This window comes from Delphinapterus leucas, chromosome 5 (genome assembly GCF_059928025.1).
Source record: "Delphinapterus leucas isolate spDelLeu-1000000601 "Yukka" chromosome 5, BTC_Dleu_Yukka2, whole genome shotgun sequence".
Taxonomy (NCBI): Eukaryota; Metazoa; Chordata; class Mammalia; order Artiodactyla; family Monodontidae; genus Delphinapterus; species Delphinapterus leucas.
Genome location: NC_143133.1, coordinates 103,660,202 through 103,732,290, shown reverse-complemented (window position 1 = coordinate 103,732,290; position 72,089 = coordinate 103,660,202). Strand labels below are relative to the sequence as shown.

Below are 72,089 nucleotides of genomic sequence, written 5' to 3'. Positions count from 1 at the left end.
TGGAAAGGAAAGTTTGGTAGAGAATTCTGGAGCTAAGATTTGTCTTTTGTTGTCCACACTCCTCAACCATTCACTTTCATCTCTAATTTATCTCCCTCCACCTTTAAATCCAGACCTTCAGGAGGAAACAGTTTTCATACTGCATCATGTTATGGATTTCTTAAAATGCATTTTCTGCCAAAATTTATGAAAATTTTAAAAGGGTTCAAGCAGTTTTGCTCCTGGCAAGTAAATGAAAATACCCAAATCTGAATCTTAACATTTTCCAAAACAGTTTCAGGAGGCCCCAGGTAATTCCATAATGCTGAATATTTGGGTGTCTGGTAGTAACTCCTAAAGCATGTGACAAAAAGAATGCTCCAGAAGCCTTCTCTATTCATCCACTCCTAGAGAGCCCATAACCCCAGGGTGCCTAGGTGAGGCCCATTTGGGTGAGGCATGATAAGAACACAGAAATATCATTCAGGGCTTCCCTGGTGGCGCAGTGGTTGAGAGTCCGCCTGCCGATGCAGGGGACACGGGTTCGTGCCCCGGTCTGGGAAGATCCCAAATGCCACGGAGCAGCTGGGCCCATGAGCCATGGCTGCTGAGCCTGTGCGTCTGGAGCCTGTGCTCTGCAACGGGAGAGGCCACAAGAGTGAGAGGCCCACATACCGCAAAAAAAAAAAAAAAGAAATATCAGTCAAACCATAACATGTTCCAAACACAAAATGAAGGCAATGGTATTTTAAGAAACATAGATGATGAGCCCACCATGACCCTGACACCAAAAGCAGACAAAGATGTCACAAAGAAAGAAAACTACAGGCCAATATCACTGATGAACATAGATGCAAAAATCCTCAACAAAATACTAACAAACAGAATCCAACAGCACATTAAAAGGATCATACACCATGATCAAGTGGGGTTTACCCCAGGAAAGCAAGATTCTTCAATATAAGCAAATCAATCAATGTGATACACCATATTAACAAATTGAAGAATAAAAATCATATGATCATCTCAATAGATGCAGAATAATCTTTTGACAAAATTCAACACCCATTTATGATAAAAATCCTCCAGAAAATAGGCATAGAGGGAACTTAACTCAACATAATAAAGGCCATATATGACAAACCCACAGCTAACATCGTCCTCAATGGTGAAAAACTGAAACCATTTCCACTAAGATCAGGAACAAGACAAGGTTGCCCACTTTCACCACTATTAGTCAACATTGTTTTGGAAGTTATAGCCACAGCAATCAGAGATGAAAAAGAAATAAAAGGAATCCAAATCGGAAAAGAAGTAAAGCTGTCACTGTTTGCAAATGACACGATATTATACATAGAGAATCGTAAAGATGTTACCAGAAAACTACTAGAGCTAATCAATGAATTTGGTAAAGTAGCAGGATACAAAATTAATGCAAGAAATCTTGCATTCCTATACACTAATGATGAAATATCTGAAAGAGAAATTAAGGAAACACTCCCATTTACCAGTGTAACAAAAAGAATAAAATACCTAGGAATAAACCTACCTAAGGAGACAAAAGACCTGTATGCAGAAAACTATAAGACACTGATGAAAGAAATTAAAGATGACACAAACAGATAGAGAGATATACCATGTACTTGGATTGGAAGAATCAACATTTTGAAAATGACTAGACTACCCAAAGCAATCTACAGATTCAATGCAATCCCTATCAAACTACCACTGGCATTTTTCACAGAACTAGAACAAAAAATTTCACAATCTGTATGGAAACACAAAAGACCCCGAATAGCCAAAGCAATCTTGAGAAAGAAAAACGGAGCTGGAGGAATCAGGCTCCTGCACTTCAGACTATACTACAAAGCTACAGTAATCAAGACAGTATTGTACTGGCACAAAAACAGGAATATAGATCAATGGAACAGGATAGAAAGCCTAGAGATAAACCCACGCACATATCGTCACCTTATTTTTGATAAAGGAGGCAAGAATATACAATGGAGAAAAGACAGCCTCTTCATTAAGTGGTGCTGGGAAAACTGGACAGCTACATGTAAAAGAATAAAATTAGAACTCTCCCTAACACCATACACAAAAATAAACTCAAAATGGATTAAAGGCCTAAATGTAAGGCCAGACAGTATAAAACTCTTCAAGGAAAACATAGGCAGAACACTCTATGACATAAACCACAGCAAGATCCTTTTTGACCCACCTCCCAGAGAAATGGATATAAAAGTAAAAATAAACAAATGGTACCTAATAAAACTTAAAAGCTTTTGCACAGCAAAGGAAACCATAAACAAGATGAAAAGACAATCTTCCGAATGGGGGAAAATATTTGCAAACTAAGCAACTGACAAAGGATTAATCTCCAAAATTTACAAGCAGCTCATGCAGCTCAATATCAAAACAAAAAAACAAACCCAATCCAAAAATGGGCAGAAGACCTAAATAGACATTTCTCCAAAGAAGATATACAGATTGCCAACAAACACATGAAAGGATGTTCAACATCACTAATCTTTAGAGAAATGCAAATCAAAACTACAATCAGGTATCACCTCATACCAGTCAGAATGGCCATCATCAAAAAATCTACAAACAATATATGCTGGAGAGGGTGTGGAGGAAAGGGAACCCTGTTGCACTGTTAGTGGGAAGATAAATTGATACAGCCACTATGGAGAACAGTATGGAGGTTCCTTAAAAAACTAAAAATAGAACTACCATACGACCCAGCAATCCCACTACTGGGCATATACCTTAAGAAAATCATAATTCAAAAAGAGTCATGTACCACAGCAATGTTCATTGCAGCTCTATTTCCAGTATCCAGGACATGAAAGCAACCTAAGTGTCCATCGACAGATGAATGGATAAAGAAGATGTGGCACATACATACAATGGAATATTACCCAACCATAAAAAGAAATGAAATTGAGTTATTTGTAGTGAGGTGGATGGACCTAGAGTCTGTCATACAGAGTGAAGTATGTCAGAAAGAGAAAAACAAATACCGTATGCTAACACATATATATGGAATCAAAAAAAAAAAAATGGTCATGAAGAACCTAGGGGCAGGACGGGAATAAGACACAGACCTACTAGAGAATGGACTTGAGGACACGGGGAGGGGGAAGGGTAAGCTGGGACAAAGTGAGAGAGTGGCATGGACATATATACACTACCAGATGTAAACCGATAGTTAGTGGGAAGCAGCCGCATAGCACAGTGCTTTGTGACCACCTAGAGGGGTGGGATAGGCAGGGTTGGAGGGAGGGAGATGCAAGAAGGAAGAGTTATGGGGATATATGTATATGTATAGCTGATTCACTTTGTATACAACAGAAACTAACACACCATTGTAAAGCAATTACACTCCAATAAAGGTGTTAAAAACAAACAAACATAGATGACGAAGGAGTCCTGTCACAGCCTTTTTTATTCATGTTGCTTCTCATATTAGGCAACCAGTTATGCTGAAAATGGTAAAACACAGAAGGAAAGGGACAGGTTGGGCAACTCGCGGTTCCTTTTCCTTTCAGGCCTTCCCTACTCATCAATAAGCCAAGGACAGAATGTTAGTAAGATGTGCATGTATTAAATGGAAGAAAAACAATTGAGTTAGGTTTGTTCAGAGTTTCCACTGTTTGGTAAGAACAAAATATCTGTGCACATATGAGTTATGAAATACAAAGCGTAATTTTGGAGATTTGTCATATGAGTTAAATACTCATATTTGCATTTAAAATGGGCATAGTACAATATAAAGGTGAAGGCTAAAATTTATCTTAATAATTTTAATTTTTATTTTTTACTTAGAATGACATTAAGTAGCAAATTTTAAAAACAAATTATAAGAAAGAAAAAAGCTTTATATTTTAGTATCTATTATTAATGGCACTTTCTTCCTGTTTTGTAAACAGCAGGATCTGCATTTTCACTTTGCGCTGGGCCCCACAAATTACATAGCTGACTGTGGTCTTAAGGATTATGAGTTAATATATATAAAATCACTTGGACTAATTCCAGGCTATATGCAAGTGTTTTATGAGTGTTTGCTTTTACTGTCATTATTGTTTAAAAGACACAGACATTCAGATAATTTCCTTTTACAAAGGTAAAATTCATCCCCATGCTGCTTATAAAGGTATTACCTGTAATAATATGCTGAAAGAGGGTTTATTTTAATAAATGCAAATATTTCCTAGTTATTTGTATTTCTTGAATGGCTATTTTGATATACCATAATATCCCTTGCATGTAACTTCACGCGTTTGCCCATTTTCTGGAAGTCATATATTTCTTTTACCATTTTGTTTCCTAATTTCTAACTTATGTTAGGTAAACATCCCTGCTTTGTACCATTTGTAATACAGAAATGTTGGAATGGCTCAAATGTACAACAACTGGAAATTTAAGAATTCTAAAATAACTTATGATCTTTCCTCTAAACATGTTAGCTATCCTTGAGCAAATATTTTTTAAGGTTTCTGAAAATAGAGTTTTTTCACCCAAATGTCTATTAACTGATGGATGGAAAAGTGTATATCTGTACAATGTAATAGTATTCAACAGTAAAAATAAATGAAGTGCTGACACCTGCTACATCATGATTAAAATGTTTTAAAATTGATTGTGGTGATGATTGCACAACTCTGTGAATAGCTAAAAACCACTGTATTGTATATTTTAAGTAGAGGTATTGTATGGTATATGAATTACATCCCAATGATGCTGTTTTAAAAAGGGTAATTCAGCAAAATAAGGCCCATATTAACTTTTTCCAATCCTACATTTCATCAAGCATGATCAGTATTTTAAAATTATCAATCAAAAATATTGTCAAACAAGCAGAATAGTATTAAAAATTTTTGATATTTTAAAGAAAAGATAACTCTAAAATAAACCCTTCTGTTTCCTGAAATGTTTCAAGTGTCCTCAAACATTTAGGTTTTTCCAACAGATTCTCCTATTGTTAGATATTAAGGATGTTCCACATAATCTCCTTTTATGAAGGGGGAGAAATTTACACTGTTGCACCTTAACTCATTTACAAACTAAAGAGAAGGAATAACTGGATTCAAAGAATTTAAGATACAAATGCAACATAAGTTGTAGAAGACTTCACTGTCATTAGGCTGTCTACATGAAAATGGGGAGATCTATATATATGACCCAGGAATTTTATTGCTAGCTATTATCTTATAGAAATACGTCATTATGTACAAAAGATCAATGATATGAATTCCAGGACAGCTTGCAGTAACCAATTAAAAAAGAAAAAAATATATTTCTTCAAGTAGTGTAATATTTAAATGAATAATGACATGCTCACACTATAGAATACAAGATCATTAAAAACAATGAAGTAATGTACAAATACAGGGTGGGGGAAGATCCTAGTACATTGGTTAAGAAAACAAAGCATACCTCAATAGGTATAGTGTGATGCCATTTATAGAAATCATGTCAGTTTCAGTTCGGGCCACTGTAACAAAAATACTATAGACCTGGTGACTTAAAAAACATTTATTTCTCACAGTTCTGGAGGGTAGGAAATCCAAGATCAAGACACAGTGTACGGTGACGGCCTGCTTAGTTGTTGGTTCATAGATGGCCATCTTCTTGCTGTGTCCTCACCAGAAAGTTCTCAGAGGTCTCTTTACAAGGACACTAATCCTTTTCATAAGGGCTCCACCCTCAGAACCCAATCACCTCCCAAAGGCCCCATCTCCTAACACTATCACATCCTGATAGAATTAGAGGGGGTTAGAATTTTGACATATGAATTTTGGGGAACTCATTCAGTCCATAACATTCTGCCTAAATACAGGTGTACCAATAAAGCCTATAAATATAAATATATATATATATATATATATATATATATATATGGTGTGTATATATACACACACATACATACACACAAGAATAGAAAAAATAGGCACATCAAATTGCAATGAAATATACTGCGCATTGCCAAATTGTTCATGAAATAACTATAACAATTTACTTCAATAGCTTATGAGTGTGGCATTAATATAATTTGACAAGCAAAACATTTTTGGATTATATATATTTTGATTTAGGAGAGAAAAGTTTATTATTTTTTTCAAAATACTAGAAGAAAGGTTGACAAAATTGGGTTTGGCTGGGGTAAGCAGAAGAAAGCAGTGGTTTACAGTAAGTGTCATAAAGATCCCCCAGGGTAGGCATCTGTGAGTATTCATCTGTTTATCAATAAGGGCCATGGGTTCTACAAGGTTGAGACCCACTTCTCTATTCTTGCTTCCTGAGAAATCTCATCCATTAACCTGGCCTCAAATACACTTGGTTCACATCTAACTTTTTCTTTGGTTTCAGTGTCTTTGAATGATTTCCCATTGCTTATGCATTATATGGCAGAATAAAAACCAAGTTCTTAACTGAGTATTCAAGGCCCTCCTCCAATAAGGTGCTCTTCCCACAGGACCAGACTCAATCCCCATCCTGCATCCACACATCATCTTTACTCAGCTGCACCCAACATAGGCTATTCTCAGATTACACTGCAGGCTTCCTCACTTCTGGTTTTGATCTCATTGTCCATCTGGGAATGTCTTTCCCTTTCTTCCTCTTTCATCATGCAAATGAAGTTCCATTCGAATGCCACTCATTCTGTAAAGGGCCCCTGATCAGAATGAACAGTCCTTCTTTCACATTCCTATGGCATTTCCAAGTGGACCTCCAGTGTGTTACTTGTTTTATGACACCTCACATTCACTTATCATTGCTATTTTTTGCCCACTCCCAAAAGAAGCAGTGAAAATGTTTGAGCGCCAAAGTAGGCAACCAAAAGCATGGATAGAAAGAAATTAACCAAGATGCACCTTCGTATTTATAGGTATCTTAAGCTAAATTTCTACATCATTCATATAAGAGGTTGCTGGTTATTTACTTACAGTCTGTTATCCCCAGACCCCTCATTCTATCCTTTGCTCTGTAACTGTGACTAGGGGCCAAAAACCCCAACATTTCCTAGGCTTTTTTGCCATCTGGCTTCCAGTTAGATTCTGCTAATAGGACACACTGTTAGGAACTCACAGGGCAGGGAGATGGGAGGAGCCAGTGTTTATTCTCTCTACACCTCTCTCCTTCCTTTGTAGAGAAGCATTCCTGGGGGGGGCGGTGTCCATTCCAAGTAAGGTTGCCCGATTTAGCAAATAAAAGACAGCCAACTAAATCTGAAATTAAGGTAAGCAATGAATGCTTTTTTATTATAGATATATCCCATATATTTGGAACACTTATACTGAAAAGTTATTGTTTATTTGAAATTCATGCTTATCTGGGTGTCTTGTATTTTAACTGTCAACTCTAATGACGAGGCCTCAGCATTTTGTGTAATTATCTTCCTTTACCCTAGTTTCTGGTTCGATACTGTCCATTTCTGAGTCTTTGAGGATTGATTCTGCTGCATGAAGGAAGTAGGTTTCCCTTTTTAGCTTCCCTCATTGACAGCTTAAGATTCAGCTTTCTCCAGTGTATTGGTTACCACTTGTCTACATGCCTTCTGATTTCCAAAATTTTATTCCTGTTTTTTCTCTTTGCTTATTCCTATCCTTGCGGTTTTATGACTAAAACAAACAAAAACAATTCTACTGTCATTTTAATGAGGTTTTGGGAAGAAGTAAAAGTAGATGTATATATTCAATCAACCACCTTTATATTTATTTAATAGATTCCTGTGTTTTTTTTCTATCTGTTTTGGCCATTTTTCTTATATCAGCATGTTTAAATCTACTTCATTTTTTTTAATGGCAGCATAGTAGTCCCTGTGCCACCATCTCCATGCACCAGAAGTTACTACTAAACTAATTTTTATTGAATGAACTTCGAGCTCTCTTCGAGAGCTGGGAGATAAAGACACATGTGGAAACGCTCTCCGTGAATGTGTCTGGATGTGGAACAGTTATGTATGAGTGAGGAAATAACTAATGGATGTGATTATCTGGTTGATATTTTCTATTTTGACTGGAAGTAGTAGTTACATCCAATGAAATGGAAAGTAAAAGATTTACCTTAGCTTCTACTTTATACTCCTGCTAAGGGTTTAATGGATGTCATTCTAGATTTATATCAATACCTATGTTTTATTAAGATCATGCTATATATTCTGTTCCTCACATTTTCCCCAATATTCTGTGGCTATCTTTCTACATCAACATTAATGTCTACTACATTCTTTTAAAAAAAGGCATGTTATTTATTTGGTACTGAAAAATGTGTTAACCAATCCTCTATTCATGGGAAGATGATCTGTATACCAAAGAATGTACATTAAAAGAGTGTATCATCTAGCATCAAAAAGAATAAAATAAAATATTAGGAATGCATTTAACCAAGGAGATGAAAGATCTGTACACTGAAAACTATAAAACATGGATGAAATAAATTGAAGAAGACAAAAACAAACGGAAAGATATACCATGTTCAAGGATCAGAAGAATTAATATTGTTAAAATATCCATACTACCCAAAGTGATATACAGATTCAGTGCAATCCCTATCAAAAGTCCAATGGCGCTTTTCACAGAAATAGAAAACACAATTCTAAAACTCATATGGAGCCACAAAAGACCCCAAATAGCCAAAGCAACCTTGAAAAAGTAGAACAGAGTTAGAGGGCTCACACTTCCTGATTTCAAATCATGTTACAGATCTGTATTAGTCAAAATTATATGGTATTGGCATAAAAACAGACACAGAGACCAATGGAAGAAAATAGAGCCCAGAAACAAACCAAAATATATACAGTCAACTATTTTCAACAAGGGTGCCAAAAATACACCACAGGGAAAGACAATGTCTTGAATAAATGATGCTGGGAAAACTAGGTATCCACATGAAAAGAATGAAATTGGTTCTTTATCTTATATCATAAACAAAAAAGGTAACTGTGAGGAGATGATACATGAAGTACCTGACTGAGGTAGTTATTTCACTATGTATATATATAAAATATGTATAAAATAAAATAAAATCATCATATTGTATGCCTTAAAAAAAAAAGTGTATCATCTACCCAAGACCCTATTCCATTTCAGAAGGTATCAATGTTTAGTTTCTTAAATGTCCTTCAACATACATGTCATAGAATTTATATTAATAAACTTTACATTTAGATAAGTATAAATAAATCTTAGACTAGTGCCCAGCTTTTTAAATTTTAATAAAATACTGGGATTTTTCGATATCAGAGCCCTACTAAATTTCCATATGTAACTATATCTGTTTCTGGGCTATCTATTCGGTTCTCTTGACTTGAATTTTTATTCCTGCATTAATAAACAACTCTGACATAACTATATGTTTTTTATACCTGGTGCCCCTACCTCTCGTGATTCTGATCTTTTGAAAGTTTCTTAAATATTTGGTATCTTTTATTTACAACATAAACTTGACCATCAATTTGTCAAGTTCTTCCAACAAAACTCATTGGAAGTTTGATTGGGATCATATTAAATTTATGTGTTAATTTTCATGGAAACAGCATAGTTAAAAGTGTCTTTTCTTCCACGGTCAAGGTGTGCATTTCCATTTAAAAACCTTCAATCGAGTTTTACAGTTTTTCGTTCCTTTACATAGAGTTTCCACATTTCCTATTAAAGCTACTCTTAAATATTTTATAGGTTTTGTTCATAGTGTGAAAGTGGTTATTTTGTAGACATGAAACAGCTAGCTCACTGCTGTTGTCAAGAAATACTAATTTTCAGGTCCCATATTCATCTTGTATGGAATCATCTTATAAGGCATTTTCACGTTTTAACAGATTTTCTACCTGCTTCCTTTATATGCCTTACCTACAAATCATTACAATTTGACTTTTCTTTTCTTATCCTGTTAAAACTCCCAGAAACATACTGAATTAAAAAATGAGTGCAGATATCCCTTTATTATTCCTGTGCCTGCCTCTGTGTTCCACCACAAAGAATAATTTAGTATATTAAATACTTCCTAATAATTACTCTTTAAGAAATTTTGACATATCTCCCCATTCTTTCTCTCAGGCCTGGTATTTTTCTTGAATTCTGTCAAATGACTTTTCTGCATATATTGGTTGATAATCTTGTTTATCTGAATTATTTACAATAAAATGTTGTCTGACATTTAACCAGTTTTCAGATAATTCTTTTTCCAGATACATAGTTGACTCATCTGCTAGTAAGTTTATTTCCTACTTCCCAATTATTATACTTCAATTTCTTACTTGAAACTAAATGTAGTGGAAAGTTCTTTTAAAAAAAAGTTAAAAGTAGTGATGGTGGACATCCTTGTCTTGTTTCTGATGCTAATAGGAATGCTTCTAGTGTTTCCCAATTAACAACTGAGGTAGTTATACTTCATCAAGTTTTAAAAGTATCCACCTGTTCCTATGTTTAGTAAGTTTTTTATTTAATGAAGAATGGATTTTAAATACTGAAATGCCTCTATCTTCTATGAAGACGCTCATGATTTTTCTCCTTATATAAAACAACGTGGTGAATTACATTAATTTGTTTCCCAATAGGAAATTTTTCTAATGAAACCTTCCTGGCACTATCAGAATAACTTCCACTTAGATATGTGAAGCTTGATTTTTTTATTAGACTTTACTAATGATTTTTGCATCAATATTCATAAACAAAATCATAATTTCCTTTGTGCTTTATGGAATTTGGGTATCTTTGTTATACTTACATTTTAAAACATGAAAGCTTTCCTTCTTTATCTAGGTCCTAGAAAAAATTAAAGTGCATTGTAATTAGAATTTCATTCTGAATCTCCATGAGATTTATGATGTATGCAGGTGGTTTTGGTAGGAATTGACAATTCTATTTCTTCTATGGTAATCTATGTAGGGTTTTTTGCATGTTCTGCAGTCATAGGAATTTATAAAAATAAATTTAAGAAAACTTAACCATTTTATTTGACTGTTTAAATATAATGACATGGATTTGGACATAATTGTCTCCCCTCTCCCCTTTATCATTTTTATTAGGATATCTATCATTCTTCTGTTGTTTTGTTTTGTTGTTGTTGTTTTGTTTTGTTTTGTTTGGCGGTACACAGGCCTCTCACTGTTGTGGCCTCTCCCATTGCTAAGCACAGGCTCCGGACGCGCAGGCTCAGCGGCCATGGTTCACGGGCCCAGCCGCTCCGCGGCACGTGGGATCTTCCCGGATCGGGGCACGAACCCATGTCCCCTGCATCGGCAGGCGGACTCCCAACTACTGTGCCACCAGGGAAGCCCCTTAATTGGTTTTTATTTACTTTATTTTTGCACCAAAAAATTAACATTTAGCTTTATATACTAACTACATCTTTTTTATTTCACTATTTCTTATCAACTTTTATACTATTTTTTAAAGTTTCTTCTCTTTTTATAAGACTTATGTTTAACACATTTGTTTTCATTACTTTTGGATTAGTCAGTTAAGAGAAAGGGAAGTGAGGAGTCAGAGATGAGGTTAGAAGGTTATAAAAGGGAACAGAGAAATGGTGCATATCTAGAAGGGAACATTACATTTTGTGATTTTTTTTAGACAGTCATATTTAAAAACATATATTAAATACTTATTTAAAATACAACATATTTGTTGATGAGAATCATTTGGCAAAAAGGGAAGGAATTTATGGTGCAGAAAAGAAAGGGGGGGGTTGTGGAGGCAAAGTTCTTGAGTAAGCGAGAGTATAAGGCTACGATTGTACACATAATCAGCAAAGTTGTTCTTAGGTGGGTAGTTCATCCTTTGTTAACAGGAGGCAGAAGGCGTAACTATGGAAATGTGTGTGGTCACTGTTGATGGCTTACCTGAGGTGTGTGCTCATAAGCCAAAAATGAGTCCAGTTAGCACAGCTGTCTTTCTCTAACATTATTTTACAGCTTGAGTGTACTCAAGGCATAGGCAGAGTAAGAAATACTTGGGGTTCTGCCAAGTAAATTTTCAAAAGGCACATGCATGAAATTCTGCTTAAAATTTCATGGGGTTCATGACCATACACGGTGGATGAACTTTTTGCAAGAGGATTCAAGAACACCATAATACAGGACAGCATTAAGCAGGGAAATGGATTTTTTCATGCTCTTCAGAATTTGATACTTGTGTCTAACAAACATAATAGTTGAAGTTCTGCTAGGCAGGATAACAGGAGCTATCATTCTCACCACCTTGTGCTAGTAATTTCTGACTGGGCTTTGGGATACTATTCACCTCTATGATTTTTCTTCTTTTAGAAGGCATATTAGAATCTCCCAGGGATGCAAGTCTAGTGGGGTTTTCTTCTTTATTTAAGTTTACAAAATACATGCTTATAGAAAATTAAAACATTATAGAAATATATAAAGCCAATCATGAAAGTTCTCCCATAATCCCACTCTCACAAAGCCACTGATAACAATGTGGTGTTACTTCTCCAGTATTTTTTAGAGCATTAACAAGTTACTCTACCAAAAAAAAAAAAAAAAAAGAAAGCTTGCACAGCTTCCTTTTATATATAAGGGTAAAATTTGGACATCTTATTATTCCAGAGATAGTTCTTACTCTTAATGGAAACTGCATGAAGATACCATAATCTATTATACCAGTCCCTTACTGTTAGAACATATGGGCTAGTTTTAATTAAAGACAAAGGTGAAATAATACAGTTGTCAGATTATTCCCATTAGGCAGTTTCCTAGTAATTTCATTTCTAATGAGGAGTTAGCCAAAGATTCCAAGCATCTTCAATATACTCTGGAAAACTACCCTCCTAAAGGTTGTAACAACTACACTCCCACCTACAGCATGCAAGATGGTTTATGTATATTTGGAAATGCTTATTCAAAATTATGGTATAATTTCTTAATTTGAAACAAATTTTAAACTGATCTTTCCTGTAATTTTGTTTTCTAACTGTAGAAAGTGAAGTGTGACAAATTTTCTTGCCTGATAGGGAATCAGGATCCTAAGGACCGGGTTTGTAAAACTCGGTATATGCTAGAAAGAGGCACAGGCATCAGAAACCTAGGCAACACTTTTCTATGAAGTCTTCACAAGAGACTGCAGCCCTCGCTATAGCTTCAAATACGTCCATTGGTATCTCCAGTTATTTGTCCAGGGTTTGATACCTATATTGGTAACCTACTGCTTGTGGAATACAATTGAAACTCAAAACATAAGCTTTCCCTGCCACCACCAGCTGTTCTCATTCAACTGCAGCAGACAACTCTGTACTCCTGGGACACACACCTCTCACATGTCTGGCCTGTCACTTCACACCTCATCTTAGAGTACACTTTTTCTTCTCTGACCTCTTTCAAGGCTCAGCTCAAACACCGCTGACTCTTAAGAAGTCTTCCATAATCCTCCTCAGGGAAAATAAATGGGCTTTTCCTCTGTGTTGTCTATACCTCTATAACAGCATTTCTGTAATAAGCTACTAAAGTGGAAGTCTTAAAGCAGCGGTCTCCAACATTTTTGGCACCAGGGACCAGTTTCAAGGAAGACAATTTTTCCACGGACTGGGGATGGGGTCAGAAGGATAGTTTTGGGATGATTCAAGCGCATTACATTTATTGTGTACTTTATTTCTATTATTACTACATTGTAATATATAATAATTATACAAGTCACCATAATGCAGAATCAGTGGGAACCCTGAGCCTGTTTTCACTTGACACTCACTGATAGGGTTTTGATACGAGTCTGCAAGCAATTGATTTATTATGGTCTCTGTGTAGTCAAACCTCTCTGCTAATGATAAACTGTATTTGCAGCCACTCCCCAGTACTAGCATCTCCCCCTCAGCTCCACCTCAGATCATCAGGCATTAGATTCTCATAGCGCGCAACCTAGATCCCTTGTACGCGCAGTTCACGGTAGAGTTCGCACTCCTATGAGAATCTAATGCCACCGCTGATCTGACAGGAGGTGGAGCTCAGGCGGTAATGCCAGTGACAGGGAGTGGCTGTAAATACACATGAAGCTTCACTCGCTTGCCCGCTGCTCACCTCCTGCTGTGCAGCCTGGTTCCTAACAGGCCACGGACCTGTACTGGTCCGTGGCCCAGGGGTTGGGGACCCGTCTGAAAAGAGACACATCTCATCTGTCTACTTCCTGAACAGTATCTAGTGCAGAACTTTACAGAACACGCACTCAAAAACTGTATGTGGAATAAACATACAGAAGTTAACGCTTCAAATCCTTTAATCCCAAATTATCAGTCACAGACACCAGTTTTTAAAGGATTAAAAAGAAAGACTGCTCCCCTCAAAACATGTCCTACTACAGTAAGCAGTTCTGTAAGTTAAAAAAAAAAAAAGTGTGTTTTAATAAAAGTGATAAGTCATTCTATCTTTAGGATAGTTATGTTCAACAAACCCACATATGCTTGATATCTGCATCTTACCTCCTAGGATCTCAAACTGTTTATTTTAGAAATAAAAACATGGGGAGAGGACAGTTCATTGTAAAATATGAAAAAGCAATGATTCAAGCATGTGAGTTTTTGCTTTATATTCCTAGCCAGAGCACAAATGACTGGATATTCCCATCAACACCAAGCTAAAAAAAAAACAAACAAAACTGGAACCACCATGAAGACAACGCCACATTAAAATCTCTTTCTCTTGATAATTTCTGGCTTCCAGCTGACTGGATGAGTTTCTTCTGTCTAAAAATAGAAAAGTAAGTAAGTTAAAACAAAGTATTTCTGGCCTGCTTCATATTTAATAGGTTCCTTTCTAACAAAAATACGGCACTTATTCAAAATTATATTACTTAGCATTATATATTTAGCAGTTCTTTAACAATTTTAAGATAAGTGACAAACTTTCAGCATTATCTGAATCTAATAAAGGATGAATGCATTTGCTACAAATTCAGTTTATGATTTTTCATTTTAAATAAAATTGCTATTTAGACATTCTAATAACACCAAAGCTTATGATTCTAGAATTAATTTGCATAGTAATCAACTTATTTGCTGTGATTCTTAGTGTAAGATTTTCCCAATAACTCTAATAAGGAACGTTGAGATAAAATCAAAACTATTGATTTGCTGTCATCAATGAAACCAATAAAGAAATCTATGAGCAGACACTATTCAAGATGACAAATACTTTAATATTATGAAGATTACTTTCCCTTCTGATAATTTCAGTAACTTTAAAATGAGAAAACGCTTGCAAAATTGGCATGGATGATTTTATTATACTTTACAATGTATATGAAACAGAAATCTTACCGCTGTATCATCCTCTCTGTACACTTTAATGGTTTTATCAGCTTCAGCTGTTAATAACCGACTTTCAGACTGATCAAAAGCACAAGCAAATATTCCCGACTCACTGTCCAAAGACCCAGGCTGCACTGCTGCATGAACTCTCTGGAAATTGTAGCCAGTTCTCCAGTCCCAAAGATGCATAGTGCCATTGTCAGCTTAAAGGGAAAGATATAGTTAAACCTGGTGTCCTCTCAACAATTCAGCTTGACAAATGTTTATTAAGCACCACAGTAGTAACTGCAGTCACTACTACAAAGATATATAAGATGCAGGCACTCAAGCTCCTCTTAATATCAGTTTGTCTACTTTCATCTGTACTTAATTCAGAATTTATTATAGATCTCAAAAAGCACCACAAAACGACATTCAACTCCAGAACACACAACCAAACTTTAGGCGATTTCTGGCATAAACCCCTAACTTAGATTTATCAATGTGGGAACTTAAAGAGAGCTAAACTATGAAATATGCTACGTGCATTATGAATATGCATGAACACACGTGAACATTCAAACAAACGTTAAAACAGGCAAGTTCTGCTATAATACTTAGGTGTGATGACTTAGAAATTTTACTCACTAAAAGAAAAAGATGACAGACTAAAACATATTTATCATAAAAATCTTATTTTACCTCCAGATACAAGCACTCCATCAGAATTTACTGTCAGTGTATTAATAATAGCATTGTGACCAGAAAGATTTTGAATGAAACTTCCATCGGGGAATTTCCACTGTTTTATGTTATCTGGAGAACCAGATGCAAATGTGTAACTGAAATGAGATAAAGAATTAATGATAAAGTAAACCAAGTTAAATACAATGGTGGATTTTATAAAATCTGATTATGGTTGTATTTTGCACGTGTAGTCAGGATCTATGCAGTTTTAGCAAAATATTATCATCATACCAAGAGATAAAAATATCAAGATATTTGTTCCAAGTTAAATCAGATTTTTAAATTATTTTAAATGTACGTTAAGTCTTAGGTTGAAGTTTTATTTTCCTCTCATTTCCCCGATGCTCTACACTAAGCTAAAGCAATAAACATACAAACCCCTAAACTCACATAAAGGGCAAGGGGTGATGTAACTATTTTCAAGAAAGCAAGAGAGAAAGCCAGAGAGAGAGAGGAGAGAGACAGAACAAGAAGGGAGAAAATGGAAGAAATAGAGGCAAGAGGAAGAGAGAAAGGGAGGGGGAAGAATAAAAGGAATGAAGAAGACAGGGAAAGGGAGGAAGGACAAGAGTGAAAATAAAGGTAAGGGAGAGTGGGAAAGAGAGGAGGAGAGGCAAGATATGACTTGTGACCAGAAAGTGCCAGGTGATATAGTTTCATAGACAACAGGTTGTGATATTATGCTCCATCTCTTGGGATACTCTGACTACAATGTTCATGATCACTACTATTTTTTCCGATTATATTAACTTCCTCCTTAAGAATTAACTATTCTATGTATAGCTCAGTGCCTAATAATATTTATGTCCAAAACATTAAATATAGCTACTGTTAGCTTCGATTATGACATGCAACTTTTAACCATGATTTATTCGTGTTATCTCATTTGACATCATTTTCACCATGCAGAAAGCTTTCCTTGTCTTATAGAGGCCATGAAGCAAAATACTACGCAAGGAAAATAAAAGAAATGCATGTTCATATGTGGCACAGGTGAAAAAATGACAGTGGCTAAATGACTACCAAAGTAGTATTCATGTTGGTATTTCTGTATTATACTAAGAACTGAAGAAAGAAGAGAAGCTACTTAGGAAAACATACTTACTGTCTTGGATGTAAAACCACAGCCCTAACTGATTTTTTGTGATTTGTTAATGTGACTCTTGTTTTTCCAGCCACCAAATCCCATAATCGTATTGTAGTGTCATGGCTTCCTGTAAGGAGAATACACACACATCCCCAAGATACACATAGATCAGAAAAAAAGAATGTGAAAATTAAATATAATAAAATTGGAAGCATTCCTCCACAGACATATATATATGAAATAAAAGTCATATTAACCCTTGGCTAATTGTTTTCTATAGTTCCAAAATATTTGGTTGATTTTAAGTTTAATTCTTAAAAGAATGTAATAAACGCTTGTTGCACTGTCATCTGAATAACTAGAACAAATGTGAATAACAAATAAAACAAATACATGATGTCATCCCCTAGTGGAGAGGAAGAAAAAAACTCTAATAATCATTTAGTTAATGAAACATACGGGAAGGAATTATTTTCTAGTCTTGAAGATTCAATGATATTAACCATATTTTAAGCAAAACAAGACTCAAACCAGCTCTAAAAGTCTGAGAGTATTTTGTCTTCTAACTTTAATTTCCTAGACCGGTAATTTTGATACTATAAAACAATGCTTAGTTGTATCTAATAGCACTATTTTCTAGTTAGACATTACCTGATACAAAGATTCTAAGATATGTAAAAAGTATGAGATAAAAACAATGGGATGAAATGTTACCACAAAAAATTTCAAGTGCACACAGAAACACTGTATATACAACACAAAGCAAGAGTCATAGTAAATATGAAAAGTATATAATCATAATGCACTCTGATATGAATATACTGTAAACTTGAAAAGTATCAATCGTACCAGTAATAATTTGTGGTTCCGCAGCTTGACACCTCACTGTAGCCACCGCATTAGTATGTCCAGATAACGTGTGTACACTGGCTTTAGTTCTCACATCCCAAATCTATCAAAACACAACAGACATACCATCAAAGAGAACAGGTATTCATATCTCAGGCAGGTAACTAGATCAATGCAAGCCTGGGAATCTACTCGACAACTTTGTGTGCCTGCCTTGAATATAATGAAGAAAGTGAGTAAATGAAATAATCACCTGTAAGCTGGCTGGGGAACGTATATAGGAGGCAGCCAATGGGGAAAAAAGCTACAAGATCAGGGGACCTACTGACTAGAATGGGTATAATGGGGCTACTGAATGAAACAGCTAATGGACCTCAGCTGTGGTGACAGACTGGCATGTGAGAGGTCGCATATCAGGGGCGGGGCCTCCCAATTATAGACATAGTGGGGCCACAGAACTCAGAAGATGAAGACTAGGTAGAGCATTGATGGGTCAAGGCAACTATCTTTAAATTCTCTATCAAAAAATACATGACTTTAGGACCAAATAAGCATACTGTAAGATGCAATATATGTACAGATCAGCTCTATTCCATTTACCCGTGCAGTTGAGTCTCGGCTACAGGTCACCAGCACATCGATTGTTGGGTGCAGATCTAAACCATACACTGCACTCAGATGTCCATGATAGTGCCTTATAACCTAAAAAATAAGAAAGTTAAAATCTCTACAATTAGGAAGATAAACAGGGGCCCATAATGTCTCCAATCCTTAACTTCATGCTTACCTTATTATACTCAAGATCCCAGCATTTGACTTGTTTGTCTTCTCCACAGGAGAACAGGTACGGGCTCCTCGTGCTCACTATCACACCACGCACCGTACTGATGTGCCCAGTTAATGACAGTTTTAACTTGCCACTAGCCAAGTCCCAGATCTGCAATCAAAAAATATTTAATTTTTCTTCTTTATTATTCCAAAGCAAATTTTTAGAATCTTGATGTTAAAATTGTCTTCAAAAAGTGAAAGATAAAAACACATAAAAATATAAAAGTTTGCAAAATGACCCCATCAACAAAAATAAAATCAGGGAAAAGAGAATTAAAGGGCATGATCAAACTGGGAAAATATCTGCACAGATTACAAAAAGTTAATATTCTTAATATATAAAGGATATCACTGATAGTAAAAGTATGAATACTGAGGTATTAAATTAGTCAAGGATGGCATCAACTTAAAAAAAAAAAAACCTAAACGTAGCAAATAAAGGTATCAAAAACTTCAACATCACTATAAATTTCATATACACAGTTTTTGAAAGATTAGATATTCACTTCTACTTATCACAATAGTAAATATTTTTTTAAAAACACAAGCAATGTGCTGAAAAGGATCCTCTCACATGCTGCAAGTATCAATTCACCGATTTTGGAAAATAATTTTTAACTTTGGGTGTCAACTTCAAGAATGCCTGACCTTTAATACTTTTTTCTGGGAAACTATCATAACAAAACACTTTAAAATACAGAAAAAGCTTTAGGCACATATTAACTACAGCATTACTTATGTTAGTGAAAAATTAGGAAACTAAAAAAACTTTAATGCCTAACAGAAGGAAAATAGATTATAGAATATCTAAATGACATAATACTATGGAACCATTTAAAAAAATGTTCAGGAGAGGAAAAGATAGGAGTTTGGGATTAGCAGATGCAAACCATAATACATAGAATGAATATGTAACAAGGTCCTACTGTATAGCACAGGGAACTATATTCAATACCTGTGATAAACCATAATGGAAAAGAATATGAGAAAGAATGTATATATATGCATAACTGAATCACTTTGCTGTACAGCAGCAATTAACATATTGTAAATCAACTATAGTTAAAATAAATTTTTAAAAAAAGATGTTCAGTTTTTGACAGGAATATGCCTTTGACACAATATTAACTGAAAAAAAGCTGGGAACAAAATTACATATCAAACATGATTTTTAAAAGATACACATTTATATACACAGGAAAAAAACTCAGAAGAAAATGCAGATACACATACACAGAAATAAATGTTAAAAAGAAAATTCAAATAGCTGACAGTGGTAGGATTATGCATGGGTCTATATTCTTTTTCTTTTCTTTCTTTCTTTCTTTTTGGCTGCATTGGGTCTTCATTGCTGCACGCAGGCTTTCTCTAGTTGCAGCGAGTGGGGACTGCTCTTTGTTGTAGCGCGGGGGCTTAGTTGCTCTGCGGCATGTGGGATCTTCCCAGAACAGGGCTCGAACCCAGGTCCCCTGCAATGGCAGGCAGACTCTTAACCACTGAGCCACCAGGGAAGCCCTGGGTCTATATTCTTTTATACTCTTTTACATTTTCCACATTTTTTATAGATAAGCATGCTTTAATTTTGTAACCAGAAGGAGAAAAAATATGAAGAAATTAGTTGTAAATAGTCAGCATGTACTGTTTGGAAAAAAAACTGTTGCTTAAATACCACTTTTCAAACAGATATTTATTTGAGACTTTTTTTTTTAATTTATTTATTTTATTTATTTTTGGCTGCACTGAATCTTCATTGCTGCACGCTGGCTTTCTCTAGTTGTGGTGAGCAGGGGCTACTCTTCATTGTGGTGCACGGGCTTCTCACTGCGGTGGCTTCTCTTGTTGCAGAGCATGGGCTCTAGGCACACGGACTCAGCAGTTGTGGCTCGTGGGCTCTAGAGCGCAGGCTCAGTAGTTGTGGCACAGAGACTTAGTTGCTCCACAGCATGTGGGATCTTCCCGGACCAGGGCTTGAACTGATGTCCCCTGCATTGGCAGGTGGATTCTTAACCAATGCACCAGCAGGGAAGCCCTATATGGGACTTTTAACTGGTATAGATAATAAATTTTACTCCACACTCGGGTCTAAGAAATCAGAGAACTAGAACAGCAATTCCCACCAGAGGAAATAAAACATTAAAATTACACGGCAAACACAAAATCATGTTTACATTTTTCTTCCTTCCTTATTACCTTTATAGTTCTGTCAGCAGATCCAGTAACAAACCACTGGTTTCCAGGTTCCACAGCAATACATCGAACCCAGCCAAGATGCCCACTGATCACCTGTATTTAAAAAGGTAGAATGAGCAGGCTCACTACACAGAAGCTAAAGTTTATTCAATTTCAACTCATCACACTTATGTTAAATATGATACAACTGAAAAGTACAACTACAGTGATCGAAAAAAGATGAATGGTTGGCAGGGGTGAGAAAGGATATGATTATAAGAAAACAGCACAGGGGTGTTTTTGAATCAATGGAACTTCTATTATCCAGATTGCGGTAGTGGTTACCCAAATTTATATATCTATTAAGATTTATTAGATCTATACATCAAAAGAAAGTCTATTCTAAGGTATGATAATTTGTCTAGCTGTACGTTTCCTACTATTTACATTTTATTTTAGATTTGGTACATTTTGAATCACTCCAATTTACTATAATTAAAAAGATAACTGGTAGGGCCACAGAAATGTCCTGACGTATGGATTTTCTCCTTGGCCTTCACATAGAACACCTCGAACACTTTCCTAAATTTATTTTGTCTGCTCTCCATTTAGTAGCCTTCTATCAATATTTTATACTGTATCTTATACAATATACAAGTATAACTTCCATTTAATGAAGTCTCCTTCCCAAAGTATCTTTTAAGATACTGTCTAAGCCCCTCCCTCCACCCCACCTCAGATCACTCTACCAGCTCTCATATTCACTCTGTTTCCTCCTTATTCCATTCCTCGGCTCTTGTTTAACTGGAAAGTAGTGATCATGTTTCATGTAGTGGAATAATATACAGATTCACTCACTCTGTAGAGTTTCCACGGTGGGTGCCACTGAGGTTTCGGCATTGTAGGGGCTTTTTTAGCCATCAGTGCGGAGTTCTTGGCATTACCACTGTCCATAACAACCTAGATATGGAATAGATTAATTATTAAAGATATCTTACCTAAGGTTTCATGTTATCAATTCAAAAATGGAAAGTCAAAGGGATTTATGAAAGTTCTTTTCCTTAAGTAAAGAAAAAAAGATATCTGAAAAATATCTGCATACCTAGAAAATGAGTCTAAGACTTCCAATCAGAACTATATTTTCCGTATGTTAATTTTAACTTTAAAAAACAATTAAAAAATCTCAGAAAGGCAGAACCTTAACATTGAGAGCACATATCACTGTGCACGGGTTCAAAACCCAACTCTGTCCATTACTAGCTAATGACCTTGGGTATAAATTATGTAACCTCTGTGCCTCATTAGTAAAATGGAAATAACAGCAACTATCTCATACAGTTATCATGAAGACTGTAACAGAGTAGTAAATGCTAAATGTAAGCGCCCATTATTATTTAAGTAAATATATGTGGATTAATGCCGTTGCTTTTGTCATATTTTAACATTATTGATTTCATACTACAAAGGAGAAACTGAAAGTTCCTTCTATTTATCTCCCACAAAAGTATTTCAATACTATCTTAAAGGGTATACTAGCTGATATAACCATATACTGATAGCACCCACCCGTCCAAAAAACACTGAAGCCTGTAAAGTTACTGCCCTCAAGAAGCTTATGTTATATCCTAAGGAGGCAGAAAGCCTGGGCAGATGCTGTGAATGGAGGCTAAAGACCCTGGTAGGAGGACTACAAATTCATTCACTTCACAAAGCAACTGCATAATAAACTGAGGAAGTAAAGACTGCACTCACTTCAAGTAACAGCATAATAAAGCAAACTGCATATTTTCAGTTATTCTTTCTATAACTACTTTCACCAATAACAACAGTAGCTGCCATTTACTTACAAACAAATAATATATTTCTAAATGCTCATTTGTAAGATGTTAGTTGTATAGCCTGTGAATATTACGATACTAATAGCACTCAACTCTAACTGTACAAACCAAATGAGAGTTTAATAAAAAAACACTTTCATATCTAACATGTACTAATAGAAGCTTCAGAATAACCATGCTTGCATTTTTAATAGTGGGTAATAAAGAGCATCATCACATTATCTTCATCAAAATAAATGTTATGTCCAACGTGCAAGTAGACACAGAATTAACAGAACTTTAAATTATTCTGTCAATCCACTAGCAACTTAAATTTTAGGGCTATGAAATATTAGCAACTAGCTCAGGCCGCTATTTACTTGAACAAGTCCAAGGAAAATGTTCATTTATTAATATTTAAGGTAAGAATCTTGGAATAAATGGAAATAGGCAACATGTTAAAGTTAGAAACCCACAGCGTGATGTGATTTGACACAGACAACTTACCGCCCCTGCAGGCTGTGACCGGTCAGAAGCCCCAGGGTGTCGGTATTCACCTCCAGCAGGTGCACTACGGTTTGCATCAACCCTGAGGCAAAAGAAACACCATATTCTAAGTAATTAATGTCTCCAGTCAGGTGTTCTGCAGGACTGACTCTATATTTTAAGTTTTTGTAAGCACTGGTAAAGGAAAATGTCATACAATACGTAACTACAAAGAAACAAATTTAAAAATGAGAAAAAATGTGAACAGTAAACTATGCTTTCAAAATCTTTGTTATTTAGAAGCATAGTATCTCCTACCTGGCTTGAGAAGTAGGTAATGCCACAGCTAAGGACTGTGCAGCTGATTCACTTGGCATTCTTTGGATCTTAGTGTCCGCTGTCAAAGCAACCCCTGTTGAAATAAAAAAAAATCAACTCCTTTTAGTATCTATCTTTGCTTCCATTTACATGCATTTACAATAAAATAGTGGAGGAAAGCATAACAAAAAGGTAATGGTGATTATCTCTAGGTGGTGATATTACAAAAATTTTTGTTACATTTTGTAGGTCTTTTGTTTCTAATTCTTTTACAATAAATATTGCCCAACAACATATATCTCAAATTTGTCTCATATATTTAATCAAAACAGCTTAATATTAACATAGCCCAAGATAGTAAAGTTAAATTTCTATTATCTTGGGATATTACCTTCAAATATAAAAATTAAGCAGTTCCCCAAATACTACCAGAATGTTTCGAAGGGTAAATGTAAATTCCTACAACAAGAAACACCAATTCATCTATACTTGAATACAGTGAATTCCGTCCTCTAAAATTACTAGAACCTGGATATACTAAGCTTTTTGTCCTCCACCCTGTTATACTGGCCACTCCATTTGTGTGCTAATTCCTCTTCACATACAACACACCCAGGATATGTTTCTATCATACCTGCTTCAATACTAACACTTCTAACACTTTTATAAGCTTCATGATATTTATGTGTCCGACTAAACTTCCAGGTTTAATAAGCTTGTCTTAGCCTGGAGCAGTCTTATTGTCTTTGAATTCTTAGCACAGTGCCTAAAAAAAATAAGTGCTTAAGAATGTTTGCTGAATGAATGCATGTGAAACTTAGTTAATTATCATCTAAACAGCTATGCCTGGATGCTTGGTTATTGAGCTTATCTTATATTTTACAGGCAATGGGAATCATATTATTGGCTCAGTCATGGAAATATAAGTGACAATAAGACATTTTCAAATATAACAGCTACTTACCAGGTCCTGGTGGATACGGATGTGTACCTGTCACCAAATATTCAACTTCTTGTCCTATTAAAAAAAGGGAGAGAGAGAGAGAGAAAATTCATCTGTGGCAAAATTATCTTATATACAAGTATCACGTCTTTTAATGAATTAAATAATATTAAATTATCAACTGGATATCTCAAATTTTCCCAACTAAGCCCAAGCCTCAGAAATAAGGTAAGTTGATCATTTTTGCTTTGCCTTCTGAAGACCATGTTCACAGGTAGTTCTTTGATCATTTGCTGATGTGGTGTCAAGAAAGCTTGTACATTTGCTATATAGCAATGGTGTGTAGAGAGGTCATCTTATCAAGTAATAATCCACTCAGGTTTATCTTCCAAACAAATGGTTTTCCTGTGGAATCTTGGATTATCTTTATTCACTACAATTTTAGTACTTAATATCATCTTTCTGAATTATAGCCAAAACAGATAGATGAAAGAAAAATTCCCCACAGGTTAGGAATTTTTCCTTTAGTCTCCACTATGACTATCTCCATATCCTAAGAATTTCTGCCATCATTATACCACTGTTTTAATTTCCTATAAGGGAAAAATCCACCAACCAATAATCTCACTCACTACTCCAATGAGGAAATCAAGCTGTTAAATAGGGTATGGCTCTAATAAGTCCTTCCAGAAGAAGCACTAATAAGACATTTCATTTTTCTATTTTTAAAATTCACATATAAATCCTGACATTTCTGACAATGCCATACTCACCTTGATTGGCAGGATATTGTTTGTGTCCATATGAATCTGATGCATTCTGAGGGCCTTTCTCTTTAAGATTTTCTTTTGAAGTAGGCATATGCAACACAGGACCATACTCATTACGCAGCTTGATTGCCATTTTTCGTTTGTGACTATTTAAAAATTATAAACATAAAAATGTATCTTTGAGTACTTTAAATATATTTACCAATGTAAATATATTCACAGATATCCAGAAAACAAGAATTTAAGTAGCTTAAGTTTGCCTAATCATGTAGAAAAAGTTACTATTAAGATTTTAAAGTTAAACAATATTTTAAAAAATTTCCAAGTGCATTTCCACACTTTTGTTCACAATCTACCACATAGCATCCATTAAGTAATAGTTTAGTTTGTTAACCAATTATATAAAAACTTTCATGTTGATTTATCAAAGGTCTAACTCATTTTAAAATATATAGAAACTAATATATCCTTTAAAAAAAAACCCTCAAAAAAAAAAAAAAAACCTCAAAGTCAGTATACTTTCCTTCAAATGTCTAAATATAAAAATACAGTAAAAGCTTCTATAGTAACCTTTCCTGGATATACCTAGAAAGATTAGTTCAAACTAATCCAAGTACTTAATTCAGCATTTTAGAAACAAATGCACTTATTATGCTACTTTTAAGGATAGTCCACTTGGTAAGTTAAATATAAATGCTTGTTTGAGGAATTAGGTAGATTTTTAAAGAAGGGTAAAGGACAAAGAAGGAACACTGCACATAATGCAATCCCAGACTGGAGCTGGAGATGTAGAACCAAAAATATGCCACCACTCAAAAATCTTCATCATACTAACGAGAAAAGATGGGAGTAGAGGTACTGGCCAGGTACAATTTCAGCTCAGCAAGGCTCTGAGAGCAGCAGGAAGCTGAAAGCACATACAAAGTGATTGATTATAAAATATAACGCCTAAAAGGGACTCTCCTAATTACTGGGTATTTGTAAAATGCAATTAATTAATGGGACTTTTACTGTAAAAGATAAGGCCAAAAAAAATAAAGTTAACTCAGCTTAAATTATGCCCAAACACAACTCATTACTGAATAGATATCCTATGAGTTAGTATTACTTACTAATCTTTAAACCTTCCCCTCTCCCTGCTCTCCTCCCCCAATATTATAAGTTGAAATATTCTAGCAATTGAAAAGGAACTATCCCTACCTCTCTTCATCCAAAGGCACAGGTTTTCCATTATCAGCCACAAACATGTCATGGGTTCTCTTCAATGACCTGAACACAAGTGTGTGCACAGAATGTTTCTGTACCTCCTAGAACAAAAGAGTATAATTACATAGCTAGCTACAAATTATATATACCATAACCTAAATTAAAGTGAAATTAGTTATACACTTTACATGTTTAAATATGTAAAAAGCTTTGTACCACTCACCACAGCTATCTGTAGCAAGCTATAGGAGTCAAGTTCAGAGAAGAGGAAGAAGCTCCTCTTGGGCCAGAGCCCCAGGTATACCAGCTGAGTGATGCCTGAGATTAGTCATTTACTCAATAAATATTTACTGAACTCCTACTAATTCAGTGGCAGGTATTGTGCTAGAAACTAACAACAGAATGATGAAAGGCAGCCACGGTCCCTGTGCTCAAGAGGAAACAGGCAAATAAAAACAAACAAAGTAACTCCACATTTTAATAAGTGCTATGAAGGAAACAAGCAGGGGGCTGAGACCGAGGACAGAAGAAGACCTTAGGGTGGTAATGAAAGATCTCTCTGAGGTGGCAGCTAAGCAGAGAGGGAGTTAGCCTTGCACAAAATAGAGGTAAGAACAATCCAAGCAGAGAGAAAAGGCCATGTAAATACAAAGGCGTTTGGTAACCGAAATAATGCCAGAACCTGCAGTACAGCTGTGTATGTTCGGTGAAAGGGTGGGTTGATGATGCAAAATGAGGTTGTAAGGATAGACAAGGTCCAGATAAGTTTTTTTTTATACCATTGCAGCGGTCTGCATTTTTGCTCTAGATACATAGGACCACTAAAGGGTCTTAAGCAAGAAAAGCTCGAACATCCTACGTTTTAAACTGATCAATTTACTGGGGGTGGGGGAGGGGTGACAGAAACAGAAGCAAGGAGACCACCTAAGAGCTAATGCATCAGCGTTGGTGGAAGATGATGTGGTCTGAATTCAGATGATGGCAGTGGGCCTGGACAAGAGTCAAGAATTTTGAGATAAAACGAACAAGGCTTGCTAATAGTTGTTCAAGCTAGCGGAAAATGCAAAAATTCAAGAATGGCAGGTTTTCCCGGGGAAGAGCTTTAGTAAGACAAAAAATGAAGACCAGAGAAGACCGCTAGTTTTGTAAGACACAGAATCACCGACTCGACCCAGCAGGCAGCGAGTACCACTGGTCGAACATCGACAGAAACTCCGCCTCAGAGGACAGTGCCCAGCTCAAGTGCCCAAGGGCCAAATGAAAACTGGAGGAATTATCTCAGGCTTCCCGCCCAGACAGAACCTCCAACTTGTGCTCTCATCCGGCTTCTCTGCCTCCCTAAAAACCTTAAGAGACTACCCGGCCTCGGCCAAACAGCCTCCCCTCGCAGCCGCTACTCTCCCCTGACTCCCAGCACCCTCGGTCCCTCACGTCCGCCGCCAAAGAAAAATAATCCAGAACAGATGGTCCCTGGGCACCCAAGTGTCACTTTACCTCGACCATGACGCCGCGGTCTACCCAGTCGCTCCAGCAAGGATGAAACACCAACCAACTGGACGTAAACCACCGCCACAACTACTCGGCCGCTTCCTGAATCGGGCGTCCTGGCGCCGGATGTGACGTAAGACTCTGCGCACGCGCGCTGGTGGGCCGCAGGCAGTCTGGGGCCAAAGGGCGGGCCTTTCTCCTCGGGGGCCGCCTGTGGGGCGGAGCTTAGAGACTGCGGGGCGGAAGCTGCCGGAATCGCGGGAGTAAAGGTTTTACTCGCTTCTGCAGAAATCTTGAGATAATATCGTTTTCTACCTTACTCTCAGCCTTAAATATTTTGGTTTAGGGCTGTGGTTGTTTGCACTCTGTTCTCTGGAATCTTAATACTTTTTTTTCAGACAACCTCAGCAGTCAGTTCTAGGGAAGGTACGGAGAGCGCGAAGGCTCTTACCCCTCCTTGCCTTCTTCGGGGGTCGCCTCCGTTATTTTTGTCGCCTGATTCCGCTACTTGGCTCAATTTGGCTGGAAGCATTTAGAAATCTTTTTAGTCTTGGTGCCTAAAAAGCAATTCCACTTACACTGTCCATGAAACACTTGTTGAGTGAATATTGCGGAATGGTTTCAATTTGAGAGATTTTGCAAAAGATTTTGGCTTTAACAGCATATGGCAAAATCTCAAATTTATTTTCAGCCAGCATAGTTTTGTTTTTTTTTTCAATATCCCAACAATGGCATAACTCTTGGCCATTTCCTCGTTGTCTGATGATGAATGTGGCTTCAACAATGCCAGGGTACAGTTTGTCAAAGCTGGTGGAAGAAAAACACAACTGAAGACTTTAGCCATTTTTGTGTGTATACAGACTGGTGCCAAAGGATTGGCATTTTGTTTTATACCCAGGTAAAATCTGCAGTTTGTGATCAGTCGTGCCTATTTTTCCACATAAGAAGGAAAATGGATGAAACTGGACATTTGCAAACTTGAATAGACAAGCATTTTACTGGCCCTGCTTGTTCTTTAACCATAGTCAGTTTCCACAGATCTTGTCACCAGAGCATGTTGTGTATACTTTGAGAGGGAGAAAAATCTATCAAAAGTATAGCAATGTGAATTTATCATCTCATTTAGGAATTAATTTTTAATTCATTACAAAAATTAAGACCATCCTTCTATTTGAAAATACAATCATCTCTGAATTTGAGTGTAAGTTTGGCCTTAAGAATTGATTTTCTATAGCAGTGGCCACTGGTGGTAGGCCTTGCAAGGAAATGCCATAATTATAAAATATGTACTTGGGAAAATAAATCAGAGTATACCTTACCTATAGATAGAAATAACTATACAAAAGAACGTGACCAGCAAAGGGCAGTAAAATTATAGAAAGATAAGCAAGATTCTAATATATCTATGGCAATATAGATAAAGATGTGGTACATGTATACAGTGGAATATTACTCAGCCATAAAAAAACAAAATAATGCCATTTGCAGCAACATGGATTGTCATATTGAGTGAAGTAAGACAGAGAAATACAAATATCGTATGATATCGCTTATATATGGAATCTGAAAAAGATACAGATGAACTTATCTACAAAACAGAAATAGAGTTACAGATGTAGAAGATAAATTTATGGTTACCAGGGAAGGGGGAGGGATAAATTGGAAGATTGGGATTGACATATACACGCTACTATATATAAAATAGATAACTAATAAGGACCTACTGTATAGTACAGGGAACTCTACTCAATACTCTGTAATGGCCTATATGGGAAAAGAATCTTAAAAAGAGTGGTTATATGTATATTTATAACTTATTCACTTTGTTGTACACCTGAAACTAACACAACATTGTGAATCAACTATACTCCAATAAAAGAAAAGAAAAAAAAAAAAAGAATCCCTGTCCTGGCTGACACCTAGAGCTGCCTTATTTGAGCAGTAGGGGTCACTGCTGCTCTTCATAAGCGTAGGAGGATCGTTCCCAAAAGCACACATGGTAAATACTTTATTAATATATATTATTAAGTCTGTTTGGGTGAAACCAATAGTACAAATCTTAAGGAAAGTCTCCCTTCATTAGTTAAGCTAATTTTTTTTTTACTCACCAATATAGGACATCTCTATATTCTCTTTCAAAAATCAATAGCTTTTATGTGTGCAGTTAAAACATATAATGGGGGAAAATCTCATAACAATAAATGAAAAGTATGCAAGTCATATGAAAAAAGCTTAAGGGACATAAAGAAGAAAATTTGAATCAATGAAAATTCATACCTTATTCTTGGATCAGAAGACTCAAAATTATAAATATCTGTTGTCATTAATCTAATCTTGGGCATATTTTACAGAAAATACTGTTAATTTAATTCAAGACATTTTTATTAAATAGTGAAAGATTTTTTAAATGAATGTTATAAAATACTCCAAATAAAAAGTTTTTATTTTCTACAGAGTTTTACTACTGGTACTATATACTTAATCACTTTAAGTGCTTTATTGCATTGTGTGAAAATACAGCTTCTGTTTCCAATGTGTGATTTTTGCTTTTTTTAAAAACTCAGTTTGATTCCCAAACATTTGATCTTAACTTTCCCTTTGAAATAGTTCAGCAAACCCCAGAAGCTATCTCAGCCACTAATTAACTTACCTTTTAGAGTTTTTTTTTTAATTAATTAATTTATTTTTGTCTGCGTTGGGTCTTTGTTTCTTTTGTTGTTGTGTTTGTTTGTTTTTTGTTTTGTTTTGTTTTGTTTTAACATCTTTATTGGGGTATAATTGCTTTACAATGGTGTGTTAGTTTCTGCTTTATAACAAAGTGAATCAGCTATACATATACATATATCCCCATATCTCCCTCCTGCATCTCCCTCCCACCCCTCTAGGTGGTCACAAAGCACTGAGCTGATCTCCCTGTGCTATGCGGCTGCTTCCCACTAGCTATCTTACATTTATTAGTATATATAAGTCCATGCCACTCTCTCACTTACCCTTCGTCCCAGCTTACCCTTCCCCCTCCCTGTGTCCTCAAGTCCATTCTCTACATCTGCCTCTTTATTCTTGTCCTGCCCCTAGGTTCTTCAGAACCTTTTTTTTTAGATTCCATATATATATGTGTTAGCATACGGTATTTATTTTTCTCTTTCTGACTTACTTCACTCTGTATAACAGTCTCTAGGCCCATCCACCTCACTACAAATAACTCAATTTCGTTTCCTTTTATGGCTGAGTAATATTCCATTGTATATATGTACCAAGTCTTCTTTATCCATTCAAATGTTGATGGACACTTAGGTTGCTTCCATATCCTGGCTATTGTAAATAGAGCTGCAATGAACATTGTGGTACATGACCCTTGTTGCTGTGCGCGGGCTTTCTCTAGTTGCGACGAGCGGGGGCTACTCTTCGTTGTGGTGCGCGAGCTTCTCATTGCGGTGGCTTCTCTTGTTGCAGAGCACGGGCTCTAGGCGCCCGGGCTTCAGGAGTTGTGGCTCGCAGGGTCTAGAGCTCAGGCTCAGTAGTTGTGGCGCACAGGCTTAGTTGGTCTGCGGCATGTGGGATCTTCCCGGACCAGGGCTCAAACCCGTGTCCCCTGCATTGGCAGGAGGATTCTTAACCACTGCACCACCAGGGAAGCCCTAACTTACCTTTTAAATAGTACTCCCCTGCCATTAACTTACCAAAAAATAATGGGGGTACTATTTAAAAGGACAATCAGGTGTCTCAGATTTCACAGAAGAATCAGATGATCAAGTTTGGAAGTTTTGGTGGCTCCTGCTGCTGAAGTTGGTAGGCTTTCTCTCTAGAATGCTGCCATGAATATGACCTCAGGCCAATCAACCTAATTATTTCCTTTGCTTATTTCCTCTGCAAACATAAAACTGGGGAGAGAAGCTGATAGGGCTAGCTTGGGTAAGGGATCTACCCCTACTCAGTCACCTGTGGCTAGAGGGTCAGGGTATCACAATACTAACAGGACTGCCAGAGCCCCACTCCTGCATTTTAGGGGTCATTCCAAGAGAAGGGAGCAGCACTCCAACTGGTGTTGGTCACACCCTTTGTGGTTTTGAGTCTAATGTGACAGAAGCAAAAGAGCATCTCTGTCTTTTCTCTAGCTCCTGTGATTGGCATTGGGTTGAAGGAGAAAATGTCCTATTTTTCTCCTTATTGCCGTGGTATCAGCTTCTGTAAGAAAAGCAAACTGATATCTACCAAGTCAATAGAAGGAGACTTTCCATAAGAGACAGAGCTAGCCCTACCCTTCTTCCCTGCAATGTGCTTTCCCATTGCAGATGCTAACCAGTTATGGCTGTCACTGTCACATTAGTCTCAGGCTTGCCCATCAAGCTCTGATCCAATCTGGCTTCCAACCCTTCAGTATTAATTTCCCCTTGGATAGTGGTTCTCATACTGTTGTTCAGGGTAAGACAAAAAAAAACATACAGAGACTAACAATGATTTAATATGGTTCTCAAAACCTATGCCTTCTTAGACAAAGAGAATCAGTATTTCATTTTATTTATTCAATCATTCACTCATTCTATGTTCACAAACTAGTTCAACAGATATTTGTCAAGTACCTGTCATGTGGCCGGTGTCTGATATAAACCACACAGTCATTCAAACCACAAGTTTCAAGTCCAAAAGCCTTTTCCTTTCAAGTCATTTTTCCCCTGGAAGGAGGTTAGGGTCCCTAAGTTACTGTTCCCAAAGCCTCACCTTTCCTGGTTCAGCACAGGGTCTTAGGTTCAGCACATATAAGTAGTTTTTATTTTCTGTCTTCCCCTCTAGACACAAAGCTTCATGAGGACAGGGCTTTTGTCTACCTTGGCGATCAAAGTATCCTTGGCCTCTAGCACAAAGTAGGTGTTCTATAAATATTTGATGAACACAAATTGACTTGTGTGCTATAACTGGGCCTGACTTGAATTGTAAAAGTATCAACAACAAATGCTTGACAATCAGTGCTGGCAAGTCTGCCCTTCTTGCCAGAGAGCTGCTGGGCAGGACAGATAATTTCTGTTTTTTTCTGTCACTGATTTACTGCCCTTGACTTACATAAGAGGATCAGCTAATTCGAAGAACCCTGCACTATTGATCTAAAAACATAACTGAACAAATAGTACTCCCTTTCTCCTCCACCAATGACAACAACATTTTAAAAATTTAAGTATTTTAGAGAGCAGAATCTCTGTAAATGCATTTCTTCTCTTTGAAAACATGGTAATTTACTTTGTAATATTAGGCATTTTAAAATGTTAGTATAGCTGTATATAGCTCTATAAAAAATCTAGCAAGAAGTAGAATTAAAGAAACTCATAGTTATTATTCACTGCATCAACCATGCCTCTCACACAGACATGAATATCCAGCCCACACCCACATATTACAGTGAAAATGTAAGTGAAAATAAAGGCTAAGGATGGGAGTGCCTGTCTGAGACACTGTAGTCTCAAGAAAAAGAGCTGACCAAAACAACGACAACAAGCAAATCAAAAAGGTACAGGTTAATTCTTCATCATGTTTGCATTTTGTTGGGCAATATGGTCTAACAGGCACAGAGCATGAACTGTCTGGTCAGACAGACATGGGTCAAGTCCTGCTACCAGTACTTACTACTTGTATGCCTTGAGTACTTTACTTAACCTCTCTGAGTCTCTGTTTCATCATCTGTAAAACTTAAAGCAGATAAATGATTATCAGAGCTTGGAACCTGAAGCCTGTTTCAATGAAGGCTTGTTCACCCATTCATTCTACGATTTTTTATCAAATGCCTACTATGGTCTGTCTTATTCACCAATGTATCCCCAGCTTCTAGCACACTGCCTGTCACATAGGAGGCCCTCAAGAACTATTTGTGGAATGAATGTTTAGTCTCTGGTGTTATGGAGTATAAATTCTAGTGATTTCCTTCCACCTTCCTGTTGATGATGGCAAGAATGCCTGTCAGAGTAGAAAAACAGTGAGACTTATAAGGGAACTTTCACGTTAATGTTGTACAATTTACTATAATATGCTAGAAGAAACAAAAAATTAACAAACTTCTGGGAATTAAATAATGGTTCTATTGCTAGTTGATGTAATGTCAGTGCTTGAAAATGAAGATAATATAATGTTACCTCAAAAGAAAAAAAATTTTTAGTTGTCTTAACATTGTCTGTCTTTTTAAATCAGCAAGAACCTGACATCATTAAAATAAAACCCTGCCCAGATGATTAAAATAAACTTTTCCTCAGTTACATTTTGAAGGGAAATATTATTGCATCTTCTTTTAATTGACACATGCATATACACTTATTTGCTTTCTCAGTCAGAGTATGTATTCTTATAAGAAAAAATAAAACTAAGCTAATCATAATGTATAGTATTTACCCAGTACTAATGAATGAGATAAATTAGGAAAAATCCAATCAACTATTTTACTTAATTTAAACTCAACACTTTGCTTCTATAAATCTGAGTTAAAAGGATTTGGGAATGCAACTTATGTTACCCAGAGAAGAAAGAAATTTAGTGTGTTTCATACCATTATCAAGAGACTGCTTCAAAGCATTGTTTAAAACATATTCTCCTGATCCAAACCTGGATAACCTGCTATCTTTTTAAGAAAATCACTTAAAAAATTTAACAACAGATGTTTCACTTTGCATACCAAAAAAACCCAGGAAAATGCTGTAAAGAGCACACTTGCTGGGATTTTTGTTTTGGCTTTGGTTTTGCTATTGATTCTTGTAAGAGTTGTTAATCCTGATTGCAAAAAACAATGAAAAGACGACAAAGATGCATTTGTTAGCTTATAGGAAATTATGAAAGGAAATGGTATCTGAGCTTCTGTTTGAAATAGATATATGAAGTCTTCACTAATGTTAAAATAACATTGTCTTTATAAATATTAATAATATAAAATATAATATAAAAATAAAATGTTAAATATGTATCCAATCACCATAATAATGATTTTGATTTAGGAATCTGTAATCTACTAATTATTTTAATAATGTTTAGAATTATTTAAACATTTTAACATATTAGTAAAGAACAAAATATGGAAAGTGGTCAGAGCAAAAAAAGACTACATTTTCTTTTTCATGTTAGTCTATCATAGCATAAGGCATGAATATTATCGATAATTTTGTTATTCTGATTAATGTCTGAAAGATAAAATGAACACATGGTAATATTATTCTTGAGTTTAATGGCCTTTTTAAAAACTGAATTGCAGGATTACCCCAAAACAACACTTATGGTAAACCTCTAGTGAGTTCACAATGTTAGTGGGTGCCTTGTAAGTAGGTTGAATTTTTTTGTGCTTGGATTAAAAATATTTTTTTCCTCACACATTCTTTGGAAGCCTGTGTAGCATCCACGTTAATTTACAGGAAATGTGATACACAGCTCTTTTAGGAATGTCCCAATTTCTCATCATATTGTCCGATTAAATGAATTAAGGAACTTCGGTGTTACTAAACTCGGCCAACAGGGAACAGTTGTATGACAAGTAAATAAGTCTTGCTGGGAACATGTTGCTTAAGGGATAAAATGGTTCAGCCAACAAGTGAACCAAAAAATTAAACGTTAACTAAGGAAGGTAATCACTTGGAAAGGCATAGCTAACAGAGGGTTCAGGTATATATAGGACTGAAGATCTCTCAGTTAAGTCTATAGCAAAGGATGGTTTCTTGGAACTTCCAAAAATTTAAAACCATGAAACATCTACTACTGCTACTATTGTGTATTTTTATAGTTAAGGGCCAAGCTATTGATGACTACGATGAGGTGACTTTTAAATATTATTGTATTCTTACTAATATTATTAATATAAAATATAACCAAAACATAATCATATGTGAATATTTATTATAATGAAATTAACATTGATTTTAATTATGAAATTGAATTGTTAATCTCTAAGGCCTATTTTATTTAAAGAATGTTGCATAGTATTTCTTACATAAAAACAAAATAATAATTTCTCATTTTCTGGTTTATCACCTTTATTTTCCCAGGAAGAAGATGTCAGAGCTCATGTAAGACGTTTTTCCGATTGTTGCTATCCTGAGTACTATCATTTCCATTGAGTTCTAGCAATATGTTATTACAATTTGAGAACAAATATCTGAAAATTTCCCAGACTATAAAATAATAGAAGAGCAGCATTTTAAAAGAAAAAAGCTGTAGTAGCTAGATGGCTCTTTGGTGAAGGAGGGTAATATAAAGCTCCTGAAATTACGGGCTATTTATGAATGAAAATTGTAAACTAAATCTAAAAGCAGAATAGAGCAAGTATGGTAATAGAAGATTAAAAATTGTTTTTTCCAAATGAGAAATTTATTTATTGTTATTATTAGTGGTTATCAAATATATCACTCCATTTAATTTATTCATTTGTAGAACAGTTTTTCCTCAAGAACTATCTTTGCTGACTTACTCCTACTGGTTTGAAGATGTCAAAAATACAAAAATACATTTAGAGAAATGAATATTTAAAGAATTAAAATTTTATTATCAGATAACTCCGGATCAAATTTCTTGTATATAGCATAGTATCACCATACTAGAAATAAAAGTACACAGTAATACATAAATGAAGTGATTCATTTTGGATCACTTGTTGAATTTGAAGGGAACCTAAGTGTTTTAATTATCAAACTATACATACAAAAAGATAGTTATTTGGTTAATTGAATTAGGTAAGAAAAATGTAAAGAATGTGTAAGAGTAAACTTTTACAAAGTACTTGGCTAAGCACTTTTACACTCCTGCTCACCAACTAATCTACACAGAGACAGTTTACTAGTTTAGCCTTCCAATTGGATTTTCTAGTTTTAGTTATTTCAATAAGTGGTCTTCATAAACTTCATATAATTTCTTTTAAGATGTTTAACGTTTTTCATTTACTTTTCTCTAGTAAAGCTAGATCACCAACACTACCTCTTTAATTATATTCTAAAATAAAAAGGAAATATTTTTCTTCTGTTATAATTTGATCTGTAGTAAACAGATGAATCACATTTCACAAAATTCCTGTCTGGCTGGGACCATGTCTTTGACACAAAATATGTATATTTCCTACAAATCTTCATACATTATTATTTTTCTTGCAGTCACACATAACATATACTATAGTTTAATTTCAGCAGTTAAGCAGGGGAATCTTGATCCAACTTGCCTGGGTTTAAAGCCTAGCGTTCTACCACTAAATGTTAAATATTATTCTAACTTATTGAATAAATGACAGTGAAATTCCAAACAGTCATTCGATGACTTCTAGGCCCACAAAATAGCTAGAGAGCTTAGTCTCTGCAGCAAGTCTAGTCATTTGTTAATTTGTAATTAAGTGCCAAAAGGTGCTGACGAAGGTCATATGATGATAATATAGTTAATCTAAGCCAGCACTTTTGTATTGCCTTGCATATTTTCCACTTCACTATCTTTTAATGTAATATTTTTTTCAATTAGCAAATAATTTTAATTGCAATGCACATACCATGAGAATTATTTTAAATATGAGAAAATCATGGTATTTGATAAAGGAAATCAAGTAGAAAATTTCATGGGAATGATTTAACAATTTTGTTGATAGAAGTTAAGGTTGAAGTTAGTAGTGGAAAAGCCACTTACACTGTAGTATCTGTTATGTGTGATTGCAATAAAAATAATAATAATAACTCAATATGTGCCAGGTATTCTTCTAAGGGTGTCATATGCAATAAGTCATTTAATCCTAACAGTCATCTTATATGGCAGATACTTTTATCATCCCTATTTTACAGATGAAGTAACTTGCCGAAGATCTTTATAGCTAGTAAGTGGTGGGGGTCAAAACTTGAAACCAAGCAGTCTGGCTCCAGAATGCCTTATTCCTCTTCAAACGTGTTAGAGCCAATGGTTGTCTTATTACAAATAAATCCTAAGTAAATTTCGCTTTTAATAAATCTGTATTACCTCTTAAATATTATTATATAGGCGTTAGCCAAATTAATCGTCAATTCATAAAAATTGAAAGTAAAAAAATAATTAACAATAATTACAGGAATTTAGTAATCCAGTGCCTTGAGAACATTTATTCCTCCTGACGGTATAGATTTCTTACTATTTTGTGTGTTCCAACTTATAGGTTTCAGGAATCTGAGGTCATTACCTTTCATTATCTGATGCAACATTTTTTAAAGTCTCTTTTTAAAAACTACCCCAGGCACAATAGCTTTTTGCACTGTTTTTCTTTCTACTGTTACTGAAGAGACCTAAGGAACCTATTGATTTACGAACAACAACTAGCTAGTTGATGGATCTTAAGCAAATCCTCAGTCATTTGATAACCTAAGTTATAGAATGAGAGTGTTGGAATAGCTGCATCTAAAATCTCCTATAACACTCTACATTTTATTTCTGCCTGGTTCCCTGAAGTTTCATTTGGATGCCCGTGGCCATCGACCCTATGACAAGAAGAGGGAAGAGGCTCCCAGCCTGAGACCCGTCCCCCCTCCCATCAGCGGAGATGGCTATAAGGCTCGTCCAGCCAAAACAGCTAACCGCCAGAAGAAAGTGGAGAGAAAACCCCCTGATGCTGACGGCTGCCTGCACGCTGACCCAGACCTGGTGGGTGGGCCTCCCACGCGAAGAAGGCCTGTATTCATCATGTCTTCCTGATGTTGTGTTGACCCACATTACCATCATTTTTATTTTGTTTGTTTCTTTTGGATGTAAATACAAAACATAAACTTATTGGGCCCTGAGCTAAGGGTGCCTTTCTAATTTTTTTTGTACTGGGCCCAAGATTACAAATTAGGACACATGAAACATCATGAAACATCATCTCCTTTGTACTTTGCCCACTTTGTCTGTTCAGATGGTAACATTTTCATAGCCTAATTACCTTTGTTCTGTGGTAAAGATTATTTTTAATCTTCAGAGGAATATAATGATGAGCCTAGAATTTCTGGTCTCACATAAAGAAAATCAAATTGCAAGTTTTTATATTGGTGAATGATATCATTGAATTTTCACTATGTGCTATTTTCACAAATATCCATAACCCCAATCCTTCATCTAATGTTGGCTATTTTCTTTGTTTGCAGGGCGTGTTGTGTCCTACAGGATGTCAGTTGCAAGATACTTTGGTAAAAGAGGAAAGACCAACCAGAAAGAATGTAGAAGAGTTAATTACTAATATAGAGTCTGTTTCCCAGACCGCTTCTTCCACCTTTCAGTATATAACTCTGCTAAAAAACATGTGGAAAGAGAGGCAGAAGCAAGTAAAAGGTAGATGTCCTTGTGTTTCCTGTTTGATTCTATTATAAAATTGAAACTGTCAGAGTGCCATGGGAATGCACAATTCTGAGAAGATTCATGTTTCTAGATGAGTCCGGGTAGTTCAGTATGAGCCTGATTACCCCAAGGTCCTCACTTAGGCATCTTCACCTGCAATTTGTCTGACAAGCACTATGCAGCTCTTATTCCCAGTCTGGCATCAGCAAGGATGATTCTCTATGAAAATTTTCACTGTGAGTCCTTATTTTTAGTCTATAAAAAAAACTTGTGACTCCGAAGACAGTATATTCACAGAGTAAATAAAAATTTAGCATTTATAGATTTAACATTTGAGGTTTTGAATATAACTGTGTCCAGGATATACTCAATTGAATTGAAGATAATGATCTTACCCTTTGAATCCTGAGATGTGAACTTTGAGTGCTATTGTCTTGGTGGTTAGGAATCAACTAGTGAGCCAGCATGGCATAGGTGTTTCAGGGAGTAACAAACCCAAGTTTGGACATTTTTCAAAGGAATCATGGCATTTCTCTTGTATATTTCAAGGCTCTGCTCTACTTAAGTAAGATGAATAAATAAATCAAGTGTATCTACTCCATAAGATGTTGAACTTCTGAGATGGAAAGCCTAAGTCCTGCTTTCTCCTCTTTTCCTCACCAAAGTAATAAACAACTTATTGTATTTATTATTAGCCATAATTTTTAGTTTAATCTAAGGTAAATTACTATTATAGTAGCTAGACTATATGTTAATTTGTGTATGCCATGGGGAAAATAATTTCCCCTAAGTACAACTACATATCATGACTGCCCGATGTTCATTCGGGGTCTATAAGTTTATTCTCAGAAAATCAGAATCACAATTGTGTGGTTGAATACATTTAGTTTTTTTATCGAGAGAAAATGCTAACCATTCCTACATAATTTCATTTTTCCAGATAATGAGAATGTAATAAATGAGTACTCCTCACAGCTGGAAAAGCACCAGTTATATATAGACGAGACTGTGAACAGTAATATTCCAACTAAACTTCGTGTGCTCCGTTCAATTCTGGAAAACCTGAGAGGCAAAATACAAAAATTAGAATCGGATGTCTCAACTCAGATGGAATACTGCCGCAGCCCGTGTACTGTCACTTGCAATATTCCTGTGGTGTCTGGCAGAGGTAGCTAGTTAAGACACATATTTCTAGTAGGTTCCAGAAGAACTCACACTCTCTAAAAATAAGAGAACTAAAAGAAGTCCAGTGGATTTTCCCAACAGATCCTAATGACATCTTAGCACATCATGAAGATATCCCTAGCATGCCTAATACATTTGCCAGTTTTTGATGAGTAGGAAGCAGTGTAATTATGGTGGTAGCTCCATGGGTGTAATGTACATGCTTGCTTGAAAAGATGCTGGAATCATGGATACATACATGTAAGGATTTCTCCATCATGTGGGTTCTGGAAGTTTATGGATATCACAGGACACAAAAGGTAGAGAAGAGCTTTTTCACCCCCTTGGCAGATAGAATTCCTTGAAACTGAGTTTGATTTTTAGTAAAAGGAAGATTCAGTTTCTACAACATATTCTCAAATGTCTAAAATAAAATGTTCCTTAGTATCTATGTAATCAGTTATCTTACAAACTTAGTGACTAAAGACAAGGTAATGATGTTGTAATTCCTAAATATAATGTTATCTTATGGTTGCAGAATGTGAGGAAATTATCAGGAATGGAGGTGAAACATCTGAAATGTATCTCATTCAGCCTGACAGTTCTACCCAACCATATAGAGTATACTGTGATATGAAAACAGAAAGAGGAGGTAAGTGTTTGATAGCTTTTGACCTATTATGCTGAAATTATTTTAATGCCAGGAAATAAAACCTAGCTTTAATGTAGCTAACAATGAGCCATTTGATTTGGAATTCAATCTGATGTTTTAGAATATCTCTGATTCACAATTTGGGGTAAGATAAGGCACTTGCAGTTTCCAAAGATTTTGCGAGTTTTCCTCTCACATTTATTTCCTTATTATATCTATTTTGGAGCACTAAATATCAATGGGCATGAATTAAATGGACAAGGAATTCAGACATTGCCCTCAAAGTGACATTATTTGTTAGTGGTAATGTGTGTTATTTTGTTTCTTTCAACCAAAGGATGGACAGTAATTCAGAACCGTCAAGATGGTAGTGTTGACTTTGGCAGGAAATGGGATCCATATAAGGAAGGATTTGGAAATATTGCAACCAATGCAGATGGGAAAAAATACTGTGGTGTACCAGGTAAAAGCTAGGAGTACAAAATAAAATCATTTTTTTTAGATTATTTTTCTCCATTTAAAAAACATAGTGTTGGTAGTCTGTTTTTAGGAGTTTTAGGAGGTTAAGAAGAATTTACAAAAAGAGTATAAAAGCTAATGATGAGGGCAAAAAGCCAGTTTTTTTTTAAAGGTTTTATTTTTGGTGAGATTTTATTTTATTTTTCCTTTAGGTGAGTATTGGCTTGGAAATGACAAAATCAGTCAGCTTACCAGGTTGGGACCCACAAAGCTTTTTATTGAAATGGAGGACTGGAAAGGAGATAAGGTGACAGCATTCTATGAAGGATTCACTGTACAGAATGAGGCCAACAAATATCAACTCTCAGTGAGCAAATACAAGGGCACAGCTGGCAATGCCCTCATAGAAGGAGCTTCTCAACTGGTGGGAGAAAACCGGACTATGACCATCCACAACAGCATGTTCTTCAGCACATACGACAGAGACAACGATGGCTGGTACGTGCTGGTTCTTCCCTCCTGCTTTTAGCACCGCTGCTAACATAGCTGCTTGGAGTCATTAATGATCACTAATGTGATTAGTGACTCTCATTTCTTGGGTACTTCCTGTGTGCCAGCCACTGTGCTAAGCTCTTTCTGGGTCACTCTAAAGCACTCCAGCTATAACGTTGCCATTACTATCCTCATTTTACAAATGAAAATTAGAGAGATTAAGTAATTTACACAAAATCACATAACCATAAAAGATACAACTGGAATTTGAGCACAGTTACAAAGTAGTGCGTACTTAGACAGATTTCCCTGTCTCTAAATTGGACTGTGTATATCAAAACCTCCATTTTGTTTTCCAGGGATCTGTAACACTAAGGGATCTGAAAGCTATCATTTCAGGATAAAGTAACAAATATAGATTAATTTGCCACATAGGCCCAGTTCTCTCCCTTTCTTTCTATAGGGCAGAGAAGACCTTTGCTGTGTAATTGTGACTTTACATATAGAACCAGAGGGAAGGAATATTGCACCCAGCACTTCTCTGTGCGTACTTTGCAAAGAATTAACTTGAGGGCACTGCAGTTCTAATAACCCCAAACAAATTTCCTTTCAGGAAAACTACAGATCCCAGAAAGCAGTGTTCTAAAGAGGATGGTGGTGGATGGTGGTATAATAGATGTCACGCGGCCAATCCAAATGGCAGATACTACTGGGGTGGCCCTTATACCTGGGACATGGCAAAGCACGGCACAGACGACGGAGTGGTGTGGATGAACTGGCAGGGGTCCTGGTACTCGATGAAGAAGATGTCCATGAAGATCAGGCCCTACTTCCCAGAGCAATAGTCCTCCACACATAGATTATTATTCTTCCCTATGTGACAACATTTTTATATATCATGTCATCAGAATTTTTTTTCATACCTTATATCCCTCTAAAGCTATCAAAATGTAGTAAGTGTGACTTTTTGGAAACAGTATTTAGGCAAATGACATTTAAAACAGCACATGATTTTCTTTCATATTCATCATTTCTATTGCATACCAAGATGTAACTAAAAGGATGACTGTGGATAGTCAGTGTTCATAATTTCAGTGGATTGTGAAAAGTTTCAAATTAGGAAGAGAAATGTTCTATCCTTGTGGGAAAACTGTGAGGTGAACTAAAAACCTGTGTTTAAAAGTCCACTTTTAAACCTCTCTTTATTTATGTAAGATCTGTCACAGAAAACTCAAAAAGATTTATTCATTAAACTGGTTTCTGTTACAATAAATTAATGTTTTCTTATTTTGTACTCCACACGGCCACTGAGTTAGGCTTTGAACTTGTGAGAAAAGAGAAGCATTCACAACCTCAAGTAGCTAATGAAGTGGCAGTGAACCCCTGAAGGTTCAGCATCTCCCTCTGCACCATGAAAATCCACTGCTCTGCAGGGAACTAGACTTGCGGATCAGAGATCCCAAGAGGACAGTCACGGTCAAGTCTTCACCATTTGTTTTTTGAGGGAAACAGCAAGGCAGGAAGCAGCATTTGCCTGTTGCCTCTGGAAATTCGGCCTATTGGCCTCAACTGTGTTTTTGTTTTACACATGGTCACACCAGAACTGAAGTAGAAGTGAATTTCTCTTCTTTCTACTTCTCCTCGGCAAATGAGTATATCAACTCAACTTTCTTTTACTCTGTATTCTCCATCTGCCCTGTGCAACCCTCTGACCCTTAGTCCTCCTTCCCACTTGTAGCGTCATTGCCACTGATTTTCATGGAAACATTGTCCTGATGCTCATCTTCTTAACCTTTGCATCTAAGCAAAGGTTATTCATTTCTATCATGGAAATACCATCACTCCTTTAATTCCTCATCATAGCCAACTTCAACTTTTACCTGGTTTCCCTGCCGTAGGTTCTGTCCCACCTATATTCAATTTGTCTGTTACTCTGCCATCATATATACCATCCTAAAAACAGAAAATTCTGACCAAGTTACTTTCCTGCTTAATGTTAGCTCGTTGTTATCTAAGTGTTAAAATACAGATTTCTTAGCTGGGAGTGAAAATGGCTTGTTACTTGGTCCCAGCACTATCTCCTGCCCCTGTCCCTCTTCACTATACCTCTGTACTCTTGTCACAGTGAATGTTTCACCATTCCCGGAAAGGTCAGGCCCTTTTATATTGTGCTCCCATTGTAAACAACATCTTTCCTCCAACACCATCTGACAAAATTGCTGTCCATTTCAAGCTTCGCTTTAAATGCAATTTGTCTGTTCTACACATCTTTCTCCTTCTTTGATAATGAGCTCTTACTCATCTTTGATTCCAGAATCATCTGCCTGTCAGAAAGTCAGATTTTCATAAATTTATAAATATTCTATGACTAAACCCAATGATTATCAAGATCTTGGATAGCCCTTTTTTAGGTAGAACCCATTTTCCAGTAAAGGCACACATAGAAACTCAATATGCAAGATACTGGAAATTAGAAATTTTGCAGCAAGCCTGAGTGTATCAAAAGCCCACGAAGTAAAGGATGGGGAGGTGGCAGGGGCCCAATCTAAGGGCAATATCCCTCAGATCTTTGCTCAACCCCCTTATGTACTCAGAGAGGACTAAGAGAATCCTAGAGTTTAAAGTAAAACCACAGATTAAAACCCACTAAAGTAGATAATCCGATGGTCAATTTCTTAGTTAATGTACAAGTAGCAGAAACACAGAGGCCACACCTGGGTAATATGTAATATCTATCTAGAAGGAAGTAAGCCTTCTTAAGGTATCAGTTGGTAAGAAATGTTACCTATCTGATTTTGCCCATTCAAGCTTCACAATTTCAAATACAATCAAAAGGTAGTGTCCCCTAGTTAGAATATATAAAACAGTATCTAAAAAGGTTAACTCATGACTTTTATGAAGATAATAAAAAGATGAGTTGAAAATTAATAATCCCACACTATGGCATGAGAACTATAATATATTTATTATACAATTAAGATTGAAAGTATGGAACAAACTATAAAGGATATATGCACTTGGGATGTAAACTTCCCATTCCTCTGCATTTAGGAACCAAGGAAAACAAGTAACCAATGTTAACTGAAGCCTTGTTTTTTAAGGTGAAAACACATGGGGCAAAAACGTAGATTATCTAGCATACCACGAGCCACAGTAATTGAACTGACATTTCTGTTCAACCATTACACACAGCGATCATCTAAACCTGCAGAGCTTATTTAGAAAAGAGAGTTCCTGGAGTCAACGCAGGTTTATTACATCAGAGCCTCTACATGGGAAGATCCTAAGAATATATATTTTTAATAAATGTCCCCAAGAGATTCTGATCACCAGCTGGATTTCGGAACGAGTGATTCAGGCTACATTTGCATTCACCTGAGACTCCCATCTTTCTTATCTAGCACTCTTCCCACTCAAGCGGTGACTATGAGGCAATATTTAGAGCAAGAGGTCATCTTTGAAATTACTGTAACTTCATACTGTGACCACTGCCTATCTTTAAGGCTCAACTTGGATTTAGCAGCTAGAACCACTATTTCTATTCTGGTATCTGTCAGTCTCAGCTGATTCTTTAGTTGGACTTTTAGTTTTTCTGAGGTGTAGAAACAAATGAAAGATGCTACCTACCATTTGTACATAGAGCTGAAGCTGTGATCTGAACACCATGCATTCCCCCACTGTGCCATGTGATCTGATGCTCCCTGCTTGATGCTCCCACTGTCACTCAGCTCTGCACCAAGTCACAATGTGTTGGTGCATAATTATGCCTAAACCTAGCAAATCGAATAAGTTCTGTTTATTTTAACATTAACTGTGGTTTTAAATAACGAAAGTAGTACATATTATGTGTAGACGTTTTGGGAAATACAGAGAAATGTAGAACAATTTATAATTTCAGCACTAAGAGGGAAGCAGCTAATATCTCGGTAGATGTTTTTCTTTTTATCCTGTGTGCATTTTAGAACTTGAATATTTCACATTGTGGCACGGAAAATTTTCCATGTTACTTAATATTCTTCTATAGTGTTATTTTCTATATGATTTTTAATGACCATATAATACTCCATTGTGTGCCATGTACTCTTTTTTTTTTTTTTGCATGGGGGCGGTTCGCGGGCCTCTCACTGTTGTGGCCTCTCCCATTGCGAAGCACAGGCTCCGGACGCGCAGGCTCAGCGGCCATGGCTCACAGGCCTAGCTGCTCCGCGGCATGTGGGATCTTCCCGGACCGGGGCACGAACCCGTGTCCCCTGCATTGGCAGGCGGACTCTCAACCACTGCACCACCAGGGAAGCCCATACTCTTTTTTAAGCAAGTGTCTCTCATTAGACATTTAGATTTTTCTGACCTAGTCCTAATAAAGACAATAATGCAATTAGCATCCTTATGCATAACTTTTTTGCATATATACCTAATCTATATTATCTATAATATAGGTTTTTATCTCTTTCTTTCTAGAATAAATTCCTAGAAGCAGAATTTCTAGAGGAAATAAAGGATTCTGGCATTCTAAAAGTTTTTAAAATAAATATATTACCAAATAACTCTCCATAAAGATTGCATTGATTTACCTGTAACACACAGAATTACAAGTGCTTGTATTTTTATTTTTCTTCTCCTTCATGAATGCTGAAAGTTGTGATTAAAATATTGACAATTGCTTTAATTTTCATATCTTTAATTACTGGTGCAACTAAGGGATTTTTAAATGTTTAATGATCATTTGTGTATCTTGTTTTGAGAGTTTCCTTTCAGGTCCTAGCCCCAATTTTCTATTAGGAGAATCATCTTTTATATGAATTCTTAACCATTCATTATGTATGTAGGATAGCAATCAGGAGCATGATATTACTCAACTATTTACTCAACTATTTTATTTCCTAGGTGATTACGCTGGGAGAGTCATATGCTTATGCAAATAGTCTTAACTGGTATGAATATTAACCATTGTACCCCTTTCTCTCCTCCCAACCAAGATGTGACCAACAGGTGATATGTTTTTTGGTTTTGTCTTTTGACTGAATTATATTTATTTCCCCAACAACTTTTTATTTGAAAAGTTTCAGTCTTACAAAGAAATTGTAAGAATAGCTTAATGAATACCTCTATGCATTTCACCTAGATTCACCAACTGTTTGTTACATTTGCTTTATCTCTCAAAAGGAGATACTTTTAATGCAGTTTTGCAACAGCCTATGTAGGCATATGACCCTGAGGTCATAGATCTATTGCAGATAGAGCCAAAGGTAGATTTAGCAAATATTTTCCAGAGTGCTCTGTTGCAATCAACAGAGCCACCTTCAGCAATGAGCTGATGAAGAGGCAGACCACTGTTTAATAGCTAAGCATTTCTCAGCTCAATCCTGGCAGGTTACCTTAAATTTCCTTGCCTCTGTGGTTTCGAAGTGTTGCTTTTACAAGTGGAATGGAAGACAAAATGTCTAACTCTCATATGAGAATATGAATCTCTTCCCTGGGTGCAAATTCCTCACCATACTACTTACTCCCTTCTATGATGTTTAAGGCCCTGGCACCCCCAACCTCAATTAATTAAAGATTTTTCTTCATAAATGAGATTTATAAAGTATTTGAGCATCAATTAAAAAGAAGATATAGGTGAATTAATAAATGCATAAATAAATAAATATGATAGCTCCAGAATGCTTTCTATGTAAATTTCATTAGCTACAAGCAATTTGTATAATACTCACCAAAATCTAAATGTTGCTACTTCTCAAGTTGTTTCAGCAAAAATGGTATTACTTTGTTCAAGTATAACAAATACTTAGTTTATGGTTTTTGCATCCTGCATGTACTTATATTAATATGGTATCATTTTCTTTCAGGCATTTCTAGACATGATTTGAGATAAATAATGAACTTGGATGGATGGGTCTTGTTTTGATTCAACAGCTGCACCCCTAGTGTTGGCTAACTTGGAAATGTATTTTGTTGTTTATAAGGGGAACACATGACAGTATAATTAGATCAGTAATACTACTGGAAAAGTAATTAAAATTAAATACTATTTGCAATATCCTCATGTTTATCTATAAACTACAGTATCATTATCCTAGAACTTAGAATAAATTATGTGGGCAACTGAAGTGGTTAGAGCCTGTAAGAACACTGTTGTGAGCTTCATCCCCAGACGTGTTTCTTATCATCACATTATTTAACCTCCCTAAGCTACTATTTTCTCATCAAAAAATCAATTTATAGCATGTCCTCACCTTCATTAAAGGAACTCTAGTAATTATCAATTAAAAATATTCTTATAATATTTTCTGGAAATGTAATACTTTATTCTAAAAGGTTTCCAGACACTAAAAATAAATATGTAAATAGAATACATGAATCAAAATGTAAATAATTTCTTTTAATAAAAATGAAATATGACATCAATAGATACAGAAGGGATTTATGCATTCAGTAGGAGCTTGAAATGGAAGACCTTTAAAGTTCCTTTTAACCCTTAAATTTCTTAATTCACAAATATTTTATTGGGTCATTACTTTGTGCCATACCTTGAGTGAAGTAGTAGGGAAAACAATACAGTCTCTGCACTTAAGGAAAGAGTAATCAAGAGGTTTCTCATGCACCACTGCATGCTAAAGAGAGCATCAAGGTGGCTACAGGCTAACAGATGAAGATGGATCTATCTGGGTATAAAATTAAGATACAGCTGAATATTTTTTACATTTCTTACTCAGGAACAAACTCCCTAATTCAGCATTTTCCTCTGTAGCAGACATATTTAAAAACCATGTACTTTCCTGGCAAAACTTTCAGGTTCATATCTATTTTATTAATGTATTGATTCATTCATTCAACTAGGGGTTATTTTGAAATGGGTAATCTAAACAGAACTTGCAGATTAAGAGGGGGTTTGGGTGGGTGGGCGGTGGGAGGAGGAGTAGCACCACGAGTAAGTAACAGAAGTTAAGGAAAGAGGAAACAAAATAATTTAAAAAGTCAATGTAAAATAAAACTGTTTTTAAAAAATTCATCAATTGTAATAAAATCTTCTACATTGAGTGATAGAGAAAGTTTGGAAATAAAGGAACAACATGCAAAAAATTAAAGAAAGAGGAAACAATAATAAAATTTAAAAAATAAGCTTAAAATTGTTTTAAAATGTATTTATTATTTTAGGAAAGCTTTTTGAATAAAGTGATAATGTTAAAAATAAAATGGCTTCTAAAGATATCTAGGTAAATGAAATAAAAAACAAACTAGGAGTAATGGTAATACTAATATTTAACAAGGGGAAATTCAATTCTAAAAGGATGAAACAAGTAAAAGAGGCACATTATATAATGACTAAAAAGTATAATCCATGGAGAAGATATAATAGTCATAAACTTTCATGCACTAGATAATAAAAGAGCCAATCACACAAAACAAAATTTCTAGAAGAGGAAAAGAAAACACACATACACAAAACACTGAGTGAGACCTTACTATATCCACACGGAACACACATAAAAGCATGGATGTGGCGCAGTGGTTGAGAATCTGCCTGCCAATGCAGGGGACATGGGTTCGAACCCTGGTCTGGGAAGACCCCACATGCCGTGGAGCAACTAGGCCCGTGAGCCACAACTACTGAGCCTGTGCATCTGGAGTCTGTGCTCTGCAACAAGAGAGGCTGCAACAGTGAGATGCCTGCACACTGCAATGAAGAGTGGCCCCCGCTCGCCGCAACTAGGGAAAGCCCTCGCACAGAAACGAAGAACCAACACATCCATAAATAAATAAATAAATAATAATTTTTTAAAAAAACATGTATGTGTATATAAATATATGTTCATGCATACATGCACATATTTTAAAATATGATACATCAATCATATAAAATAAAAAGGTACAGAATATTTAAATATTATCAACAAACTTGGTAACATAAAATTTTGTAATCTATAAATGTAAAAATATAATTCTCTTTGCCTATGAAACAATCAAAAAAATTAATCATGTACTTGTCCACAAAGAATATCTTAATTCTAAAACAGAATGAAAAAATTGGTTAAATTAAATAGTTGATGAAATACTTGGAAATTAATAAGTAAAAGATGACTCACCAATTCCACATCAGGTCAGGGTTATAGAAAAAAAAAAGATAACTCACCCGAACACCCTAAAAAAGTAACTAATTGGAAACTAAGAAAGGCTTTTCTAAATAGCCCCTAGAACAAACAAAAGAAGAAAAAATTGAAATTAGAATATTTCTAGACAGAAAGAAAAAAAGTGAAGGGTAAGAGGGAGAATACTTCATCCAAAAGCTATACTTTAAAGATGACCAAGGCAGTGTAAGCACTGGAGAGAGTCTGTATATAGATCCAAAAAGACTTTTAATAAAGTTGGCATTTCATTTACCCTGGCAAAGAATGGTTTAATAAATGACCTCAGCATAACTGGCTAGAAAACAAAAGTTGACCTTCTTAATAACATATTAAAATGAATTCTAGGTTAATGAAATATTTAAATGTAAAAGAAAAAAACAATAAAACTATTTAAAGAAACTTTAAAAACCCGTCTGTGCCTCCCCTCCCGGGAGCCTGTGCAGCCTGCCACTGCCAGGGTCCCGTGATCCAGGGACAACTTCCCCGGGAGAACACACGGCACGCCTCAGGCTGGTGCAACACCACGCCGGCCGCTGCCGTCACAGGCACTGCATCCGTAACCCCTCCCTCCCCACGGGCTGAGTGAGCCAGAGCCCCCGAATCAGCTTCTCCTTTAACCCTGTCTTGTCTGAGCTAAGAACAGACGCCCTCAGGCGACCTACATGCAAAGGAGGGGCCAAATCCAAAGCTGAACCCCCGGAGCTGTAGGAACAAAGAAAAGAAAGAGAAATCTCTCCCAGCAGCCTCAGAAACAGCAGATTAAATCTCCACAATCAACTTGATGTACCCTGCATCTGTGGAATACCTGAATAGACAACGAATCATCCCAAATTGAGGAGGTGGACTTTGGGAGCAACGCTATATAAATTTTTTTGCCTTTTTCTCTTCTTGTGAGTGTGTATGTGTATGCTTCTGTGTGTGATTTTGTCTGTATAGCTTTGCTTTTACCATTTGTCCTAGGGTTCCATCTGTCCATTTTTTCCTTTCTTTTTTTTATTACTTTAAGAAAATTTCTTTCTTAATAATTATTTTTTATTTTAATAACTTTATTTTATTTTATTTTATTTTATCTTCTTTTTTTCTTTTTTCTCTCTCTTTTATTCTGAGGCATGTGGATGAAACACTCTTGGTGCTCCAGCCAGGGGTCAGGGCTGTGCCTCTTAGGTGGGAGAGCCAAGTTCAGGACACAGGTCCACAAGAGATCTCCCAGCTCCACATAATATCAAATGGTGAAAATCTTCCAGATATCCCCACCTCTACGCCAAGACCCAGATTCACTAAACGACCAGCAAGCTACAGTGCTGGACACCCTATGCCAAACATCTAGCAAGACAGGAACACAACCCCATCCATTAGCAGAGAGGCTGCCTAAAATCATAATAAGGCCACAGACACCCCAAAACACACCACCAGATGTGCACCTGCCCACCAGAAAGAAAAGGTCCATCCTCATCCATGAGAACACAGGCACTAGTCTCCTCCACCAGGAAGCCTACACAACCCACTGAACCAACCTTAGCCACTGGGGACAGACAGCAAAAACAACGGGAACTGCGAACCTGCAGCCAGAGAAAAGGAGACCACAAACACAGTAAGTTAAGCAAAATGAGGAGACAGAAAAACACACAGCAGATGAAGCAGCAAGGAAAAACCCCACCAGACCTAACAAACGAAGAGGAAATAGGCAGTCTACCTGAAAAAGAATTCAGAATAATGACAGTAAAGATGATCCAAAATCTTGGAAATAGAATAGAGAAAATACAAGAAACGTTTAACCACGACCTAGAAGAAATAAAGAGCAAACAAACAGTGATGAACAACACAATAAATGAAATTAAAAATTCTCTAGAAGGGATCAATAGCAGAATAACTGAGGCAGAAGAACGGATAAGTGACCTGGAAGATAAAATAGTGGAAATAACTACTGCAGAGCAGAATAAAGAAAAAAGAATGAAAAGAATTGAGGACAGTCTCAGAGACCTCTGAGAAAACATTAAACACAGGAACATTCGAGGTATCAGGGACCCAGACGAAGAAGAGAAAAAGAAAAGGACTGAGAAAATATTTGAAGAGATTATAGTTGAAAACTTCCCTAATATGGGAAAGGAAATCGTTAATCAAGTCCAGGAAGCACAGAGAGTCCCATACAGGATAAATCCAAGGAGGAACATGCCAACACACATATTAATCAAAGTATCAAAAAATTAAATACAAAGAAAAAATATTAAAAGCAGCAAGGGAAAAACAACAAATAACACACGAGGGAATCCCCATAAGGTTAATAGCTGATCTTTCAGCAGAAACTCTGCAAGCCAGAATGGAGTGGCAGGACATATTTAAAGTGATGAAGGAGAAAAACCTACAACCAAGATTACTCTACCCAGCAAGGATCTCATTCAGATTTGATGGAGAAATCAAAAGCTTTACAGGCAAGCAAAAGCTAAGAGAAGTCAGCACCACCAAATAAGCTCTACAACAAATGCTAAATAACTTCTCTAAGTGGGAAACACAAGAGAAGAAAAGGACTTACAAAAACAAACCCAAAATATATAAGAAAATGGTCATAGGAACATACATATCGATACTTAACTTAAACGTGAATGGAATAAATGCTCCAGCCAAAAGACACAGGCTTGCAGAATGGACACAAAAACAAGACCCATCTACATGCTGTCTACAAGAGACCCACTTCAGACCTAGGGAGACATACATACTGAAAGTGAGTGGATGGAAAAAGATATTCCACGCAAATGGAAACCAATAGAAAGCTGGATTAGCAATTCTCATATCAGACAAAATAGACTTTAAAATAAAGACTATTAGAAGAGACAAGGAAGGACACTACATAATGATCAAAGGATCAATCCAAGAAGAAGATATAACAATTGTAAATATTTATGCACCCAACATAGGAGCACCTCAAATTATAAGGCAAATACTAACAGCCACAAAAGGGGAAATCGACAGTAACACAATCATAGTAGGGCACTTTAACACCCCACATTCACCAATGGACAGATCATCCAAAATGAAAATGAATAAGGACACACAAGCTTTAAATGATACATTAAACAAGATGGACTTAATTGATATTTATAGGACATTCCATCCAAAAACAGCAGAATACACATTATTCCCAAGTGCTCATGGAACATTCTCCAGGATAGATCATATCTTGGGTCACAAATCAAGCCTTGGTAAATTTAAGAAAATTGAAATAGTATCAAGTATGCTTTCTGACCAGAATGCTATGAGACTAGATATCAATTACAGGAAAATATCTGTAAGAAACACAAACACATAGAGGCTAAGCAACACACTACTTAATAACCAAGAGATCACTGAAGAAATCAAAGAGGAAAACAAAAAATACCTAGAAACAAATGACAATGAAAACACAAAGACCCCAAACCTATGGGAAGCAGCAAAAGCAGTTCTAAGAGGGAAGTTTATAGCAATACAACCCTACCGTAAAAAACAAGAAACACCTCAAAGAAACAACCTAACCTTACACCTAAAGCAATTAGAGAAAGAAGAACAAAAAAAACCCAGAGTCAGCGGATGGAAAGAAATCATAAAGATCATATCAGAAATAAATGAAAAAGAAATGATGGAAATAATAGCAAGATCAATAAAACTAAAAGCAGGTTTTTTAAGAAGATAAACAAAATTGATAAACCATTAGCCAGACTCATCAAGAGAAAGAGGGAGAAGATGTAAATCAATAGAATTAAAAATGAAAAAGGAGAAGTAACAACTGACACTGCAGAAATACAAAGGATCATGAGAGATTACTACAAGCAACACTATGCCAATAAAATGGACAACCTGGAAGAAATGGACACATTCTTAGAACTGCACAACCTTCCGAGACTAAACCAGGAAGAAACAGAAAATATGAATAGACCAATCACAAGCACTGAAATGGAAACTGTGATTAAAAATCTTCAAACAAAAAGAAGCCCAGGACCAGATGGCTTCACAGGTGAATTCTATCAAACATTTAGAGAAGAGATATCCTTCTCAAACTTTTCCAAAATATAGCAGAGGGAGGAGCACTCCGAAACTCATTCTACGAGGCCACCATCACCCTGATACCAAAATCTGACAAAGATGTCACAAAGAAAGAAAACTACAGGCCAATATCACTGATGAACATAGATGCAAAAATCCTCAACAAAATACTAGCAAACAGAATCCAACAGCACATTAAAAGGACCATACACCATGATCAAGTGGGGTTTACCCCAGGAATGCAAGGAATCTTCAATATATGCCAATCAATCAATGTGATACACCATATTAACAAATTGAAGAATAAAAACCATACAATCATCTCAATCGATGCAGAGAAAGCTTTTGATAAAATTCAACACACATTTATGATAAAAATCCTTCAGAAAGTAGGCATAGAGGGAACTTTCCTCAACATAATAAAGGCCATATATGACAAAATCACAGCCAACATTGCCCTCAATGGTGAAAAACTGAAACCATTTCCACTAAGATCAGGAACAAGACAAGGCTGTCCACTCTCACCACTATTATTCAATATAGTTTTGGAAGTTTTAGCCACAGCAATCAGAGAAGAAAAAGAAATAAAAGGAATTCAAACCCAAAAAGAAGAAGTAAAGCTGTCACTGTTTGCATATGACATGATACTATACATAAAGAATCCTAAAGATGCTACCAGAACTACTAGAGCTAAAAAACTACTAGAGCTACTCAATGAATTTGGTAAAGTAGTGGGATAAAAAATTAATGCACAGAAATCTATAGCATTCCTATAAACTAATGATGAATTATCTGAAAGTGAAATTAAGAAAACACTCTCATTTACCATTGCAATAAATAGAATAAAATATCTAGGAATAAACCTACATAAGGAGACAAAATATCTGTATGAAGAAAATTATAAGACACTGATGAAAACAGTTAAAGATAATACAAATAGATGGAGAGATATACCATGTTCTTGGATTTGAAGAATCAACATTATTAAAATGACTATACTACCCAAAGCAATCTACAGATTCAATGCAATCCCTATCAAACTACCACTGGCATTTTTCACAAAACTACAACAAGAAATTTCACAATTTAGATGGAAAAACAAAAGACCCTGAATACCCAAAGCAATCTTGAGAAAGAAAACAGATCTGGAGGAGTCAGGCTCCCTGACTTCAGACTATACTACAAAGCTACAGTACAAAGCTACAGTAATCAAGACAGTATGGTACTGGCACAAAAACAGAAATATAGATCAATGGAACAGGATAGAAAGCCAAGAGATAAACGCACACACCTATGGTCACCTTATCTTTGATAAAGGAGGCAAGAATATACAGTGGGGAAAACACAGCCTCTTCAATAAGTGGTGCTGGGAAAACTTGACAGGTACATGTAAAAGAATGAAATTAGAACACTCCCTAATACCATACACAAAAATAAACTCAAAATGAATTAAAGACCTAAATGTAAGGCCAGATAGTATAAAACTCTTAGAGGAAAACATAGGCAGAACACTCTATGACATAAATCACAGTAAGATCCTTTTTGACCCACCTCCTAGAGAAATGGGAAAAAAAACAAAAATAAACAAATGGCAACTAATGAAACTTAAAAGCTTTTGCAGAACAAAGGAAACCATAAACAAGACCAAAAGACAACCCTCAGAATGGGAGAAAATATTTGCAAATGAAGCAACTGACAAAGGATTAATCTCCAAAACATACAAGCAACTCATGCAGCTATATATCAAAAAAACAACCCAATCCAAAAATGGGCAGAAGACCTAAATAGACATTTCTCCAAAGAAGACATACAGATGGCCAACAAACACATGAAAGAATGGTCAACATCATTAATCATTAAAGAAATGCAAATCAAAACTACAATGAGATATCATCTCACAACGGTCAGAATGTCCATCATCAAAAAATCTACAAACAATAAATGCTGCAGAGGGTGTGGAGAAAAGGGCACCCTCTTGCAATGTTGGTGGGAATGTAAATTGATACAGCCACTATGAAGAACATTATGGAGGTTCCTTAAAAATCTAAAAATAGAACTACCATACGACCCAGCAACCCCCCTACTGGGCATATACCCTGAGAAAACTATAATTCAAAAAGAGCCATGTACCAAAATGTTCATTGAGGCTCTATTTACAATAGCCAGAACATGGAAGCAACCTAAGCGTCCATCAACACATGAATGGATAAAGAAGATGTAGCACATATCTTCAATGGTATATTACTGAGCTATAAAAAGAAACGAAATTGAGTTATTTGTAGTGAGGTGGATGGACCTAGAGTCTGTCATACAGAGTGAAGTAAGTCAGAAAGAGAAAAAAAAATACCATATGCTAACACATATATATGGACTCTAAAAAAAAAAAAAACAAAACCAAAAAAAACTTGCTCCTGAGGAACCTAGGGGCAAGAAGGGAATAAAGACACAGACCTACTAGAGAATGGACCTGAGGATGTGGAGAGGGGGAAAGGTAAGCTGTGACAAAGTGAGAGAGTCGCATGGACATATATACCCTTCCAAACGTAAAATAGATAGCTAGTGGGAAGCATCCACATAGCACAGGAGATCAGCTCAGTGCTTTGTGACCACCTAGAGTGGTGGGTTAGGGAGGGTGGGAGGGAGGTAGACGCAAGAGGGAAGAGATATGGGAACATATGTATATGTATAACTGATTCACTTTGTTATAAAGCAGAAACTAACACATCATTGGAAAGCAATTATACTCCACAAAAGTTGTTTAAAAAAAAAAAAACATCTGTGCAATCATGGAGTAGGTGAGACAATTTTTTTCTTTTTTGAATTTTTTTTTTTTTTTTTTCCTGCACGTGGGCCTCTCACTCTTGTGGCCTCTCCCGTTTCGGAGCACAGGCTCCGGACGCACAGGCTCAGCGGCCATGGCTCACGGGTTTAGCCGCTCCGCGGCAGGTGGGATCTTCCCAGACTGGGTCATGAACCCGCGTCCCCTGCATCAGCAGATGGACTCTCAAACACTGCGCCACCAGGGAAGCCCCGTTTTTGAATTTTTTTTTATTTTTTTATACAGCAGATTCTTATTAGTCATCAATTTTATACACATCAGTGTATATATGTCAATCCCAATCACCCATTTCATCACACCATCATCCCCACTCTCCTGCAGCTTTCCACCCTTGGTGTCCATACGTTTGTTCTCTACATCTGTGTCTCAACTTCTGCCCTGCAAACTGGTTCATCTGTACCATTTTCTAGGTTCCACATACATGTGTTAATATACGATATTTGTTTTTCTCTTTCTGACTTACTTCACCCTGTATGACAGTCTCTAGATCCATCCACGTCTCAACAAATGACACAATTTTGTTCCTTTCTATGGCTGAGTAATATTCTATTGTATACATGTACCACACTTCTTCGTCCATTCGTCTGTCAATGGGCATTTAGGTTGCTTCCATGACCTGGCTATTGTAAATAGTGCTGCAATGAACATTGGGGTGCATGTGTCTTTTTGAAATATGGTTTTCTCTAGGTATATGCCCAGTGGTGGGATTGCTGGATCATATGGTAATCCTATTTTTAGTTTTTTAAGGAACATCCATACTGTTCTCTATAGTGCCTGTATCAATTTACACTACAACCAATAGTGCAAGAGTGTTCCCTTTTCTCCACACCCTCTCCAGAATTTGTTGTTTGTAGGTTTTCTGATGATGCCCATTCTAACTGGTGTGAGAAGATACCTCATTGTAGTTTTGATTTGCATTTCTCTAATAATTAGTGATGTTGAGCAGCTTTTCATGTGCTTCTTGGCCATCTGTATGTCTTCTTTGGAGAAATGTCTATTTAGATCTTCTGACCATTTTTGGATTGGATTTTTGTTTCTTTAATATTTAGCTGCATGAACTTTTTATATATTTTGGAGATTAATCCTTTGTCCGTTGATAGTTTGCAAATATTTTCTCCCATTGTGACGGTTATCTTTTCTTCTTGTTTATGGTTTCTTTTGCTGTGCAAAAGCTTTGAAGTTTCATTAGGTCCCATTTGTTTTTTGTTTTTTTTAAAATTTCTGTTACTGTAGGAGGTGGATCAAAAAAGATCTTGCTGTGATTTATGTCATAGAGTGTTCTTCCTATGTTTTCCTCTAATAGTTTTATAGTGTCTGGTCTTACATTTAGGTCTTGAATCCATTTTGAGTTTATTTTTATTTATGGTGTTAGGGAGTGTTCTAATTTCATTCTTTTACATGTAGCTGTCCAGTTTTCCCCTCACAACTTATTGAAGAGACTGTCTTTTCTCCATTGTATATCCTTGCCTCCTTTGTCATAGATTAGTTGACTATAGGTGTATGGGTTTATCTCTGGGCTTTGTATCCTGTTCCATTGATCTATATTTCTGTTTTTGTGCCAGTACCATATTGTCCTGATTACTGTAGCTTTGTAGTATAGTTTGAAGTCAGGGAGTCTGATTCTTCCAGCTCCATTTTTTCCCCTCAAGACTGCTTTGGCTATTCGGGGTCATTTGTGTCTCCATGCAAATTTTAAAATTTTTTGTTCTAGTTCCATAAAAAAGGCCATTGGTAATTTGATAACGATTGCATTGAATCTGTAGACTGCTTTGGGTATTATAGTCATTTTCACAATATTGATTCTTCTAATCCAAGAACATGGTATGTCGCTCCATTTTTTGGTATCATCTTTAATTTCTTTCATCAGTGTCTTATAGTTTTCTACATACAGGTCTTTTGTCTCCCTAGGTAGGTTTATTCCTAGGTATTTTTTTCCTTTTGTTGCAATGGTAAATGGCATTGTTTCCTTAATTTCTCTTTCAGATATTTCATCATTAGTGTATAGGAATGCAAGAGATTTCTGTCCATTAATTTTGTATCCTGCAACTGTACCAGATTCATTGATTAGCTCTAGTAGTTTTCTGGTGGCAGTTTTAGGATTCTCTATGTATAGTATCATGTCATTTGCAAACAGTGACAGTTTTACTTCTTCTTTTCTAATTTGTATGCCTTTTATTTCTTTTTCTTCTCTGATTGCCATGGCTACGACTTCCAGAACTTTGTTGAATAATAGTAGTCGGAGTGGACAACCTTGTGTTGTTCCTGATCTTACACAAAATGCTTTCAGTTTTTCACCATTGAGAATGATTTTTGCTGTGGGTTTGTCATATATGGCCTTTATTATGTTGAGATAGGTTCCCTCTATGTCCAGTTTCTGGAGAGTTTTTATCATAAATGGGTGTTGAATTATGACAAAAGCCTTTTCTGCATCTATTGAGATGATCATATGGTTTTTATTCTTCAATTTGTTAATATGGTGTATCACATTGATTGATTTGTGTATATTGAAGAATCCTTGCATCCCTGGGATAAATCCCACTTGATCATAGTGTATGATCCTTTTAAAGTGTTTTTGGATTCTGTTTGCTAGTATTTTGTTGAGGATTTTTGCAGCTATATTCATCAGTGATATTGGTCTATAATTTTCTTTTTCTGTAATATCTTTGTCTGGTTTTGGTATCAGGGTGATGGTGGCCTCATAGAATGAGTTTGGGATTGTTCCTTCCTCTGCAACTTTTTGGAAGAGTTTGAGAAGGATGGGTGTTAGGTCTTCTCTAAATGTTTGATAGAATTCACGTGTGAAGACATCTGGTCCTGGAATTTTGTTTTTTGGAAGATTTTCCATCACAGTTTCAGTTTCATTACTTGTGATTGGTCTCTTCACATTTTCGGTTTCTTCCTGGTTCAGTATTGGAAGGTTATACCTTTCTACGAATTTGTCCATTTCTTCCAGCTTGTACATTTTATTTGCATAAAGTTGCCTTTAGTAGTCTCTTAGGATGCTTTGTATTTCTGGGGTGTCTGTTGTAACTTCTCCTTTTTCATTTCTAATTTTATTGCTTTGAGTCCTCTCTCTCTTTTTCTTGATGAGTCTGGCTAATGGTTTATCAATTTTGTTTATCTTCTCAAAGAACCAGCTCTTAGTTTTATTGATCTTTGCTATTGTTTCTATTTCATTTATTTCTGCTCTGAATTTATGACCTTTCCTTCTGCTAACTTTGGGTTTTGTTTCTTTTTCTTTCTGTAGTTCCTTTAGGTGTAAGGTTAGATTGCTTATTTGCAGTTTTTCTTGTTTCTTGAGGTAGGCTTGTATAGCTATAAACTTCCCTCTTAGAACTGCTTTTCTGCATCCCATAGATTTTGGATTGTTGTTTTTTCATTGTCATTTGTCTCTAGGTATTTTTCGATTTCCTCTTTGATGATCTGTCCATTAGTGTAAGTTACGTTTTAAAGTCCCCCACTATTATTGTGTTATCGTTGATTCCCTCTTTTATAGCTGTTAGCAGGTGCCTTATGTATTGAGGTGCTCCTATGTTGGGTGCATATATATTTATAATTGTTATATCTTCTTCTTGGATTGATCCCTTGATCATTATGTAGTGTCCTTCCTTGTGTCTTGTAACATTCTTTATTTTAAAGTCTATTTTATCTAATATGAATATTGCTACTCCAGCTTTATTTTGATTTCCATTTGTATGGAATATCTTTTTCCATCCCCTCACTTTCAGTCTGTATGTTTCCCTAGGTGTGAAGTGGGTCTCTTGTAGACAGCATATAGATCTGTTTTTGTATCCATTCATCAAACCTGTGTCTTTTGGTTGGAGCATTTAATCCATTTGTGTTTAAGGTAATTTTTGATATGTGTGTTTCTCTGACTGTTTTCTTAATTGTTTGGGTTTGTTTTTGTAGGTCCTTTTCTTCTAGACCTACAGAGAAGTTCCTTTAGCATTTGTTGTAAAGCTGGTTTGGTGGTGCTGAATCCTCTTAGCTTTTGCTTGTCTCTAAAGCTTTTGATTTCTCCATTGAATCTAAATGAGATCCTTGCAGGGTAGAGTAATATTAATTGTAGGTTCTTCCCTTTAATCACTTTAGGTATATCATGCCACTCCCTTGTGGCTTGTAGACTTTGTGCTGAGAAATCAGCTGTTAACCTTATGGGAGTTCCCTTGTATGTTATTTGTCATTTTTCCCTTGCTGCTTTCAATAGTTGTTCTTTGTCTTTAATTTTTGCCAATTTGATTACTATGTGTCTCGGCATGTTTCTCCTTCGGTTTATCCTCTGTGGGACTGCCTCTTGGACTTGGGTGGGTATTTCCTTTCCCATGTTAGGGAAGTTTTCAACTATAATCTCTTCAAATATTTCCTCTGGTCCTTTCTCTCTCTCTTCTCCTTCTGGGACCCCTACAATGTGAATGTTGTTGCATTTAATGTTGTCCCAAAGGTCTCTTAGGCTGTCTTCATTTCTTTGCATTGTTTTTTCTTTATTCTGTTTCCCAGCAGTGAATTCCACCATTCTGTCTTCCAGGTCACTTATCCGTTCTTCTCCTTGAGTTATTCTGCTATTGATTCCTTCTAGTGTATGTTTCATTTCAGTTATTTTATTGTTCATCTCTGTTTGTTTGTTCTTTAATTCTTCTAGGTCTTTGTTAAACATTTCTTGCATCTTCTCAATCTTTGCCTCCATTCTTTTCTGAGGTTTTGGAACATCTTCACTATCATTATTCTGAATTCGTTTTTTCTGGAGGGTTGCCTATCTCCACTTCATTTAGTTGTTTTTCTGGGGTTTTATCTAGTTCCTTCATCTGGTACATAGCCCTCTGCCTTTTCATCTTTTCTATCTCTCTGTGAATGTGGTTTTTGTCCCACAGACTGCAGGACTGTAGTTCTTCTTGCTTCTGCTGTCTGCCCTCTGGTGGATGAGGCTATCTAAGAGGCTTGTGCAAGTTTCCTGATGAGAGGGACTGGTGGAGGATAGAGCTGACTGTTACTTTGGTGGCCAGAGCTCAGTAAAACTTTAATTCACTTGACTACTGATAGATGGGGCTGGGTTCCCTCCCTGTTGGTTGTTTGGCCTGAGGCAACCCAACACCAGAGCCTACCTGGGCTCTTTGGTGGGGCTAATGACAGACTCTGGGAAGGCTCAAGCCAAGGAGTACTTCCCAGAACTTCTGCTGTCAGTGTCTTTGTCCCCACAGTGAGCCACAGCCACCACCTGCCTCTGCAGGATACCCTCCAACACAAGTAGGTAGGTCTGGTTCAGTCTCCCCTGGGGTTACTGCTCCTTCCCCTGGGTCCCGATGCACACACAACTTTGTGTGTGCCCTCCAAGAGTGCAGTCTCTGTTTTCCCCAGTTCTGTCAAAGTCCTGCAATCAAATCCCACTAGGCTTCAATGTGTGATTCTCTAGGAATTCCTCCTTCCATTGCCGGACCCCCAGGTTGTGAAGCCTGACATGGGGCTCAGAACCTTCACTCCAGTGGGTGGATTTCTGTGATATAAGTGTTCTCCAGTCTGTGAGTCACCCACCCAGCAGTTATGGGATTCGATTTTACTGTGATTGCACCCCTCCTACCATCTCACTGTGGCTTCTCCTTTGTCTTTGGATGTGGGGTATTTTTTTGGTGAGTTCCAGTGTTTTCGTGTCGATGATTGTCTAGCAGCTAGTTGTGATTCTGGTGTTCTCACAAGAGGGAGTGAGAGCATGTCCTTCTACTCTGCCATCTTGGTTCCTACCAGCTTAGGTCGTTGAGTCATTCTTGTTCATGGCAGGAGACACTAGAAATGAGCACTGGCTTAAAGGAGTCCACAATCTGGTGCCATAATAACATAAACAAATATGGCAGAGTTATAGATGGACTGTGTTATTTTTGAGATGTGCACAAAAATTATGAGGGTTCAGAGAACAATTCCTGTCCTATGTTCTGTAGTGGGCATTAAGGAAAGGGTGACAGAAGGAACATTGCTGAGCTGTATTTTAAGCGATGAAGGGGAGGCTTCTAGGAAGCATAGGGAAAGGCACAGAATCTTTAAAGGAGCTGGTATCCCAATACCAGTGAGAAATTCAATGTAATTGAAGTGTAAAGTGAATGATTGTAGAGGCCTAAGGAGATCAATTTGCGAAACAGCTTGTATGCAAAAATAAAACCTTTTAACCCAACCTTGAGATAAGTCCTTAAGCAGGAGAAAGACCTGTTTGGATCTATTTTTTAAGGTAATTTGTGGAGGAGGAATGAGCAAAAGAATGGTGGTGAAAGACAACGTACAGATTGGGAGAAAATATTTGCAAACTATGCTATCAACAAGAGATTAATTTCCAAAATATATAAACAGCTCATACAGCTTAATATCAAAATAACAAACAATCCAATCCAAAAAAATGGGCAGAAAACCTAAATAGACATTTCTCCAAAAAAGACATACAAATGGCCAATAGGCACATGAAAAGATGCTCTATATCGCTAATTACCAGAGAAATGCAAATCAAAACTACAATGAGATATCACCTCACACCAGTCAGAATGGCCACTATTAAAAAGTCTAAAAATAATAAATGCTGGAGAGAGTGTGGAGAATAGGAAACCCTCCCACACTGTTGGTGGGAATGTAAATTGGTGCAACTGTTATGGAGAACAGTATGGAGGTTCCTTAAAAAACTAAATATAGTGTTACCATATGACCTAGCAATCCCACTCCTGGGCATATATCTAGAGGAAGCTAACTCAAAAAGATACATGCACCCCAGTGTTCATAATAGCACTATTTACAATAGCCAAGACATTGAAGCAACCTAAATGTCCATCAACAGATGAATAGATAAAGAAGATGTGGTATATATATATATATATATATATATATATATACACAATGGAATATTACTCAGCCATAAAAAAATAATTAAATAATGCCATTTGCAGCAACATGGGTGGACCTAGAGATTAACATACTAAATGAAGCAAGTGAGATGGAGAAAGACAAATATTATATGATATTGCTTATATGTGGAATCTAAAAAAATGATACAAATGAACTTATTTACAAAACAGAAATAGACTCACAGACATAGAAAACAAAGTTATGATTACCAAAGAGGATGAGGGGGAAGAGATAAATTAGGAGTTTGGGATTAACATATACACACTACTGTATAAAATAGATAAACTACAAGGTCCTATTGTATAGCACAAGGAACTATATTCAATGTCTTCTAATAACCAATGATGGAAAAGAATATGAAAAGGAATATATATATATACGCATATATATCTATCTCAATCACTTTGCTGTACACCTGATACTAACACAGCATTGTGTAAATTGACTGTACTTCAATAAAAAAGTAAAGAATGGTAGTAAAGTGAGAGGTTAAGAGACTGTTAAACAGCTCAAATGAGAAAAGATTAACACAAGATAACATAAGAGCATAACAGTGTTGTAAGAATGGCCAATTTTAGAGTAGGAGATGGTTTGGGAGTAGATCAAATAGTTGATATAAAGGAAGAATAGAAGCTGAGAAGGAGCCCAAGTTTTCTAGATTAGGAAATAGGAGAGCTAATGAGGCCCCTGACTAGGATAAGAAATAGAGAGATACAATAGGTTTTGATGGGAAGGTAATTAGTTAATCTTAGATTAATGAGAAATATCTAACTGGATGTGTTCAGTATGAGTTGAAAATATGGATCTGAAGGTCAGGGCTGAAGTTTTAGATTGTTATCATCAACCTATTGATGGTAATTGGATCTGTAGTGATTGTCAAATCATCCAAGGAGAAAATATACTCACTTGCAGAGTGAGAAAAGATGGACTGCTAATTGCTTCCCTCAAACTCTATCCTCCATCTCCTCCTAATTTTAATCTTGTGTCTAAGAGAACAGGCAAGGTGTCTTGACTTCTTCAGCAGCTTGGCCTGTGTGACTTATGGGACATAGAGGATGTGCTCTATGGAATGTCCTAGAAAGTTTCTTAAAAGAGTCAAGGCACTCCTTTCTCTTCTGTCTCTCCTCTTCCAGATTGCACAGGACAGAATGTTTGGGACATGATGTAAACTTGAGGATGGAAGTTATTTATTATGATGCAGCCTTCCTAAAGACCATGGGAACATATTCTTGTAGAGTTTTCCATCTTATTTAAGCCACTTGTGTCAAACCTAATCCCAACTAATAAAAATGAGTACTAATGTTATTGCAGTGAGAAACTCCTACATTTAAGGAATGATCTGAGAAGGAATTGCCGGTTGCAAAGACTGAGAAAGGTGAGACAGAAGGGCAGGGCATACTAGAAAGCAAGAGAGAAATATAGCTTGAAGAGGTAGATGGAGACAATAGTGGCAGATGTTTGAAAAAAATCAGGCAGAAAGGACTTGAATATAGGACCTTAAATTTAGAACTCCAAAATTCCTGTTGACTTTTAAGAGAGCAATTTCAAGAGAGTGGTAACCAAGTGAAAGCTAAGTTAAAGTGGGCTTCTAAGTGAATGAGAGTCAGAGAGGCTGAATTAGTATTTAATTTCAGGAATTAGGGAAATAGGGCAATAGGTTAAAGATAAGATAAAGTGGAAAAAGAGATGTTTGGTGTCTTTTCTCACAACTAAACTGTATCTCCAATTATCATGATTCTGCTAATATTGGCTATTGTTTATTAAATTAAGAGGTTGCTTATTCTTTGCTAATAAACTCAAAGCCTTCAAAATAAATGAGAAATGAATGGCCCTTCACAATCAAAGTTGATTTCATTTTGGGACCCAATTCTGTCCCTAATATTGTGATATTCTGGAAAATAAAATACTTCCAACTCCAATTCTGTGGAGGCAGATGTGTGGGTGTAAAGGTGGTAGGCCGAGAAATACTATGGCACTCTAATGTCTGAAATGAATGAAAATCCTTTTAATTTTGAAGAAGTTCATATCCAGTTATACAAAGTTGTGGGGGACGTCACATATTTGTATGAAGGGTTTTCAACAGCACATAAGGAAATGCAAGGATACTGGGGCTTCATATGTGACTCATTTGCAAGTTCTTTTACTCACCTTTTTTCTGCTCCCCAGGCACTGGACAAGAGCCCTGGTGTCTTTCCTTCTTCTCTCCCCTCCTCCCTACCTCCTTCTTCTTCTCCCTCTCTTCCTTCCTTCCTTTGTTCCTTCCTTCCTTCCTTCCCTCCTTCCCCTTGTTTCCTTCCTAGGAGAAAGGATGCATTTACATTAGGATAGAAACTGTGCAAGTGAGGACAATGTACTGGGATACCAATATGCTTGGAATATTTTAATACATTTCCAAGGGTAAGTGGCAAGTGGTTCTCACTAGAAGAAAATGTGATTTAAAAATTGGGGCCAGGAGCTAAGTTCACCAAGATCAAATAGAATACTGACCAATGTAAACATGTTGAATTTATGGATATGGCATAGATCATATTTAGTGAGATGATTTCAAGCGAATGTCTTACTTTAATAACAAGTATTACATCACAGGATATACTTTATGATTGGTGAAAAATGAAGTCAAATGAATGCTGTGGGGATTTTTTATTAATGTGTAAGTTCAATGTTTTTGGACTACTTGTAAATATTTAAAAGATTTTAAATGCTTTTTTTTCATGTATTTTTCTGAAAGAAATTGGTCAGACTCTAGGGAAAAAATTCTATGTGCATTATGGTCTTCATTGGAAGACTTAAGAAGTAGATAGATCTCTATTTCTGTTAGGAAAGAATGCTTCTCCTGCCTTGCTGGATTTGCTTGCCAACAGAAGAGATGAATGTACTTAGTAATGTGTAAATTCCTATACAAAGTCCAGCCAGTGTTCAGTTCAATGATTCGCAACTTAAGATATTGGTTTAAAACCATTCAAGTAGAATGGATGAAATTACTTTTTTACTTTACAATGACCCCATGACTTTGGGTGGTGTGGGAAATGGAGACGTTCTCAGAACTCCACCCTTAAGTGTTGCAGAGAGGACCTTCCACTCAACACCCCCTTCCTGATGTACCGAATGTCCCTTGGTGCATTTTAATAAAAATTTTAAAACCCACAGAGCTATTTTAAAGCTTTAAAGTTCATATATCTTTATTTTTTAAAGCACTAATATGTCTCAGTTACATTTAGCTACAGTACAAAGAATAATAAAATAGCACCCAAGAGTTTTTAGTAGGCTGTAAAGAATCTCGACTCCTATCCCCTCCTTAATTTTTTCTCCTCTTCACTAAACACAAAAACAGAGTGCTCTCACTGCCACTCCTTCAGCCTATTGTGTCCCAAAGGGCCGGATTTTCATGCGAACAGCCCTGAGGGAATAATCCGCACCTCTGAAGGGGACCCAGACCACTCCGTTCTCAATCTCATAGGGACTGTTGTCCCTGGGGTCATAGGAGCCCCCGGGGTAGTAGATGCCATTGAGATTGGCTGCTTGGCAGTTGTTGTACCACCAGCCTCCTCCGTAGACTTCAGCACAATTGTCTTCCCACTTGTCTGCATCCCTGTCGAAGGTGCTGAAGCGCATGCCAGCATGAGAAGTGTACTCTGTCCCTTCCTCTACAGAACCCTCAATCAGAGCATCACCTGCCGTGCCCTCGTAGGAGGAGACCTGCAGGGCATAGCCTTCTGCCTCAGAGCCTACCCTCCAGTGATATTCTGCATAAGCCCCTTTCCCAGCCCAGTCTTCTAGTTCAACCCGAAGGATGGAGCCTCTCAGGGTTAGTAAGTGGAGGTATTCGTTGCCTAGCCAGAATTCTCCTTCTCCCTTGTCATTTAGGCTGCCGAAACCTTTCTTGTAGTCTTGCCAGGTCCGGTTAAAATTCAGTGAGCCATCCATTCTTTGCTGGATCAAAAGCCATCCTCCCAAACCGGTCTCTTGATCACAATAAACAGAAAAAATCTTACTGGATCCCGGTAGCTTGATATTGAAAATGCCACTTTGGGCACCTGAAGGATGTGTTTGGAGGGCATCATAACAGTCTAAAAAAAAAAATTAAGCTGGTTGGAAGAACTTACTCTCATTTAACTTTACAAAGTTAAATGGCCCAGATTAAATGAAGGCAGATACTGGCTTTCTTTCCCTCCCTCCCTTCCTTCCTTCCTTCCTTCCTTCCTTCCTTCCTTCCTTCCTTCCTTCCTTCCCTTTATAGAGAAAGGATGTGCTTACACTGGGATGGAACTTATGCAGGTAAGTAGCATTTATTCATACACATTGAAAGGGGGATTTTTCTCAATGAATTTGGAATTTCACTTGCACATCCTGATTAATGGCAAGTAACCAGCAAAGATATCTAAGCATCATTTAATACTAATATCACTTGTTTTTAACCTGATCTCAATGTCAACTGAGACACACACTAAAAATATGATTAATCAGTTGAGTGACAATTTCCAATGGCACACATTTTGAATGGTAAAAGAATTTGGTTAAACAAATTTTAAATTGAGTTCCAGAGGGATTCATTCATTCATTCATTTAACATGTATTTATTGAGTGCTGACTCCACACTGCTAGGCATTTGGGAATACAGAGATGAACATGATAGACAAAGTCCCTGCCCCCATGGAACTTACAGTCTAGCACAAAAAAATAAGCAAAAACCTGTAATTTCAATAAAGCATGATAGAGGGCTAAGAAAGAAGTAAAAGGTGCTATGGGAGACATATTGTAGGAGTAATGAACTTAGTCTAGGGGGTCACGGAAGGCTTCCCCAAAGGAGAAGTGCGGATACCTCTGGCAGGGCGAGTTTTAGCATGGCCTCTCTTGGTGGCATGTGCTCCTTTGAAGCCAAGATCCTCTTCACTTCCAGCCTCATCTGCCATTTTATAGCCCTTGCTTTCAAACGTGGAGCCTCCTCTGTTGATAGTCATGCTACTGCTTGCAAACTCTTTGCCATGACTTGAAGTTTTACTACTGGAAGAGACCTCAGGTAGGCCGAGGTGGTGAGAGCTGATACCCCCTAAGTCTGAGCCCATAGAATGGATCTTACTGTCAAGCTCTTTAAACATAGGGGAGAAAAAACCATCATTGTGCCTATGAAAGAAATCATCTAGGTTACCCCTGCCAGACAACTGCAAGTCTAAATCTGTGTCAGTACAGTCAGAGCCGTCTTCGGAGTTTACCACTTCTTTGGTCATTTCTGTGCGACCATCGGCATGTGTAATAGTCCTTGTGACGATTTTAGAGCATGAACGACGAGTGGTGGTTGTGTGAGCAGAGGTCTTCTCACTACCAATCAGAAGCTCTTTATCTCCTTTAGTAGTGACCAGTTTACCTGTGTGAAGTTCTTTCTTTGTCCCTGGACTTACATTTCCTGACACCTCTTCAAATGTGCCCCAGTCTGGGTTGGAAGGCCTGATGTTCCCATGCCCTGAGCTATCTGGCCTAAAACTTGCAGACACAGAACTTCCAGTGTTCCAAGTGCCAGCACTTCCGGGATCAGGATGGCCAGTGTTCCAAGTGCCAGCGCTTCCGGGATCAGGATGGCCAGTGTTCCACGTGCCAGCACTTCCGGGCTCAGGGCGTCCAATGTTCCAAGTGCCCGCACTTCCGGGATCAGGATGGCCAGTGTTCCACGTGCCAGCACTTCCGGGCTCAGGGCGTCCAATGTTCCAAGTGCCCGCGCTGCCGGGATCAGGATGGCCAGTGTTCCAAGTGCCAGCACCTCCAGATCCATAGATCCCAGGGCTCACATTTCCAATACTACTAGTTCCAGGCTTCCTGGGGCTTTCTGATGCTGATCCTGTTCCATGAGATGCAGAGTCTCCTCTGGCTTGCCCATCTCCACCAAACCTCTCTAACTCCATTTTCATCTGCTGCGTGTCCAGCAGTGCCTTCCACTCTGGAGGGGCCTCCTGAAGCTGGCTCTTGAACTCTCTGGGAATTGGGCCTGGAACTGGCCTCATTTTTATCAGTGGTAAATATTGACTGTCTCTAGAGGGAAGTAAGTCTATGGCAGTAACCTGTTCAAGTTGCTTCTGCTGATCTTTATAGTCCTCCAGATCTACTTTATGATCTAAAGCCCTATTGCATGAGCCTTTGCAAGATCGGATCTTAATATCAATGTCCACCTAGAGGGGGAGGGGAAGATAAAGAAAAAAGGTAGCTATAATAAACTAGGTCTATTGAGTTCTTAGTAGTTAATTTAATTTTTGGAAACTGTTTTCATTTCGTTGACTTGGAGACCTACCAACCAATACTTCATTTATGTAGTATCCTCAGTGAAAGAGAGGTTGGGTATTCTAAGGCTGATCAGGATAAGCAATAGGAGCATCTGGATTTATCTTAGAATAGATCAAGAGCAAAGTGCTATTCCCTCTGAGAGGAGGCACTGATGATGTGATCCTCTGTGAGACTGAGGCTGAAGACTCAGAGACACAGTGATGTCAGGGACAAGCAGGGGCTGGAATAAGATTCAAGGACTGAGTTTTTGCTTTTGAACTTTACCATTTTACGTGCCCTTGGAAATTTTACTTACTAGCACTGAGATTTTTTCTTCATCTGTAGAGTGGGGGAAATAATACTTACTTTGTAGGTAGATGATGGCTATAACACATTGCTTTACATAGAGTAGGCATTTAATGAATGACTATTGCCTTCCTTTCCCTGCTATTCAAAAACAAAGAAATCTGGGGTCAGAGCCACATAATTACTCACCTCCAGTCGTTTCATATCTATCAGCTGATCCCTGACATTTTTCTGCAGAAGGTGGATATGCTGTACTTGTTCTATAACTTTGCGCTTCAGGATCTCAATTCTGCTTCTCAGATCTTCTGACACTTGGCTAAATGTATTTTCATTGTCTGAAATAGCAAATATGGGTACTGAAGTAGCTGCTGAGTGATTTGCTTGTAATAGCCAGCAAAAGAAGGAAATTTGCTTATGGATGTTCCCCATTTTACTTCTATAATAGTTTGGACGTTTAATTTGGGATTTCTAAATCTATTAGGCGTTTGATATTTGGACAATATCCTTCAGTCATCCATGGATATCACTTAAGATGCCTTATTAGTAATCCAAATAAATGCAGAAGGCAAGAACTCTGAAATTTTAAAGGCATAATTGAGATAAAATAATCAGTTTGATTACATTCCAATTATTTCATTATATCCTTAATCAAGGGACGTGAATGTATTCTTGGATTTTCTTACTGAAAAGGTTTTCTTCACAGTTATAGATTTGAAATTGTTCCTAAGCTTTTTTTAGGTCAACAAGATCATGCACTTGCCAGTTGCTCTTGCACCATCAACTTTAAATTAGCCATGTGCCTCCCAAGGATATAAAGAGTCAACGCAAGGTTTCAGGAGCTGAGGCCTTACTAAACTCACTGCCCATGTCCAGAGTGAGCCCAGAGTTTCCTAGTCCTAATGAGACTTAGTCCTAAGCCTATGAGAAAGAGACAACATGGCTCTATATTTTAAATTAAACAAAACAAAACAAAGCAAAACACTTCATAATAAGCTAGGTGGAGTCTGTGGGTTGCACTCCCAGCCCCACCGCATGAGAGCTTTGTGCCTTTGGCCTTTGAGAAAGTCCCCTGACCTCTCAGTTTCTTCCTTTGTTAGACAGAAACAGAAGTATCTACTCAAAAGTTTGGGCTCATCTTATTTTCCATGTATACTCTTAAAAAAGAACACACCTAAATTCTAGTCTTTGGTCCAAAATGCTGACTTACTTTGTGACCTTAAAGCAATTCTAAACCAACCTCCTTTACATGATATAAATAACAAAAACAAGCCCCTTCCTTAAAATTCAGGGATATCGTAAAGGTATATTTTTCTGCATAAAGTACTTTGGAATAAAATCACAGTTGTAATAAGGAGACGTCATATCTACTTCTGATTCTTGTTGTTTTGGTTGTGTGCTATAAAGTCAAAGCACTAACTGTAATACTTACTCTTAGAATTGGCAAAATCCCCTCTCAAAATATCGATTATGTTCCTGGTCAATGTGTTAGAGTCCTTATTGTTCTTCTGATAATCAAATAGTGAATTTTTTAGTTTATTTATTCTGTTTGTAAAATCTTGATTGACTTCCTCAATCAATCCTTTCATCCTGCAGCCAGAAGGGCATTTGTAGTTCTGGAATGAAAAGGAAAAATTACATTAAGAGTCTATCTCTTGGAAACAGACTTATGGGTGCCAAGCAGGAGGGAGGGTCGGGGGGAGGATTGGGAGTTTGGGATTAGCAGATGCAAACT

At 36.7% G+C, this 72,089-nt stretch overlaps 3 protein-coding genes across 5 annotated transcripts in view; 1 reads left to right on the top strand and 2 right to left on the bottom strand.

Moving 5' to 3' along the window:
- Positions 1-14,180: 14,180 nt before the first annotated feature.
- On the bottom strand, positions 14,181-28,042 carry PLRG1 (pleiotropic regulator 1). 3 transcript variants are annotated; one of them, XM_089912300.1, is made up of 16 exons: positions 27,922-28,042; positions 26,422-26,528; positions 26,053-26,128; positions 25,225-25,367; positions 24,473-24,526; positions 23,509-23,602; positions 23,212-23,293; positions 21,746-21,847; positions 20,909-21,001; positions 18,678-18,827; positions 18,491-18,592; positions 17,891-17,993; positions 17,060-17,168; positions 15,910-16,049; positions 15,238-15,431; positions 14,181-14,664 (listed from the first exon to the last, which is right to left on the bottom strand). In XM_089912300.1, exons 2-16 carry the CDS (start codon positions 26,471-26,473, stop codon positions 14,605-14,607), a joined length of 1,554 nt encoding a protein of 517 aa, XP_089768426.1. In that variant the 5' UTR covers positions 26,474-26,528; positions 27,922-28,042; the 3' UTR covers positions 14,181-14,604. The 3 variants fall into 3 exon arrangements, with proteins under 3 accessions (XP_089768426.1, XP_022455379.1, XP_022455380.1); XM_022599671.2 differs by lacking the exon at positions 26,053-26,128; XM_022599672.2 differs by lacking the exon at positions 27,922-28,042 and having other exon boundaries at positions 26,057-26,128; positions 26,422-26,441.
- Positions 28,043-35,586: 7,544 nt separating this feature from the next.
- Positions 35,587-43,521, top strand: FGB (fibrinogen beta chain). The gene is made up of 8 exons (XM_022599692.2): positions 35,587-35,691; positions 38,323-38,514; positions 38,994-39,177; positions 40,124-40,351; positions 40,886-40,999; positions 41,337-41,462; positions 41,671-41,956; positions 42,564-43,521. The coding sequence occupies exons 1-8, from the start codon at positions 35,587-35,589 to the stop codon at positions 42,793-42,795; spliced, it is 1,467 nt and encodes a 488-aa protein (XP_022455400.2). The 3' UTR covers positions 42,796-43,521.
- Positions 43,522-66,722: 23,201 nt separating this feature from the next.
- The window catches only part of FGA (fibrinogen alpha chain), an 8,932-nt gene continuing 3,565 nt past the window's right edge, over positions 66,723-72,089 (bottom strand). The window contains exons 3-6 of the mRNA XM_022599693.2: positions 71,787-71,970; positions 70,547-70,692; positions 68,622-69,960; positions 66,723-67,869 (exon numbers count right to left, since the gene is read on the bottom strand). Coding sequence (XP_022455401.2) covers positions 67,160-67,869; positions 68,622-69,960; positions 70,547-70,692; positions 71,787-71,970 — 2,379 coding nt within the window. The 3' untranslated portion in view covers positions 66,723-67,159. The remainder of the gene's footprint in view (positions 67,870-68,621; positions 69,961-70,546; positions 70,693-71,786; positions 71,971-72,089) is intronic.

What these genes read in the sequence shown, in the direction of transcription:
- PLRG1 (XM_089912300.1), bottom strand. Translation starts at nt 26,473, where the DNA reads ATGACATGTTTGTGGCTGATAATGGAAAACCTGTGCCTTTGGATGAAG. An exon ending in GGAACCACAAATTATTACTG is followed by an intron (nt 17,169 to 17,890) that starts GTACGATTGATA and finishes TTCTCCTTACAG; the next exon opens with GAAGCCATGACACTACAATA. An exon ending in GTGGTTTTACATCCAAGACA is followed by an intron (nt 16,050 to 17,059) that starts GTAAGTATGTTT and finishes ATCTCATTTCAG; the next exon opens with TTACACATTTGCATCTGGTT.
- FGB (XM_022599692.2), top strand. Translation starts at nt 35,587, where the DNA reads ATGGTTTCTTGGAACTTCCAAAAATTTAAAACCATGAAACATCTACTA. An exon ending in GAGGCAGAAGCAAGTAAAAG is followed by an intron (nt 39,178 to 40,123) that starts GTAGATGTCCTT and finishes TCATTTTTCCAG; the next exon opens with ATAATGAGAATGTAATAAAT. An exon ending in GACAGAGACAACGATGGCTG is followed by an intron (nt 41,957 to 42,563) that starts GTACGTGCTGGT and finishes ATTTCCTTTCAG; the next exon opens with GAAAACTACAGATCCCAGAA.